The following is a 53,763-nucleotide window of genomic DNA, read 5'->3' on the forward strand; positions in this document are numbered from 1 at the left end:
CTTGAACCTAGGAGGCAGAGGTTGCAGTGAGCCGAGATAGTGCCATTGCACTCCAGCATGGGTGACATAGAGAGACTCTATCTCAAAAAAGAAAAAAGAAAGAAAAAAAAAGCCTTGACTATTTCTCTCACCTGAGACACAGTTTTCATAGCAGGGTGAAGACTGTAGGCAAAGGACACGGATCCTATTGATCAATCATTTTATTTTTATATTTATTTATTTATTTACAGACGGAGTCTCACTCTGTTGCCTAGACTGCAGTGCAATGGCACGATCTTGGCTCACTGCAATCTCCGCCTCCCAAGTTCAAATGATTCTCCTGCCTCAGCCTCTTGAGTAGCTGGGATTACAGGTGCCTGTATCTTGACCTCAGGATCCATCTGCCTTGGCCTCCCAAAGTGCTGGGATTACAGGCATGAGCCACCACTCCCGGCCATTTTTGTATTTTTTAGTAGAGACAGGGTTTTGCCATGTTTCCCAGGCTGGTCTCGAACTCCTGGCCTCGAGTGATCCACCCACCTCAGCCTTCCAAAATGCTGGGATTACAGATATGAGCCACTACGTTCGGCTTTATCAGTAATTTTTAGGGCACTTTTATTTTGGGGACTCTATTACAGCGGTTTTATCCACGTCCTAAATAATATAGTTGCATACGTTTTTAGCTCTCATTTTGTAATTAGAATTGGAATGTTCCCCTTCCCATTCATTTTATAGGAGTTTGCATGTTATCTTGATATTAGAATATGATAGCTGTAAGAGTTTTATTTTCTCTCTTACTAGGGAAGAGAGGAAAAAATAAAATTAATAAACAAAAATTTTATCTTTGGAAAAATGAACAAGTGATAGAGAAATCTCTAGTGACGCTAATCAATATAAAAGAGAAACAAATTGTTGGAAAATTCTCTAAAAATAGATCTAGGAATTTAATTTTTTTTGTTATTGTTTCATAGCAACCACGAATTTATTGGGAAGGAAAACATTTTCAACCATTTATTATTACTTTTTTTCTTTCTTTTTTTTTTTAGGAGGGAGTCTCGATTTGTTGCCCAAGCTAGAGGGCAGTGGTGCCATCTCCGCTCACTGCAACCTCTGACTCCTGGGTTCAAGCAATTCTCCTGCCTCAGCTTCCCTAGTAGCTGGGATTACAGACGCCTGCCACCACACCCAGCTAATTTTTGTATTTTAGTAGAGACAGGGTTTCACCATGTTGGCCAGGCTGGTCTTGAACTCCTGACCTTGTGATCTGCCTGCCTTAGCCTCCCAAAGTGCTGGGATTACAGGCATGAGCCCCCTCCCCCAGCCTATTATTACTTTTCTTTTGAGACAGGGTCTCGCTCTGTTGGTCAGGTCGGAGTGCGGTGGCGTGATCATAGCTCACTGCAGCCTCAACCTCCCAGGTTCAAGCGATCCTCCTACCTTGGCCTCCCAAAGTGCTGGGATTACAGGTGGGAGCCACCATACTAGCCTTTGTACCACTATAAAATAAAGTCAGCCCTTCATATTTGGAGGGGATTGGTTCCAGGACACAATCCCTTTGTATTAGTTCATTCTCATACTGCTATAAAGAACTACCTGAGACTGGGTAATTTATAAAGAAAAGAGGTCTAACTGACTCACAGTTCTGCAGCCTGTACAGGAAGTGTGGCTGGGGAGGCCTCAGGAAACTGACAATCATGGTGGAAGGCGAAGGGGAAGCAGGAGTGTCTTACATGGCCAGAGCAAGAGGAAGAGAGAGAAAGACGGGAGGTGCTACACACTTTTAAACAACCAGCTCTCGTGGTAAGTCACTCACTCTCACGAGTACAGCACGAAAGGGGAACCTACCCCCGTGATCCAATCACCTCCCACCAGACCCACCTCCAACACTGGGGATTATAATTTTTTTTTTTTTTTTTTTGACGGAATCTTGCTTTGTCCCCCAGGCTGGAGTGCAGTGGTGCAATCTCAGCTCACTGCAACCTCTGCTTCCCGGCTTCAAGCAGTTCTCCTGCCTCAGCCTCCCAAGTAGCTCAGATTACAGGCATGTACCACCATGCCCGGCTAATTTTTGTATTTTTAGTAGAGACGGGGTTGCATCATGTTGGCCAGGGTGGTCTCGAACTCTGACCTCAGGTGATCCGCCCGCCTCGGCCTCCCAAAGTGCTGGGATTACAGGCGCCAGCCACCGCGCCTGGCCTAGTGTTTATAATTCTCTCTAGAACCACACGGTAGAAACCACAGGTGGAATCTACCACAAGGTAGAAATCTATGTAGTTGAATGTGCAAAGGACTCCAATTCCTGATGTCCAAACCTGATCCAGGAAACCAGATACAAAACCTTTTACAAAGAGACAAAATCTTTTTGCAGAAACAAAAGGAAGCTGGGCACGGTGGCTCACGCCTGTAATCCCAGCACTTTGGGAGGCCAAGGCGGGCGGATCACGAGGTCAGGAGATCGAGACCATCCTGGCTAACACAGTGAAACCCCGTCTCTACTAAAAATACAAAAAATTAGCCGGGCGTTTTGGTGGGCGCCTGTAGTCCCAGCTACTCGGGAGGCTGAGGCAGGAGAATGGCGTGAACCCGGGAGGCGGAGCCTGCAGTGAGCCGAGATCGTGCCACTGCACTCCAGCCTGGGGGACAGAGAAAGACTCCGTCTCAAAAAAAAAAAAAAAAAAAAAAAAGAAAGAAACCAAAGGAAAAGCTGGCTGGGCGTGGTGTCTCAAGCCGTTAATCCCCGCACTTGGCGAAGCTAACATGGGAGGATCCCTTGAGCTCAGGAATTCAAGACCAGCTTGGGCAACATAGACCACATCTCTACAAAAATGAACAAAATTAGCTGGACATGGTAGCATGCGCCTGTGGCCCAAGCGCCTCAGGAGGCTGAGGTGAGAGGATTTCTTGAGCCTTGGAGGTCGAGGCTACAGATCGTGCTACTGCATTCCAACCTGTCTCAAAAAAAAAAAAAAAGTGAGGAGCGCCTCTGCCCAGCCGCCCAGTCTGAGAAGTGAGGAGCGCCTCTGCCCGGCCGCCCCGTCTGGGAAGTGAGGAACGCCTTTGCCCGGCTGCCCCGTCTGGGAAGTGAGGAGCGCCTCTGCCCGGCCGCCACCCCGTCTAGGAAGTGAGGAGCGTCTCTGCTCGGCCGCCCCGTCTGAGAAGTGAGGAGCACCTCTGCCCGGCCACCCATCGTCTGGGATGTGAGGAGCGCCTCTGCCCGGCCTCCCCGTCCGGGAAGTGAGGAGCCCCTCTGCCCGGCCGCCACTCCATCTAGGAAGTGAGGAGCCTCTCTGCCCGGCCACCCCGCTTGGGAAGTGAGGAGCACCTCTGCCTGGCCGCCCCGTCTGGGATGTGGGGAGCACCTCTGCCCAGCCGCCCCGTCTGGGAGGTCTACCACAGAGGCCAGAAGCAATGTGGGGGCTGGACGTGGTGGCTCACGCCTGTAGTCCCAGTACTCTGAGAGGCTGAGGCGGGTTGATCACTTGAGGCTAGGAGTTCGAGACCAGCCTGGCCAACATGGCAAAAGATATGAAAAATACAACTGACAAACCAACCAACCAAGCGACAACAAAACAGGTCTACCCTGGAGTCATACTCTAATTTTTTCTATTTTCCTCCCTTTCTGATCCTTTATCCCACTTTCTTTTTCTTCCTCTTCATTCTCCTTCTTCTTTGTCAAATAGAGGATTGAGTTATTATCATTGATCCATACAAAGTCCCTCTCTCATTTATTTTCTTTAATTCCCACCCCCCATTTCTATTCCCCGTCTTCCCATGTGCAACCTTCCTAATATGTTTGATATGCATCTTTTTGTTTGTATGTACTTTTAGAAAATGTTTATTGTTTTGTGTGCAAAAAAAAAAATAAAAAAATTTAAAAAAAATTAAAAAAAAAAAGCAATCCCATGTTATAAAATAAAAGGATTGTTTTTCTCCCACTCAAAAAAGAGCATGATTATCTGGGCATGGTGGCATATGCCTGTAGTTCCAGCTACTCAGGAGGCTGAGGTGGGAGGATCACCTAAGCCTGGGGAGGTCGAGGCTGCAATAAGCCGTGATCATGCCACTCCCCTCCAGCCTGGGCAACAGAGTGAAACCCTGGCTCAAAACAACAAAAAATCATAAGCCGGATCTAAGAGTAAATTTTAAAAAGTCTCAGTGGCTGTGTCCAATAATTCAAAACAGATTGATATGAAGCTTACTGTTTAAACATATTAATAACTAAAATGATCACTCGATCATTTTCAAATAAAATCACATGGAGACATTCAGTGTCCCCCTCCACGATATATGAAACCATAAGGAATATCAATTTTAGACAAATATCTTACTTGTCTGTTTGAACTCTACAGGCAATTCCATTAACATTGTAAAACAGGAATTCTAATTTACTAAGTTAAATAAACCAGGATATCCCAAAGTTTTAACATTAATAACTTCAAAGGTAGAAATTGTCAAGCATACCAAAAGCATCATTTTAAACTTTATTAAATTTCTTTTACTCTCACTTTGTAAGTTTTGAATAAATTTATTTTAAAAATTATTTTATTTTGTGATGGAGTCTCGCTCTGTCACTCAGGCTGGAGTACAGTGGTGTGATCTTGGCTCACTGCAACCTTCACCTCCTGGGTTCAAGTGATTCTTCTGCCTCAGCCTCCTGAGTAGCTGGGATTACAGACGCTCACCACTGCACCCGGCTAATTTTTGTATTTTTAGTAGAGACAGGGTTTCACCACGTTGGCCAGGCTGGTCTCGAACTCCAGACCTCACGATCCACCCGCCTCCCAAAGTACTGGGATTACAGACGTGAGCCATTGCACCCGGCCTTTTTTTTTTTTTTTTTTTTTTTTTTTTTTTTTGAGACGGACTCTTGTTCTGTCGCCCAGGCTGGAGTGCAATAGTACAACAATCTCGACTCACTGAAACCTCCACTCCTGGGTTCGAGCAATTCTCCTGTCTCAGCCTCCTGAGTAGATAGGATTACAGGTGCCCACCACCACGCTTGGCTAATTTTTGTATTTTTAGAAGAGATGAGACTTAGCCTTGTTGATCTCAAAATCCTGACCTCAAGTGATCCACTTGCCTTGGCCTCCCAAAGTGCTGGGATTACAGGCGTGAGCCACCGTGCCTGGCCTACAGATACAATTTTAAAAAAAAGAGAGATGGAGGTCTCACTGTTTCCCAGGCTGGAGTGCAGCGGTGCAATCCTGGCTCACTGCAGCCTTGACTTCTGACCTCAAGTGATCCTCCCGCCTCAGCCTCCTGAGTAGCTGGGATGACAGGAGCAAGCCACCACGCCCGGGTCCCAGACATCGTTTTTATGCAGGGGTTCCTCCAAGGTAAATATTGAGATGGGCTACCTCTCATTCCTCGCCTATGAAATGAAAATAATGACATCTATTTTGGGGACTATCATGAGGACTGGAAGGATAGGCCTTAATATAAAAATAAAATTTTTAGCCAGGGACTGTGGCTCACGCCTGTAATCCCAGCAGGAGGATTCATTGAGCCCAGGAGTTCAAGTCTAGCCTGGGCAACATAGGGAGACCCTATCTTTAGAAAATTAAACAAATCAGCCGGCATGGTGGTGCGGGCCTGCAGTTTCAGCTACTGGGGAGGCTGATGGGGGAGGATCACTTGAGCCCAGGAGCTGGAGGCTGCTGTGAGCTGTGATCGTGCAGCTGCACTCCAGCCTGGGTGACAGAGCCAGAGCATAATCTTAAAAATTCTTGGCCAGGCGTGGTGGCTCACGCCTGTAATCCCAGCACTTCGGGAGGCCGAGGTGGGTAGATCACCTGAGGTCAGGAGTTCGAGACCAGTCTGGCCAACATGGTGAAACCCCATCTCTACTAAAAATACAAAAAATTAGCTGGGCTTAGTGGTGGGTGACTGTAATCCCAGCTACTAGGGAGGCTGAGGCAGGAGAACCTCTTGAACCCAGGAGGCAGACGTTGCAGTGAGCCAAGATCGTGCCACTGCACTCCAGCCTGGGTGACAAGAGCAAAACTCCATCTCTAAATAAATAAATATTCTTATGATGATCTCCCCAGATAACGGACTCTCTAGGAAGGAGGCCCAGTGCTAGTCCCAGGTGGGACTTCCGAGTTTGGGCCAGCCATATCCCGCCCCACAGGATGGAACAGGGCTTGGGGCAGATCAGATCAGACACGTGGGGCCCATGAGGGCCACCCTTGGCCATGGGGGACGTGTAAGAGGGTGCATTCACCCCCAGCTCTGTGTCAACCAGAGCCATGGCGCCACACCCTGCCAACCCATGGCCACCTCCCATGTAACTGCAGCCATGGCTGTAGCTGGAAGTGCAGGGCGGCCTAACCGGAATCATGGCATCGTGGGGGGGTTCTGGGTGTTGTAGTCCCGGGGGGTTCTTTTATGCAGTGTTTTGAGGTGCAGGACTGCAATGTGTGCACTTCCAGACCCCAGGCTGTTCCCATGGCGACTGACACCTGAGACACGTGTGGGAGGGGCCGCGCCCTGGCTCTGGGGCTGTGCCAAGTGCGAGCGTGGCCGGCACCCACTTGCTGCAGAGCCGGCACTGCACTGGGGTCCTGGGGCGGCTCCTCCAGACGTCTCCGCGGGTTGTCGGGTGCTGCCGAGTTGGGCTGGGGGACACTACAGGTAGTAGGTGCCGAGCAGCGGCTGGCCCCTTATCTCACTGCCCCTCCCCGCAGCTCTGCCTCCTCGGACACCACCGTCCTCTGGAAGCTCGCGCAGGACACCTGCCACTGTGACCACCTGGACGCAGGTGAGCTGTGGGCTTGTTCTCTGCACAGGGTACCCCGTTCTTCCCCAAGAGTGGGTTTGTTGCCGTCCCTTCCCCTGGAGCTTCTCTGCCCATCCAGGCACCTGAACTCCACTGCACTGCGGTGCCTGGGTCTCTAGGGGGAAGAGGGGGGCTGTTGGGGAAAGTCCTTGTCTCTTGCAGAGGGTAACCCCCTTCTTCTTCTCCAACCTGGCTCATGCAGACCCCCGATCACAGCCAGTGGTGGGCACTGAGCTAGGAGGGAAACGAAGGCAGGATGTGGAGGGGTTATTTCAGGCGTCTGGGCTCATTCAAAACATCTGAGTGCCTGGGTCCGATATGGGGGAGCAGAGAGCTGGGGTCCCTCGTTGGATGCAGTCCTACAGAGGTGTTGGTCACGTTAACGTGGGGCGATTCAGGGGTAGGCGCCCTGTTAGTTACCCCAACTATCAGGATGCATGGACACCTAGGGGAGGGAGGGTCAGTTTCAACTGGGGAAGGAGTGACTTCAGGTCAGACTTAAAGAAAAATAAGATGTTGCAGATGAAAGGGCAATAGGGTCTTTGAGGACCAGGGAGGAGCATCCCTAAGGGGTAATGATGGGTGGTACTGAGGACTCGGCACAGGGGAAGTGCCTGGAGCCGTGAGGCTGGGGGCAGGGTGGGGGGCTGACCGGCAGGGTCCAAGGCTGGGGTCTCCCTCTTGCTCCAGCTGCAAATGTAGTACTTCAAGGCAGAGGCAGGATCATATTTGGGTGTTGGTCAAAGCATCCCTGCAGGAAGTAGAGTTATGAGGGTTGGATCGAGGGTGTGAGAAAATTGAGTAGGGAGACGGGAGACGCCAGATGAAGGCGGGACAGTGCGAGCACCTCTGTTGCAGACTGGAGGAGAAGGAGGCGGCTGCGCCAGTCCAGCCCTTGGTGAAGAAAGGTGAGCAACACTCGGGGTGGTGTGATGTGATGGAGTTGGTGGAGGATGTCTGTCTGATGCTTTTTTTAAGATGAAACTGACTTGAGTTGGGGAAAGAATGAAACTGGTACTATGGTTTTAAATCTTGTGAAGACCAAATGTTTTTGTGGTGGTTGTTTTTCTATCACGACTTGCACTTGGGTCTTACTGAAAGAGGTTTTTGTTTTCTTTTCTTTTTTTTTTTTTTTTTTTTGAGACCGAGTCTCACTCCGTCACCCAGGCTGGAGTGCAGTGGCACGATCTCAGCTCACTGCAACCTCCAACTCCCTGGTTCAAGCAGCGATTCTCCTGCCTCAGCCTCCTAAATAGCTGGGATTACAGGCGGGCACCACCACGCCCAGCTGATTTTTGTATTTTTAGTAGAGACAGGGGTTTCACCATGTTGGTCAGGCTGGTCTCGAACTCCTGACCTCGTGGTCCATCCGCCTCGGCCTCCCAAAGTGCTGGGATCACAGGCATGAGCCACCTTGCCCGGCCTGAAGGAGGTTTTTCCTGTGACATGTCCATACTTTTTGCTATTTTTGATTAGTAATATTGGAAGAGATCTAAATACACAGCAAAGTAAAAGAAAATAGAGCCTTTGTACTCATGATCCAAATTGAGCAGATGTCAAAAGTTTACTTCATTCTGAACCGAATGGATGTGAAAAAAAAAAAAGTATGCTGAGTTCAGATTTTCTACAGAACTAAAACCTCCTAAATACTGTTGACGACCTTTTGTACTCTCCCTCACTGAGATTAAACTGAAACTTAAAATTGCTATATATCCTTTATTTTGGGCGGTTGAGTCTCTTGTTGCCCAGGCTGGAGTGCAGTGGCCCGATCTGGGTTCACTGCAACCTCTGTCTCCCGAGTAGGTGGGATCACAGGCGCCCACCACCACATCTGTCTAATTCTTGTATTTTTGGTAGAGATGGGGTTTCCCCATGTTGGGCAGGCTGGTGTTAAACTCCTGACCTCAAATGATCCACCTGCCTTGGCCTCCCAAAGTCCTGGGATCACAGGCATGAGCCACCACACCTGGCCAAAATTGCTATATATCTATGTTTTTGTTTATTTACTAGACAGGAGTGTAGCCATAAACAGTATAAGATTGCTTTGTGTGTTCATCACCTTTGCCTGTATTTCTTTTGGGGTTTTTTCTTATTTTTAGCATTTTTTTCATATATTTTAGACATAAATTCACTTAGAGTTAAGGACATTGCAAAAATCTTGAGTAGAATGTGATGAATTCCTGGTGTTTCCCAGATGGCTGTATTTTTTAGGATGGATCCACTTAATGTTGAGTGGTTTATTCTGGTTTTCTGTTTGCCAATTTTAGTAATTTATATTTTCTAGGAAAGTGTCCCATTTAATTTTTGAATTTATGGCAATTATTTAGAGTAATCTTACAATTATAAAACTCGACCATGGCTGGGCACTGTGGCTCACACCTGTAATCCTAGCACTTTGGGAGGCCAAGGCGGGTGGATCATTTGAGGTCAGGAGTTGGATACTGGCCTGGCCAACATGGTGAAACCCCGTGTCTACTAAAAATACCAAAAAAAAATTAGCTGGGCAGAAGGGGCGCATGCCTGTAATCCCAGCTACTCAAGAGGCTGAGGCAAGAGGATCGCTTGAGCCTGGGAGGCGGAGGTTGCAGTGAGCCGAGATCAAGCCACTGCACTCTTGTCTGGGCGACAGAGTGAGACTCCATCTCAAAAAAACAAACAAACAAAAAAAAGAAAATGCAAATTAAGGGCAAAGGAGGTATTACTAAGCATCCACCAAATTGGCTAAAATTAAAGCAACTGACAATCCCAAGTGTGGATGACCATAGAGCGCAATTGGAACTCTCATACGCTGTGGATGGAGTCTCGCTCTGTTACCCAGGCTGGAGTGCAGTGGTGCGATCTTGGCTCACTGCAAGATGAAAGTCTAAATTGTTTCAACCGCTTTGGAAAACTTGGGCACTATCTACTAAAGGTTTTTTGTGTTTTTTTTTTAAATGGAGTTTGGCTCTTGTCTCCCAGGCCGGAGTGCAGTGGATCTCGGCTCACTGCAACCTCAGCCTCCACCTCTTAGGTTCCAGTGATTCTCCTGTCTCAGCCACCCGAGTAGCTGGGATTACAGGCACCCACCACCATGCCCAGCTAATTTTGGTATTTTTAGTAGAGATGGGAGTTCCAGACCAGCCTGACCAACATGGAGAAACCCCGTCTCTACTAAAAATACAAAATTAGCCGGGTGTGGTGGTGCATGCCTGTAATCCCAGCTACTTGGGAGGCTGAGGGCAGGAGAATTGCTTGAACCTGGGAGGCAGAGGTTGCAGTGGGCCGAGATCACACCATTGCACTCCAGCCTGGGCAACAAGAGCGAAACTCTGTCTCAAAAAAAAAAAAAAAAGTATAAAATGAAACATGTTGAATCAGCAGCAGTGGCAGCTTGTTTAAGGAAAGGAACAAACAGAAAATTAATACAGAAGGTCAAAAAATGAAGCACAACTCTTTTAAGTGCCAATCTGTTTTTAGGTTTTTTTGTTTTTGTTTTTTTTTAAATAGAGACAGGGTCTCTGTCGCCCAGGCTGGAATGCAGTGAGGTGATCACGGCTCACTGCAGCCTCGACCTCCCAGGCTCAAGCAATCCTCCCACCTCAGCCTCCCCAGTAGCTGGGACCACAGATGTGCACCATCACACCCAGCTAATTTTTGTATTTTTTGTAGAGATGGGGTTTCACCATGTTGCCCAGGCTGGTCTCGAACTCCTCGGCTCAAGCTATCTGCCCACCTCAGCTTCCCAAAGTGCAATGATCATAAGTGTGAGCTGCCATGGCTGGCCAAGGCTGTCTTTTAAAAAGCTAAAAATGGGCTGGTTCAAGACCTGTCTGAGCAATATGGCGAGACCTCATTTCTACCAAAAAAAAAAAAAAAATCAGCTGGGTGTGGTGGCCCGTGCCTGTAGTCATCCAAGCTACTCGGGAGGCTGAGGTGGGAGGATCGCTTGAACCCAGAAGGTTGAGGTTGCAGTGAGCCTCGACTGTGCCACTGCACTGCAGCCTGGGTGACAGTGAGACCTTGTCTCAAAAAGCCTCAGAAGGACTGGCCTAGGGAGATGGGCAAGCATTTTGTTTCTGGTTTCTGAATGGCCCTGTGCGTTGAGAGAGGTCTTCGGCCTCCCAGCCTCTCTGGCTGAAGGTGGCGATTCTGCATGGAGTCTCTCCACCACTTGGTGGCATTGCTCACAGTGACTTCTTACTTCTAAACACCATTGAATTGGAGCAAGTAGATGATTTGCCACATTTCTCCCAGCTAGTTTGGAGGCTGAATATAGAATTTTACTGGGACACACCAGAATGTGTAAGTTGGGGAGCAGCGATCCCAGTGTCCCTTGATAATGTGCCAACAGCTTCCTTAGTATTGAAATCACAAAGTCAGAAATGCACACACCTCTATGATCAGAGATCCATACAGGAGAGAGCAACCAAAAGAGGGCTTTTAAGTTTGCCAGACTTCCTGACCAGTGGGAAGCAAGAGAGTAGATAAGTGTGCAACAGTCGCAAACCCAAGCCTATAAGAACCTAGTTGGGAATAGAATGTAAGAGAATGGGGAGCGATGGGGACTCTAGTGTGTTCTGGCACATGCCCATCTAAAGGCTCCATGTGACTGTTGCCTTGCAGGAATGTGGGCCCCAGTGTTCACCAAACCTTTTTTTTTTGTTTTTCCCATGAAGAGAAGCCAGAAACCCAGATATTAATACAAAGTATCCAGTTCAGAAGTGTTGGTAAATTTTTTTAATTTTGAACATCGTGCTGCCCAAAGAAGGTATCTGCAAGCCAGGTACAAACCAGCAGTTCATGCCCTCTGGTGAGCAGAAAGGTCATAGACTTTGAGCCCATTATGTTGGAGGTCAAATTCTAGTTCTGCTGTTGCAACGGCTGTAAACGAAAGTTTTCAGATTTCTAATGCCCAGTGGAAATTCCACTTTATTTCTAAAGGTTATTAAAAGGAATAGATCATGTATGTAAGTAGACACAGAGCTTGCCACCTGTTAGGTACTCAAAAGCATTCTTCCCTCACTTAAGGAAACAATACAGGCATAATACAACAATAATGTTATGATCAAGTTCATTATCAGGAGGCATACACCCCAACAATAGGGGAGTGAGCACCTACCATGTACAGAGCTCTCTGCTAGGTTCTCTGGAGGCAGCAGTTCCCAACCAGGCAATTCATCGGCATCATCGGAATCAGCCAGCAGCTTGTTGGATATGCTGAGTCCAGAGTCCCGCCCAAATTACACCTAATGTTCTGTGCCTATTACACCCAGATTTATGAGATCCTCCTCTCTCATGCAGTCCAAGCATCTGCATTCTAATAAGTTCCTCAGAGGAAGCTCTTTCGCAGCCAGTTTGCACTGGTCTGTGGGTTGGTCATTTATGGAAACCACTGCTCCAGGGAATGAATAATTATTTCCAGTCTCATTAGGGAAAGATGATATGCATATGCACACATGTAAGGAGGAGTGACAGTAATTAGCCAAAAGCTCTGTAGACATAATTGCCTCTGATGAAGTGCTGACTGATGACATCCCACAGTAGGCTATTGACAGTGTACCCCGGGGAAAGCTAAATGCAAAAGGGAAGCGAACTGCCTCATGAAGTGAGATCAGGATTACAGGGTCGGAAATGTGGAGAGGGTGATTCAGATGGACAAAGGAGCAGAGGCAGGATTCAAGTGATGTGTTTCGGAGGCAGTGTAGCCTGTTTGTGCCGAGTGGAAGGTGCACGAGGAACATAGTAGACGGTAACAGGAAGGCAGGAGCTGTGAAGGCCTTTGAAGGTCAGGCCAGTTGTAATAAAAGTATTTCACATTGGCAGGTATCTTGGGATGGTTGCCAAACATTTTCCTATGGTTTGCATAAATACATATCTACTTTATTTATGTATTTATTTTATGTATGTATTTATTTATTTATTTATTGAGACGGAGTTTCGCTCTTGTTACCCAGGCTGGAGTGCAGGGGCACGATCTTGGCTCACTGCAAGCTCTGCCGCCTGGGTTCATGCCATTCTCCTGCCTCAGCCTCCCGAGTAGCTGGGACCACAGGTGCCTGCCACTACACTGGGCTGATTTTTTGTATTATCAGTAGAGATGGGGTTTCACCATGTTAGCCAGGATGGTCTCGATCTCCTGACTTCATGATCTGCCCACCTTGGCCTCCCAAAGTGCTGGGATTACAGGCGTGAGCGCCCGGCCAAAAGCTGGACGTTTTAGAAAATATATTTTAGCAACTCTGACACTTGATTCCCCCAACTCCAGCCAGGGGTTGTGGTTACTGTTGTTTGCTTGGTGATGTATTGCTTTGTGACTGGGCTGAACAAGTTTCACCATCACGATCCTCATCTCACACTATGCAGACTCAGATGTCCCTGATAAGATTTTTTTCTTCCTGTTTTTACCTTTTAACTTGGCTACCTAGGGGTCGCCCCTGGGTCAGCATAAGCCACTTAATGGTTAAAGATTGTGCTTGGCCAGGCACGGTGGCTCATGCCTGTAATCCCAGCACTTTGGGAGGCCGAGGCAGGAGGATCAATTGAGCCCAGGAATTCAAGACTGGCCTGGGCAACATAGCAAGACCCCATCTCTACAAAAAATAAAACAAATTAGCCAGTCATGGTGGTGCATGCCTGTAGTCCCAGCTACTCAGGAGGCTGAGGTGGGAGGATTGCTTGGGCCCAGGAGTTCAAGGCTGCAGTGAGCCATGATCATGCCACTGCACTCCAGCAGCCTGAGTGACAGAGTGAGACCCTGTCTCTCTCTCTCTCAAAAAAGTTGTGCTTAAGCCCCTTGGCTAGTTAGATTTTTGCCCTTTCCCATTGGGTGTGTGTGTGGCTTGGAGGCTGCTATCACCGTTCAGAGAATTTCCCCTTTTGCCCCATGGTGACAAAAGGCTACCAGCCAGGGACTGGTAGCTTGGCATTCTCCCTGTGATTTCTCCCAAGAAGGCACAGCCTTCCAGATGGCCGGGGATGGCTGTGACATCATCTTTAAGCCTGGCTTCCTAGGAGTCACCACTGTGCCAGAGCGGCTTATCGTTTGTGCCGTGCTGGTCACAGCTTAGACTAAGCCCCTGGTGCCTGTGACGATGGGTCTGGATGCGTGTGGGGAATGTTTTGGGTCTACTCCAGGTGTTATTCTGATTGCTTCGAGTGGGTGCTGCCAAGCACAGGTCCACAGAATTCCTGACCACCCCCCCCCCCCCAATTTGTCTATGATCCTGTGGAGATATTCTTGGCTCTCTCTTTCTCTGGTTCTCTCTCTCTTTTTTTTTTTTTTTTGGAGACAGAGTCTTGCTCTGTTGCCCAGGCTGGAGTGCAGTGGTGCAATCTTAGCTCACTGCAACCTCCACCTCCCGGGTTCAAGCGATTCTCCTGCCTCAGCCTCCCGAGTAGCTGGAACTACAGGTGCGTGCCACCACTCCCAGCTAATTTTTGTATTTTCAGTAGATACGAGGTTTCACCATGTTGGCCAGGGTGGTCTTGAACTCCTGCCCTCAGGTGATCAGCCTGCCTTGGCCTCCCAAAGTGCTGAGATTATAAACATGAGCCAATGTGCCTGGCCTTAAGTTTCTTTATAATCAATGGTCTCTTCACTGCCTTTTTTTTTTTCGAGATGGAGTCTCTCTCTGTCGCCCAGGCTGGAGTGCAATGGCACGATCTTGGCTCACTGAAACCTCCACCTTCCTGGTTTAAGCAATTCCCGTGCCTCAGCCTCCTGAGTAGCTGGGATTACAGGCACATGCCACCACGCCCAGTTAATTTTTTTGTATTTTTAGTAGAGACAGGGTTTCACCATGTTGGCCAGACTGGTCTCAAACTCTTTTTTTTTTTTTTTTTTTTTTTGAGACGGAGTCTCGCTCTGTCGCCCAGGCTGGAGTGCAGTGGCGCAATCTCGGCTCACTGCAAGCTCCGCCTCCCGGGTTCACGCCATTCTCCCGCCTCAGCCTCTCCGAGCAGCTGGGACTACAGGCGCCCGCCACCACGCCTGGCTAATTTTTTTGTATTTTTAGTAGAGACGGGGTTTCACTGTGGTCTCGATCTCCTGACCTCGTGATCCGCCCGCCTCGGCCTCCCAAAGTGCTGGGATTACAAGCGTGAGCCACCGCGCCCGGCCCTGGTCTCAAACTCTTGACCTCAGGCAATCTGCCCACCTCAGCCTCCCAAAGTGCTGGGATTACGGGTGTGAGCCACTGCGCCCAGCTTCGCTGCCCAGTTTTATGTCAGGGATTTGTTGGCGAGACTGAAGCCCCTGTCGTACAGAAGGTCCCGCATTCTGGATATAGCCAATTGTGTTCCTGTGGTTTCATTTAGCACAAAGATGAGAATATTCTTGTCTCTTTTACTTAGAACTAGAGGAAAATCCGTTTGGACAAGACTTCTGTGATTCCCATAGGTCAGAGGGTGTGTGTATTTTTTTTTTTGAGACGGAGTCTCGCTCTGTTGCCCAGAGACTGGATTGCAGTTGCGCGATCTCGGCTCACTGCAAGCTCTGCCTCCCAGGTTCACGCCATTCTCCTGCCTCATCCTCCCGTGTAGCTGGGACTACAGGCGCCCGCCACCACGCCCGGCTATTTTTTTTGTATTTTTAGTAGAGACCGGGTTTCACCGTGTTATCCATGATGGGCTCGATCTCCTGACCTCGTGATCTGCCCGCCTCAGCCTCCCAAAGTGCTGGGATTACAAGCGTGAGCCACCGCACCCGGCTGGGTGTGTGTATTTTAAATTTTCGCCGGGCGCGGTGGCTCACGCTTGTAATCCCAGCATTTTGGGAGGCCGAGGCGGGCGGATCACGAGGTCAGGAGATCGAGACCACAGTGAAACCCCGTCTCTACTAAAAATACAAAAAAAAAATCAGCCGGGCATGGTGGCAGGCGCCTGTAGTCCCAGCTACTCAGAGAGGCTGAGGCAGGAGAATGGCGTGAACCCGGGAGGCGGAGCTTGCAGTGAGCCGAGATTGCGCCACTGCACTCCAGCCTGGGTGACAGAGCGAGACTCCGCCTCAAAAAAATAAATAAAAATAAATAAATAAATAAATAAATTTTGACTTGTGCTGCTGAAAAGGTTGCACTAATTTACAGGCCTCTAACCCTGTATGGAAATGCCATTCCCACCCCAGCCATAAGCAGAGTCAACCCTTAATGTGATCTTTTAATATTTTTAATAGAGACAGGGTCTTGCTCTGTTGTCCAGAACTACTCCTGGGCTCAAGTGATTCTCCCACCTGGGCTTCCCAAAACGTTGGGATACAGGCATGAGCCACCACACCCAGCCTACTCTGATCTTTTAAAAATTCTTGGGCCTGGTGCAGTGGCTCACGCCTGTAATCCCAGCACTTTGGGAAACCGAGGTGGGCAGATCATGAGGTCAGGAGATCGAGACCATCCTGGCTAATATGGTGAAACCCCCATCTCTACTAAAAATACAAAAAATTAGCCAGGCGTGGTGGCGGGCGCCTGTAGTCCCAGCTACTCGGGAGGCTGAGGCAGGAGAATGGCGTGAACTCAGGAGGTGGAGCTTGCAGTGAGCCGAGATTGCGCCACTGCACTCTAGCCTGGGTGACCGAGCGAGACCCTGTCTCAAAAAAATATATATATATATATCGAGACCCTGTCTAAAAAAAAATATATATATATATATATATATATATATATATATATATTCTTTCAGTTTGGAGTGCAGTGGCATAATCATGACTCATTGCAGCCTTGACCTCTCGGGCTCAAGTGATCCTCCCACTGCAGCCTCCCAAGCAGCTGAGACTACAGGAGAGTCCCACCATGCCCAGCTAATTTTTTTTTTTTTTTTTTTTTTTTGAGATGGAGTCTTGTTCTGTTGTCACGCTGGACTGCAGTGGTGTGATCTCGGCTCACTGCAACCTCCGACTCCCTGGTTCAAGTGATTCTCCTGCCTCAGCCTCCCAAGTAGCTGGGATTACAGGCATGCACTGCCATGCTCAGCTAATTTTTGTATTTTTAGTAGTGACAGGGTTTCACCATGTTGGCCAGGATTGTCTCAATCTCCTGACCTCGTGCTCCGCCCGCCTCGGCCTCCCGAAGTGCTGGGATTACAGGCGTGAGCCACTGCACCGGGCCTCCCAGCTGATTTTTATATTTTTTTGTAGATATGGGGTTTTGTCATGTTGCCCAGGCTGGTCTCGAATTCCTAGGCTCACCTGGGCTTCGCAAAGTGCTGGGATTACAGGCAAGAGCCACCGTGCCCAAACTATTGTGATTTTTTTTTTTTTTTTTTTGAGACAGTGTCTCTCTCTCTTGCCAGGCTGGAGTGCAGGGGTGCGATCTCGGCTCGCTGCAACCTCCGCCTCCCAGGTTCAAGTGATTCTCCTGCCTCAGCCTCCCGAGTAGCTGGGACTACTCTCGCAACCACGCCTGGCTAATTTTTGTATTTTTAGTAGAGACAGGGTTTCACCATGTTGGTCCGGCTGGTCCCAAACTCCTGACCTCCTGATCCGCCTGCCTCAGCCTCCAAAGGTGCTGGGATTACAGGTGTGAGCCACTGCTCCCGGCCAGTGATCATTTTTAATGTGTGATAATTCTATTTCTGGCCACAAGAGGTACCAACGCCTAGCATGTTGGACCCAGGGGGACCCTCCTAGGCTGGCTGGCTCGGCATGGGCTCCCCTCTTGGGAGGCGGGAATGGGACTATTGTTCCAGGAAACACCTCAAGTCCCGTGATCAGGACTAGAGGAATGGGGCCGACAGGGTAGGATTGGACAAGAGGCTGCGCATGTCAGAGAACGGCCGGGCTGAATTTCAGACCTGGTGGTCGGCTCCCGGAAATTCGAGTACCGAACCTTTCTGTGATTAAAAATGCATGGTAGTTAAAGCTGCCAGCCATCGTTATGGCAGCAGGTGTGCCTCCAAACACACTTCTTCCCCCACCTCTGCTATGCACAACACACACACACACACATATTACAAAGATGTGGAGATGTGGCCTCTCTGTTTTTTGTTGGTATAGTTATGTATATTTTCAGGTGGTTTTTTTTGGTTGATTGAAGTATAATTTACATATGGCAAAATTCACCTATGTTAGGTGTATAGTTCTATAAATTTTTTTTTTTTTTGAGACAGAGTCTCGCTGTCACCCAAGCTGGTGTGCAGGGCACGATCTTGGCTCACTGCAACCTCTGACTCCCAGGCTCAAGCGATGCTCTTGCCTCAGCCTCCTGAGATGCTGGGATTATAGGCGCCTGCCACCACACCTGGCTAATTTTTGTATTTTTAGTAGAGACAGAGTTTCATCATGTTGGCCAGGCTGGCCCTGAACTCCTGGCCTCAAGTGATCCACCCACCTGGGACTCCCAAAGTGCTGGGATGACAGGCATGAGCCACCGCACTCAGCCTGTTGTGGTTTAATTTGCAATTCCTTGTGGCCAGTAATGTTGTGCATCCTTTCATGTGCTTATTTGCCATCTGTATATCTTCTTTGATAAAGGTCTTTTCAAAAATGAGTGCATTTTCTGTTTTAGAGGGGGAGTCTTCCTCTTTTGCCCAGGCTGGAGTGCAGTGGTGCCATCATAGCTCACTGTAATCTCACAGTGCTGTGTGCACAGCTGTGGTCCAAGCTACTTGAGAGGCCGAGGTGGGAGGATAGTCGGGCCCCAGGAAGTTGACACTGTAGTGAGCTATGTTTGTGCCACTGCACTCCAGCCTGGGTGACAGAGCAAGACACTGTGTAAAAAAAAAAAAAAAAAAAAAAAAAAAAAAAAAGGCTGGGCGCAGTGGCTCACGCCTGTAATCCCAGCACTTCGGGAGGCTGAGGTGGGTGGATCACTTGAGGTCAGGAGTTCAAGAACATCCTGGCCAACATGGTAAAACCCCGTCTCTACTAAAAATACAAAAATTAGCTGGGCGTGGTGGCGCGTGCCTGTAATCCCAGCTACTCGGAAGGCTGAGGCAGGAGAATCATTGGAACCCGGGAGGCGGAGGTTGCAGTAAGCTGAGATCATGCCACTGCACTCCAGCCTGGCGACAGAGTGAGACTCAGTCTCAAAAAAACAAAACAAAACAAAAACCAAAAACAACAAAAAAGAAATCAATGACTTTTTTTTTTGTCAATAATAACCAAACACTGGAAACAGCTCAGGTGTTGATCAACAGCAGAAGGATTCAACAAACTATGGGGCATCTATGCCCTGGAAAACCACTTGACAATAAAAATAAGTGAACTACCAATGCCCACAACTTGCATGGATCTCAAACACGTTCTAAGGAATCTAGAATTATTCCATTTCTAAGAAGTTCTAGAACAGGCAAAGCTAGTCAGAACAGGCAGTGAAGATGGACTAGAACAGGCATGATGAAACTTTCTGGGATTCTTTTTTTTTTTTTTTTGAGACAGGGTCTTGCTCTGTCACCCAGGCTGGAGTGCAGTGGTGCAGTGGCATGATCATAGCTCAATGCAGCCTCGACCTCCCAGGCTCAGGTGATCCTTCTGCCTCACCCTCCCGGCTGGCTGGGACCACAGGCACACCACCACACCTGGCTAATTTTTGTAGTTGTTGTAGAGGCAGGGTCTCGCCATGTTGCCCAGGCTGGTCTCAATCTCCTGGACTCAAGTGATCCGCCTGACTCAGCCTCCTGAAGTGCTAGGACTGCAGGCGTGAGTCATCACACCCGCCCCATCATTTTTTTAAATGCGTTTGAAAGTAGCTGGCACTTTGCATGCATAAGCACTTCAGCATGCATACCATTAACTAGAGTTGAACATGTGCTTACGGCTTCGTTTTTGGCAGGGGAAATTTACACAGTGAAATGCACAACTCTTGAGTGAATGTTCACTGATGGTTAACAAATGCAGATACATGTGTAAGCCAAAGCCCTCTAAATATATTTAGACTCAGCCGGGCACGGTGGCGCATGCCTGTAATCCCAGCACTTTGGGAGGCCGTGGCTGTGGATTACCTGAGGTCAGGGGTTTGAGACCAGCCTGGCCAACATGGTGAAACCCCGTTTCTACTAAAAATACAAAAATCACTCGGATGTGGTGGCACATGCCTGTAATCCCAGCTACTCAGGAGGCTGAGGGAGGAGAATCGCTTGAACCCAGGAGGCAAAGGTTGCAGTGAGCCGAGATCACGCCACTGCACTCCAGCCTGGGCGACAGAGTGAGACTCCATCTCAAAAAAGGCAAAAACAAAAACAACAACAACAACAACTATATATATATATATGTATACATACATATATGTATACATACATACATATATATACGTATACATACATATATATACACATATAATATATATATGTGTATATATATGTATGTATACGTATATATATGTATATATATATATATATTCTGGCCAGGTGTAGTGATTCATGCTTTGAGAGTACTTTGGGAAACAAAATGGGGGGGTGGTGGGAATGGCTTGAGGTCAGGCGTTTGAGACCATCCCAGGCAACGTGGTGAAACCCCATCTCTAGTCGAAATACAAACTATTAGCCGGGGGTGGTTGCAAGACAGCACCACTGTGCTTCAGCCTGGACACAGAGTGAGACTCTGTCTCAAAATTAAAAAAAAAAAAAAGGATGGATGAATGTATCAAGGGATAGATACATGATAGGACAAATAAGCAAATAGGGTAAGATGCCAGTAGTAGCATCTGGGAGGTGGCCATATGTGTGTTCTGATACAATTCTGTTAAACTTCTCTGAATGCTTGAAAAAGTACAAGATAAAAATGTTGGCAAAATTAACTGTCAGTGATTTATCTTTCTGTCTTTTTTTGCTTGTTTCTGTTTTAGAGACAGGGTCTGGCTCTGTTGCTGAGGCTGGAGTGCAGTGGCATGATCATAGCTCTCTGTAGCCTCAACCTCCTGGGCTCAAGTGATCCCCCTGACTCAGCCTCCCCAGTAGCTGGGATTACAGGCGTGTGCCAACACGCCCAGCTGATTTTTAAAATTTTTTTTATAGAGGCTGGGCTTGGCGGCTCATGCCTGTAATCCCAGCACTTTGGGAGGCCAAGGTTGGTGGATGACCTGAGGTCAGGAGTTCGAGACCAGCCTGGCCAACATGGTGAAACCCCATCTCTACTAAAAATACAAAGGAAAAAAAACAAAAGAAAAAAAAATTAGCCAGGCGTGGTGGCATGCGCCTGTAACCCCCAGCTACTTGGGAGGCTGAGCCAGAAGAATCGCTTAAACTGGGGAGGCAGAGGTTGCAGTGAGCAGAAATCATGCCACTTCTCTCCAGCCTGGGCTACAGAGCAAGACTCCATCTCAAAGAAATTAAAAAAAATTTTTTTTTTTGTAGAGATGGGTCTTGCTCTGTGGCCCAGGCTGGTCTCAAACTCCTGGGCTCAGGGGATCCGACCCCTTCAGCCTGCCAAAATGCTGGGATTACAGATATAAGCTACCTTGCCTGGCCTGATTTCTCTTTCTTAGTAGTACCTAAGAGAAACATGCATCTTACAGGTGCCCTAGATCTGATGAAATATGGTGTTATTGTTAAGCTCAGCCAGTCCAGGTGTGGTGGCTCACGCCTATAATCCCAACACTTTGGGAGGCCGAGGCAGGTGGATCACTTGAGGTCAGGAGTTTGAGACCAGCCTGGCCAACATGGTGAAACCTTGTTTTGACTAAAAATACAAAAATTAGGTGGGCGTGGTGGTGCACACCTGTAAACCCAGCTTCTGGCAAGGCTGAGGCATGAGAATCGCTTGAACCCAGTAGGCAGAGGTTGCAGTCCACCAAGATTGTGCTACGGCACTCCAGCCGGGGTGACAGAGAAAGACGACTCTCTCTCAAAAAAAAAAAAAAAGATGAAAAATAAAAGAAGCTCAGCAGCCAGGAACCTAGGCACTGCCCTCAGTGGCCATCACCTACCAATTTCCTTTGAAAACTCTGGACTCTGTCTCCTGGAATCTCCATTCTCTGATCCCCCAAGTCAATGCAGAACCCCCAGCTCCTGCCCTAAATGGCAGCACCACCTTTTCCCAGCACCCATGCCACACCCTGCTGTGACACTGAGTGTGTGGTTCCCCCACTTCCTTCCCTCCCTGGCACCTGGAGGACAGAAGCCAGACTCCTCACTCCAATTCTAGGAACCAGAGGGACTCCAATCACACCACACTGCTGCATGCCACTGAGCCTTTATGGGTGCTGGTGTTTTTGTTTTGCGTTTTGTTGTGGTGTTTTTTGAGACGGATTCTCTCTCTGTCCCCCAGGCTGGAGTGCAGTGGCGTCATCTTGGCTCACTGCAACCTCTGCCTCTCCGGTTCCGGCTTTTCTCCTGCCTCAGCCTCCGAAGTAGCTGAGATTACAGGTGCCCGCCACCACACCCGACCTAATTTTTATACTTTTAGTAGAGATGGCATTTTACCATGTTGCCCAGGCTGGTCCTGAACTCCTGATCTCAGGTGATCCGCCCCCCTTGGCCTCCCAAAGTGCTGGGATTACAGGCATGAGCCATCGCGCAGGCCGACTCCACTTTTTTTTTTTTTTTTTTGAGACGGAGTCTCGTTCTGTCACCCAGGCTGGAGTGCAGTGGCACAATCTCGGCTCACTGCAAGCTCCGCCTCCCAGGTTCACGCCATTCTCCTGCCTCAGCCTCTCCGAGTAGCTGGGACTACAGGCGCCCGCCACCATGCCCGGCTAATTTTTTTTGTGTGTGTATTTTTAGTAGAGACGGGGTTTCACCGTGGTCTCGATCTCCTGACCTCGTGATCCACCCGCCTCGGCCTCCCAAAGTGCTGGGATTACAAGCGTGAGCCACCGCGCCCGGCCTCCGACTCCACATTTTTAAACAAAGCTTCTCTTCCTTAACCAATTAGAAATAAAAATATATATATTTGAATCTACCTATGACCTGTAAGCCCCTACTTTAAGATATCCCACCTTTTAGGGCCAAACCAACATATAGCCTCCATATACTGATTCATGACTTCATTGTAATGTCTGCCTCCTTACCTTTAAAAACACCTACCTGCAAGCCAGCAGGGAGTTCTGGATGTAAACATGAGCTGCCAGATTCTCCTTGCTTGGCGCCCTGCAAATAAATGCCCTCTTTTTTCTCGCTGTAAACCTTGGTGTGGATGGTTGGCCTTACTGTGCCAGGCATCTGGATCCCGTGAAGGTCAGTCCTTGCTTCTTCTCATTGATTTTTTTTTTTTTTTTTTTTTTTGAGACAGGGTCTCACTCCCTTCTCCCAGGCTGCTGGAGTGCAGTGGTACAATCATTGCTCACTGCAGCCTCCACTTCCTGGACTCAGGTGATTCTCCCACTTCAGCCTCCTGAGTAACTGAGACCACATGCATGTGCCACAATGCCCGGCAAATGTTTTGTATTTTTAGTACAGGCAGGGGTCTTGCTATGTTGCCCAGGCTGGTCTCAAACCCCTGAGCTCAAGTGGTCCTCCCACCTCGGCCTCCTAAAGTGCTGGAATTACAGGTGTGTGCCACCGTACCGGGCCCAAGATGTTATCTTTAATTTCTATAGAGAACCAAATATCTGGTGACTCTAACTCCCTTGGCTATTGGTTTAAGCTACTTTTTTTTTTTTTTGCAGACAGAGTTTCGCTCTTGTTGCCCAGGCTGAAGTGCAATGGCGCGATCTTGGCTCACCGCAATCTCCGCCTCCCAGGTTCAAGCGATTCTCCTGCCTCAGCCTCCTGAGCAGCTGGGATTACAGGTGCATCCCACCACACCCAGCTAATTTTTGTAGTTTTGTTTTGTCTTGTTTTTGAGATGGAGTCTCACTCTGTTGCCAGGCTGGAGTGCAGTGGCGCAATCTCGGCTCATGGCAGCTTCCGCCTCCTGGGTTCAAGTGATTCTCCTTCCTCAGCCTCCCAAGTAGCTGGGACTACAGCGTGTGCCACCACACCCAGCTAATTTTTGTACTTTTGGTAGAGACGGGGTTTCACCATGTTGGCCATGCTGGTCTCGAACTCCTGACCTCAGGTGATCTGCCAGCCTTAGCCACCCAAAGTACTGGGATTACAGCCGTGAGCCACTGTGCCCAGCAGATTAAGGCTGTTATCATACGCATCCTGAGATCTGTTCCTTCTGGCTCTTTCATTCCCCCACAACCCTGTAGTTGCTTCTCTTGCAGTTACCCGCCATGATCCAGTGCTATTTAACCTGAATCCATGCTCAACGCTTCCCTATAAGTGCTAGGCTCTCTCCTGTTGGAAAGAAATAATTTCTTTTTTTTTTTGAGATGGAATTTCACTCTTGTTGCCCAGGCTGGAGTGCAATGGTGTGATCTTGGCTCACTGCAACCTCCGCCTCCCAGGTTCAAGCAATTCTCCTGCCTCAGTCTCCCAAATAGCTGGGATTACAGGCACCCACCACCACACCCCGCTAACTTTTTTGTGTGTTTTTAGTAGAGACAGGGTTTCGCCATGTTGGCCAGGCTGGTCTTGAAGTCCTGACCTCAGGTGATCTGCTTGCCTCCACCTCCCAAAGTCCTGGGCTTACAAGTGTGAGCCACCACGCCCGGCCGGAAAGAAATATTTTCTGAGATTTATAAGCTTTTTAAAAAAATTGTCGGGCGCGGTGGCTCACGCTTGTAATCCCAGCACTTTGGGAGGCCGAGGCGGGCGGATCACGAGGTCAGGAGATCGAGACCACGGTGAAACCCTGTCTCTACTAAAAATACAAAAAATTAGCCGGGCGTGGTGGCGAGTGCCTGTAGTCCCAGCTACTTGAGAGGCTGAGGCAGGAGAATGGCGTGAACCTGGGAGGCGGAGCTTGCAGTGAGCTGAAATTGCGCCACTGCACTCCAGCCTGGGTGACAGAGCGAGACTCCGCCTCAAAAAAAAAAAAAAAAAAAAAAAATTAAGGGCCGGGCAGAGTGGTTCACATCTGTAAGTGCAGCACTTTGGGAGGCTAAGGCAGGAGGATTGATTGAGGTCAGGAGTTGGAGGCTACAGTGAGGTATGATTGCACTGCTGCACTCTAGCCTGGGAGACAGAGCGAGACCCTGACTCTAACAATAATTACATCAATAACATTTAAAAGTTAAAATTAAGATTCTTCAGCCTCTTTTGGGCCGGGCATGGTCGCTCATGCCTGTAATCCCAGCACTTTGGGAGGCTGCAGCAGGTGGATCACTTGAGGCCAGGAGTTTGAGACCAGCGTGGTCAACATTGTGAAAGCCCATCTCTACTAAAAATGCAAAAATTAGCCGGTGTGGTGATGCATGCCTGTAATCCCAGCTATTCGGGAGGCTGAGACAGGAGAATCGCTTGAACTTGGGAGGTGGAGGTTGCAGTGAGCTGAGAGCATGCCACTCTACTCCAGCCTGGGCGACAGAACTAGACTCCATCTCAAAAAAAAAAAAAAAAAAAGATTCTTCAGTCTCTTGATCTTCCTGTGCCAGCTTTATGGTGCCCAGAGCTGCTCATGTTCAGATTTGCCATGGGCAGTGCTCCCCTACATCTGAAGATGCAAAGTTCTCTCTCCTTCCTTGTCACCTAATCTTGCTGGCCTTCTCAGGCTCACCTGCAGGAGACCCCACTCAAAAGTAGGGTCTGGCCGGGTGCAGTGGCTCATGCCTGTAATCACAGCACTTTGGGAGGCTGAGATAGGTGGATCACCTGAGGTCAGGAGTTCAAGAACAGCCTGGCCAACATGGTGAAACCCCATCTCTACTAAAAAATACAAAAATTAGCCAGGCGTGGTGGTGGGCTCCTGTAATCCCATCTACTCGGGAGGCCGAGGCAGGAGAATAGCTTGAACCTGGGGGTTGGAGGATACAGTGAGTCAAGATCATGCCACTGGGTGAAAGAGCGAAACTCCATCTCAAAAAAAAAAAAAAAGAAAAGTGGGGCCTTCTTCAGAAGATATGTTTGCATGATTTCCATGAGGAAGGCATGTGCCCTGTCCCTTTCTTCCTAATGCTCACTGAGTCTTTTTTTTTTTTAATAGACTTTACTTTTTTAGGCCAGTTTTTGATTCATAGCAACACTGAGCAGAAGGTACAGAGAGTTCTCATATGTTCCCTGCCCATGCTAATAGCCTCTCCCTTTAGCATCTTCCACCAAAGTGGTACATTTGTTACAATTAGGGAACCTATACTGACACATCATTTTCACCCTAAGTCCACAGTTTGCATTAGGGTGTGTCTTGGTGTTGTGCATGTCGTGGGTTTGGATAGATGTGTCAGAACATGCGTCCACTGTTCCAGCTCTCTCACAGGAGTTTCCCTGCCCAAAAAATCGTCCGTGCTCTGCCTCTTCATGCGTCCCTCCCTTCATGCATCCATCCCAGGGACAAAAGGTTGTCCCTGGCAACCTTTTGTTTCCAGACCCTGGCAACAGATCCTTTTACTGTCTCCGTAGCGTGGCCTTTTCTGAATGTAATATAGTTGGAATCATACAGTATACAGGCTTTTCATATTTTTTTCCTTGAGACAGAGTCTGGCTCTGTCACCCAGGCTGGAGAGTAGTGGTGCCTTCATAGCTCACTCAATTGAGCCTAACGTCCTAGGCTCAATTGATCCTCCTGCCTCAGCCTTCTGAGTAGCTGGGACTATGGGTATGCGTCACCACGTCCAGCCAAGTGTCCTGGATTTTTTTTTTTTTTTTTGAGACGAAGCCTTGCTCTTGTCCCGTAGGCTGTAGTGCAATGGCGCGATCTCGGCTCACTGCAACCTCCACCTCCTGGGTTCAAGCAATTCTCCTGCCTCAGCCTCCCAAGCAGTGGGATTACAGGCGCCCACCACCACGCCCAACTAATTTTTGTATTTTTAGTAGAGACGGGGTTTCACCATGTTAGCCAGGATGGTCTTGATCTCCTGACCTCCTGATCTGCCCGTCTCAGCCTCCCAAAGTGCTGGGATCACAGGTCTGAGAAAAAAAAAAGTTTTTTAGAGATGATGTCTTGCCATGTTGCCCAGGCTGGTCTTGAACTGGGCTCAATCGATCCTCCCACTGTAGCCTCCCAAAGTGCTGGGATTACAGGTGTGAACCACCAAGCCCAGCTAGAGCACTCATCTAGGAGTCTAGTTTTCTGACTCCTTTGGAGCCACATGGATTTTTTCTATGAGAAATAATCATTGGTGATTTCTTTTTTATTTTTTTTGAGATAGTCTCACTCTGTTGCCCAGGCTGAGGATTAGTGGCATGATCTTGGCTCACTGCAACTTCCACCTTCTGGGTTCAAGCAATCCTCCTGCCTCAGCCTCCCAAGTAGCTAGGACTACAGGTGTGCACCACCACACCTGGCAATGTTTTTTTTTTTTTGAGACAGTCTCGCTCTGTTGCCAGAATGGAGTGCAATGGTGTGATCTTGGCTCACTGCAACCTCTGCCTCCTGGGTTCAAGCAATTCTCCTGCCTCAGCCTCCCGAGTAGCTGGGACTACAGGTGTGCACCACCACACACAGCTAATTTTTGCATTTTTAGTAGAGACAGGATTTCACCGTGTTGGCCAGGATGGTCTTTATTGGCACCCAGGATACAGGTGCCTGTAATCCCAGCTACTCAGGAGGCTGAATCATTTGAACCCGGGAGATGGAGGTTGCAGTGAGCCGAGATTGTGCCACTTCACTCCCGTCTGGGTGACAGACCAAGACTCTGTCTCAAAAAACAAAAATATTATTTTTAATAATGATAATTATTGAAGGCCTTGGTCTTTCAAAGTGTTGGGATTACAGGCATGAGCCACTGTGGCTCACATTGATTTATAATTAGTTCTGTCTGTGTTTGTTTCTCAAACCATAATGAGGAAAATGTATTCCCAAAGATGCTCAGTGACACTGGGCTGAGCTGAATGCTAGGTCAGGAACCTAGGCTAATTTCCCAGCCGGCACTGTAGTTTTGAACAATTAACCCGGATATACCTGAAATATTGTTAGCTTTCCCGTGTGTCTCTTTGACCTCTCGTTACATCTCATTACAACAGGCTTCTTACCTTGCCCAGTTTAGCTTTGTGGTAATTTTGCTTGCCATTGTTTATGGCAACCAAATGGCTTGTTAAAATAACTCTCTGCCTAGGTAGAAGGATGGCTTGAGGCCAGCGGTTCCAGACCAGCCTGGGCAACATAGTGAGAGCCTATCTCTACCAATAATAATAATAATAATAATTAATAAAATAAAAATAAATTAGCTGAGCATGAGCCAGGCGTGGTGGCTCATGCCTGTAAACCCAGCACTTTGGGAAACCAAGGCGGGCAGATCACCTGAGGTTGGGAGTTCAAGACCAGACTGACCAACATGGAGAAACATCATCTCTACTACACATACAAAATTAGCCGGACGTGGTGGCACATGCCTTTAATCCCAGCTACTCAGCAGGCTGAGGCAGGAGAAATGCTTGAACCCAGTAGGTGGAGGTTGTGGTGAGCCAAGATCGCGTCATTGCACTCCAGCCTGGGCAACAAGAGTGAAACTGTGTCCCAAAAAAAAAAAAAAAAAAATTAGCCGAGCATGGTGACGCATATCTGTAGTCCCAGCTATTCAGAAGGCTGTGGCAGGAGAATGGCTTGAGCCAGGGAAGTTCAGGGTGCAGTGAGCTGTGATCATGCCACTGCACTCCAGACTAGGCAACATAGCAAGACCTCTCATCTTGAAATAAAATTTTTAAATGCCTCACTGCCACAATGGCATTTAGAGACAAAAAAATGAATAACTAGGGAGGAGATGTATGCATGTGTGTATGACTCTGGGTGTGTGTGTGTGTGTGTGTGTCTGTACATATACATGTACCTATATCTCTATATATAATCACATGTTACCTCAGCCCATCTGGTCTTTCCACATAGTTCAAATAAACAGGACTGACAAATTTCCACCAGTGAAAATCTCTACAAGCCTAAGAATAAATTTAGCTGATCTTCAAGCCTGTTTACACATTACCAGATTGATTCTGTGTTTTCTGGCAAATGTTCCATCGAAGACTCTACCCTTTAAAATGTTTAAATTATTTGCCTAAATACTGCATAAAGACATTTTCATTTTACTTTTTATCAAGAGGATAGCTTGAAAAACAGCAATTCTGCAGCATGTGCACTGTGGTGCTGAAGGAGCGCATGCAATGTGCACTGAAAGGAAAAAATAGCTTCCAAAAAAAGGAAGTGAGCTTTTTAATGTCAACGATAAATGTGACAAAATATAATGCTGCAAAAATAAGGGAAACTAAAGGTTTGTGAATTTTTTTTTTTTTTTTTTTTGAGACAGGGTCTCACTCTGTTTTCCAGACTGGAGTGCAGTGGTGTGATCATACCACACTGCAGTCTCGAACTCCTGGGCTCAAGCATTCCTCCCACCTCAGCCTCCCAAGTAGCTGGGACCACAGGCATGCACCACCATGCCTGGCTAGTTTTTTTCACTTTTTGTAGAGACAGGATTTTGTTATGTTGCCCAGGCTGGTCTTGAACTCCTGGGCTCAAAGGATGGACCTGCCTTGGCCTCCCAAATGCTGGGATTACAGGAGTCGGGCACCGCAACTGGCCTATTTTATTTGATTGATTTAAAAAATGCTAATCCCAGCACTTTGGGAGGCCGAGGTGGGCAGATCACCTGAGGTCAGGAGTTCAAGACCAGCCTGGCCAACATGGTGAAACCCCCTGTCTACTAAAAATACAACAATTAGCTGGGCATGGTGACGTGAACCTGTAATCCCAGCTACTCGGGAGGCTGAGGCAGAATTGCTTAAACCCGGGAGGCAGAGGTTGCAGTGAGCCAAGATCGTGCCACTGCACTCCAGCCTGGGCAACAAGAACAAAATTGAGGCAGGGCGCGGTGGCTCACGCCTGTAATCCCAGCACTTTGGGAGGCCGAGGCGGGCGGATCATGAGTTCAGGAGATCGAGACCATCCTGGCTAACACGGTGAAATCCCGTCGTCTATGCTAAAAAAAAAAAAAAAAAAAATACAAAACATTAGCCAGGCGTGGTGGTGGGCGCCCGTAGTCCCAGCTACTCGGGAGGCTGAGGTGGAAGAATGGTGTGAACCTGGTAGGTGGAGCTGGCAGTGAGCCACGATCGCGCCACTGCACTCTAGCCTGGGCGACAGAGGGAGACTCCATCTCAAAAAAAAAAAAAAAAAGCAAAACTGAGTCTAAAAAAAAAAAAAGCTCCTCAGCAGCATTTTTAATTCTGTTAAAAGCTACATAACATAAGATGTAGCACTGTAGGCCGGGCACGGTGGCTCACGCCTATAATCCCAGCACTTTGGGAGGCCAAGGCGGACAGATCACTTGAGGTCAGGAGTTCGAGACCAGACTAGCCAACATGGTGAAATCCCGTCTCTACTAAAAATACAAAAATTAGCCGGGCGTCGTGGCACGCGCCTGTAATCCCAGCTACTCGGGAGGCTGAGCCTGGGGAATCACTTGAACTCGGTAGGCGGAGGTTGCAGTGAGCCGAAGTCACGCCATTGCACTCCAGCTTGGCAACAAGAGCGAAACTCCATCTTAGATAAAAAGAAAAAAAGATTTAGTACTGCAACAAGTTTTTTTTTTTTTTTGAGACGGAGTCTTGCTGTGTCGCCCAGGCTGGAGTGCAGTGGCTCGATCTTGGCTCACTGCAAGCTCCGCCTCCTGAGTTCACGCCATTCTCCCGCCTCACCCTCCCGAGTAGCTGGGACTATGGGCGCCCACCACCACGCCCGGCTAATATTTTGTATGTTTAGTAGAGACGGGGTTTCGCCGCGTTAGCCAGGATGGTCTCGATCTCCTGACCTCATGATCCGCCCGCCTCGGCCTCCCAAAGTGCTGGGATTACAGGCTAACAGCGGCGTTAAATACATTCACTTTGTCTGCAACCATCGCTACCGTCCTTCGCCTCCCTTTGTCTTCATTTTCAGACTCACCAGTAGGGGGCGGACGGAGACAGCGCATCAGCCTCGACCCCCACGCCCCCCTCTCCCGCGCATGCGCGTCTTACCTGCAAAAAGGTGGCAAGGGCGTGTCCAGGGGCGGGGCTTGTGGGCCGCGCAGGCGCGTGGCTGGCTTTGTGACGTCAGGCTGCGCGGCCAGGCTGGGACAGGCGGCGGCTCGCGGAGGCGCTTCTTCGAGCGTGACGTGCGGTCTTCGCTCTGCTGCGGCCCGCCCGCCCGCCGGTCTAGCCGCCGCCTCCTTCGCTCCCTGAGCGCGCCAGGCTAGGGTCAGCGGCCGGGGCGACGCGGCGCGGAGAGGGCGGGCGGGCTGTGGGAGCGCCGGTCTCTATATGGCGGCGGCTCTGTCGGGCCTGGCTGTCCGGCTCTCGCGCTCGGCCGCCGCCCGCTCCTATGGGGTCTTCTGCAAGGGGCTGACTCGCACGCTGCTCATCTTCTTCGACCTGGCCTGGCGGCTGCGTATCAACTTCCCCTACCTCTACATCGTGGCTTCCATGATGCTCAACGTCCGCCTGCAGGTGGGTGAGCAGTGCCTGCCCGGTACCTGGCCCTCCCCGAGCGCCCGCCTCGCCCGCGGGATGCAGACGCCACGGCAGCTGCCACTGCCTAGAAGCTGAGTGTATGTCAAGCACCGTGCCTTTTCCGTGCGACCCTACTTTGGGGAGACCCACTGAGGTGGTCCTTATCCCCGTTCTGCAAACGCGGCATTGGGGGTCAGGTTAAGGGACTTGCCTTGGGGAAGGTCCCGCAGCTCGGGAGGTGGGGTCCGAGATTGCATGGGCTGGAAAGGTGTTGAAGAGGACCTTTACTAAATGTTGGGTGAATTTCCTAGTTCCCAAACTTTGCAATCCTTCCCCCCTTTTTTTAATTGTAAAGACAGGGGTCTCGGCGGGGCGCGGTGGCTCACGCCTGTAATCCTAGCACTTCGGGAGGCTGAGGCGGGCGGATCACCTGAGTTCAGGAGTTCGAGACCAGCCTGACCAACATGGAGAAACCCTGTCTCTACTAAAAATACAAAATTAGCCGGGCGTGGTGGCGCATGCCTGTAATCCCAGCTACTCGGGATGCTGAAGCGGAAGAATCGCTGGAACCTGGGAGGCGGACGCTGCGGTGAGCCGAGATCGCTCCATTGTGCCTGGGCAGCAAGAGGGAAACTCCGTCTCAAAAAAAAAAAAAAAAATAATAATAATAATAATAAAGGGGTCTCGTTGTGTTGCCCAGGCTGGTCTCGAACTCCTGGCCTCAAGAGATCCTCCCATCTTAGCCTCCCAGTACTGGGATTATAGGCATGAACCACCACATCTGGCCTGCAAAGACGTTTTATGTTATCCTTGAAGCTAAAAATTGATTGGAAGTTAACAGTGTTTTGATAAATGTACCTTATTTTGGCCAGAGGTAGAACTGAGGTGTGAGGGTGAAGACCAGGGAAAATAAAGTGGAAGAGGTGGAAGTACAAAACGTTTCAGAGGCCTGGAACCATTCAGCTGATCTTAGAGTATGCTCACACCCCAGCACCCTGGAGACCGCCTATGCTATAAAAAATGGGCATTTCCTTTTTTTGTTGTTTGTTTTTTTCCTGAGACAGACTCTTACTCTTGCCCAGGCTGGAGTGCGGTGGCGCCATCTCGGCTCACTGCAACCTCTGCCTCCCGAGTTCAAGCGATTCTCCTGACTCAGCCTTCTGAGTAGCTGGGACTACATACAGGGCCCGCCACCACGCCGGGCTGATTTTTGTATTTTTAAGTACAGTTGGGTTTTCACCATGTTGGCCAGGCTGGTCTCAAACTCCTGACCTCAAGTGATCTGCCCGCCTCGACCTCCCAAAGCGCTGGGATTACAGGCGTGAGCCAGCGCGCTCAGCCAAGAGACTGATATTTCTACATCCCTTGAATTTCTGTTGCGTTTTTCTTTTTTTCTTTTCCTTTTTGGTAGAGACAGGGTCTCGCTATGTTGCCAAGGCTGGTCTCGAACTTCTGGCCTCAAGTGACCTCCTGCCTTGCCCTCCCAAAGCACTAGGATTACAGGCAGAACCCAGTGAGCCCGGCCGCAGATGACTTTTTCTAGTGGAAGGAAAGGTTGTCAACTCGAGAATTCTTCCTCAAGGAAAGGTGGCCAAGTCCTGAGCCCCTCTTGCATTCTGTTTGCATACCTCTGTGATGAAGGAGGGACTCTCCTTTGGGGAGTTTACAGTTGGACGGTCCTTGGGTTTCTCCCTGGCGTGCAGAATGAACCAGTCTGAGCAGTAGAACCACCCAGTTGTGAGACACTGCAAGTGCCTTCCCTTTCTAACGTCGGTTTGGCCATATCAAAGTATGATTGTCCCAGTAGCGGGTCTTCAGGTGTCTGGTGCCTGACACAGGTGATGGTAGTTAACATGAAACCTAACACTGGCTGTTGATCAAAATTGAGTTAAGGTGGCCGGGCGCAGTGGCTCACTCCTGTAAGTAATCCCAACGCTTTGGGAGGTCAAGGCGTGTGGGTCGCTTAAGCTCAGGAGTTTGAGACCACCCTGGGCTACACGGTGAAACCCTGTCTCCACTAAAATACAAAAAATTAGCTGGGTTTGGTAGCCGGGCAGTGGTGGCGTGCGCCTGTAGTTCCGGCTGCTTGGGGGGCTGAGGTGGGAGGATCGCTTGAGCCTGGGAGGCAGAGGTTGCAGTGAGCCGAGATTGTGCCACTGCACTGCAGCCTGGGCGACAGTGAGATTCTGTCTCAAATAAGTAAATACATGAGTTGAAATTAACTGGCCTCTTTATTTTGAGGTCCAAATTGAGGTACTTTCATGGGATCAAGGGCTTGTAGCATCCTGAAATTATACCTGACTAGAGGGGTCAAAACCTCCACCAGGTGGCTTGAATTGAGTGAAGGGTGCTCCTGTGTCAGGTCAGGGGACTGGTAAACCAGAAGGCCTGCGTCCTCCCCAGTTACTACCTTTGGAAATAGGGGCCCAGTGTTTGCCGGATCTAGTCAGCACCAAGAGAAATCAGAAGTCAAGATTTTTAGATTTCCAATCCAGATTTTTAAAAAAGAAACTTTGGCTGGGCATGGTGGCTCATGCCTGTAATCCCAGTATATTGGGAGGCTGAAGCAGGCGGATCACTTGAGGTCAGGAGTTCAAGACCAGCCTGGACAATATGGCAAAACCACATCTCTACTAAAAATACAAAAATTAGGCGGGCGTGATGGTGCACGCCTGTAATCCCAGCTACATGGGAGGCTAAGGCAGGAGAATCACTTGAACCCGGGAGATGGAGGTTGCAGTGAGCCAAGATCGCGCTACTGCATTCCAGCCTGGGAAACATAGCGAGACTCTGTCTCAAAAAAAATTAATAATAATCACCACTACCAAAAAAACAGATTTAAAAAAAAAAACTTAGAGGGCAAAACAAAAAGTGTCTGCGGGCTGTATTTGGCCCCTGTACTCCCCTTTTTGAAACCTATTGTCTAGAGTAACATAATTTGCAGTCATCTGTAAAAATCACAAGAACGACTGTAAGAGAAAACCTACTACATGATGCTGTTATGGTGAAAATTGTATGCTTTTAACCATTGAAAAAGTTACCTTTTTCATATATCCGCTTCTCTATTTATAACCACCTCTCTAGTCTACCCTACTGTATCCACTTGCCTGGACTATAGTATCTGCTATCTCCACCAAGCAATCAGAGGCAACTTCTAAAAAACAGAATTCAGATCGAGGGCTGGGTATGGTGGCTCATGCCTATAATCCCAGCACTTTGGGAGACTGAGGTGGGAGGATCACTTGAGCCCAGGAGTTCCAGACCAGCCTGGGCAACACAGCAAGACCCCAGTCTGTACAAAAAATAAATTAGCCGAGTGTCGTGGTGCGTGCCTGTAATCCCAGCTACTCGGGAGGCAGAGGTGGGAGGATCGCTTGAGCCAAGGAGGCCGAAGATGCAGTGAGCCGTGATCATGCCACTGCATACCAGCCTGGGCAACAGAGTGAGACTCTGTCTCTAAAATTAAACAACAACAAAAAAAACACATACCCTCCCATAAATCTGATCATGTCATTTCTAAAAGAAAGCTAAACTCTGGCCGGGTGCGGTGGGATTTACGCCTGTAAATCCCAGCACTTTGAGAGGCTGAGGCAGGCAGATCACCTGAGGTCAGGAGTTTGAGACCCGCGTGGCCAACATGGTGAAACCCCGTCTCTACTAAAATACAAAAATTAGCCGAGCATGGTGGCGTGCGCCAGTAATCCCAACTACTTGGGAGGCTGAGGCAGGAGAATTACTTGAACCCTGGGAGGTGGAGGTTACAGTGAGCCAAGTTCGTGCCACTGCACTCCAGCCTGGGCAACACAGTGAGACTCCGTCTCCAAAATAATAATAATAATAATAAAATTCAAAAAAAGAATTGTGTGGGCCAGGTGCAGTGACTCATCCCTGTAATCCTAGCACTTTGGGAGTCCAAGGTGGGAGGATCACTTGAACTGAGGAGTTTGAGACCAGCCTGGGCAACATGGCGAAACTCCGTCTCTACAAAAAATACAAAAATTAACTGGGCGTGGTGGTGTATGCCTATAGTCCCAGCTACTTGGGAGGCTGAGGTGGATCACTTGAGGCCAGAAGGCGGAGGAGGCAGTGAGCTATAATTGTGCCACTGTACTCCAGGCTGGGCAACAGAGCAAGACCCTGTCTCTAAAAAAAGAAACAAGTGTGAAGATTGTAGGCTTGGGCTTGACCAAGTGCAGCAAGCAGCCATGTCACATCCTGGGGGTGGGGAGTGGGGTGTCTGTCTTCTTGGCGGTGATATTTACCTCTGCCACTTTAAACTCCCCTGCAGGTTTTAGAGTTTTTGTTCATTTGTGAAAAACCACTAACTTACCTGATTTGAAGTTTTAATTTTTGTGTGTTTCTGGTAAAGGGAAGTGCAACAGGAAATAGAATCTGAAGGAATAAGGGGGACAGCCCCACGCCTTCTTTTTTTTTTTTCTTCAGAACATGCTTTACCCTTGCTTGAGGCCAGGAGCTTGAGAAGCCTGGGCAACATAGTGAGATGCCATCACTACAAAAATTAGCTGGATGTAGTGGTGCATTCCTGTAGTCCCAGCTACTTAGGAGGCTGAGGTGGGAGGATCGCCTGTGCCTGGGAGTTCAAGGCTACAGTGAGCTACGATCCCACCACTGTTCTCCAGCATGGGTGACAGAGTGAGACCAAAAAGAAAAAGCCACACCCATCCTCTTCATTGCAGGAATGTTAGAATCTGTTTCACGAGTAATAAGGCATAAAGAACTCCATTTTCCAAATTTATTTAGGGAGCCCCTCCCCCCTAGATCTCTAGTTTGTAGGGCAGTGAGGCATTTTAAGGAGGTTAATACCTCTTTAGGATGAAAGATGATTAAATGAGAAAATGATGCAGACAATTGTATATTGAGAATGGTTATGATTTTAAAATGCTATTTGCAAGCAAGCCTTAATCTCCTGGAGTTATTAGCATCCTTCTTATTTATACAGAATCCGAAATATAAGGCAGTTAAACAGAATCAATACCAAATACTAAATTTAGTAAAAGCAAGATTAAAAATGGTACTTTGAATCTGCTATAATTTAACAAGTCATGCCTACAACTTTTCAGTTATATGGCCTGTGGGAAGAACCAAGTGTTTCTTAGTCCTAGATCATATATATATATATATAAAATTATTTTTTTTTTTTGAGACGGAGTTTCGCTCTTGTTGCTCAGGCTGGAGTGCAGTGGCGTGATTTTGGATCACTGCAACCTCCGCTTCCCAGGTTCAAGCGATTCTCCTGTCTCCGCCTCCTGAGTAGCTGGGATTACAGGTGCCTGGTACCACGTCCAGCTAATTTTTGTATTTTTAGTAGAGACGGGGCTTCACCATGTTGGCCAGGCTGGTCTTGAACTCCTGACCTCAGGTAATCCACCTGCCTCGGCCTCCCAAAGTGCTGGGATTACATGTGTGAGCCACCGCACCTGGGCGATTTTTTTTTTTTTCTTTTCTCTTTCTCTCTCTCTTTTTTTTTTTTTTTTTTTTTTTATATGAGAAAGCGTCTTCCTCTTGTCATCCAGGCTGGAGTGCAGTGGTGCGATCATAGCTCACTACAGCCTCCAACTCCTGGACTCAAGCAATCCTTCCACTTCAGCCTTCTGAGTAGCTGGGGCTACAGGCATGTGACACCATTCTTGGTTGATTTTTTTCATTTTTTGTCCAGACAGGGGTCTCACTATGTTGCCCAGGCTGGTCTCAAACTCCTAGCCTCAACTAATCCTCCTGCCTCAGCCTCCCAAAGTGCTGAGATTACAAGTGTGAGCCATCATACCCGGCCCTCCTTAGTCTTTTGTTTTTGTCTTTTATGTCTTTTTATGTTGGACTTTTGGGTTGCTTTCACTTTTTGGCTATTGTGAATAATGTTACTACGAACATTTGCATGTAAGCTTTGTGTGGACATCGGTTTTTATTTCTCTTGGATGTAAACTTAGAGCAGAATTGCTGGATCATATGTAACTCCTCTTAAAAAAGATCACTCTTTTTTTTTTTTGAGACAGAGTCTCACTCTGTCACCCAGGCTGGAGTGCAGTGGCGCAATCTCAGCTCACTGCAACCTCTGACTCCCAGGTTCAAGCTATTCTCCTGCCTCAGCCTCCCCAGTAGCTGGGATTACAGGTGCCCACCACCATGCCCAGCTAATTTTTGTATTTTTAGTAGAGATGGGGTTTCGCCATGTTTTCTGGGCTGGTCTTGAGCTCCTGGGCTCAAGAGATCCATCTGTCTTGGCGTCCCAAAGTGCTGGGATTACAGGCGTGAGCCACCGCGCCCGGCCAAGACACTGTTTCTGTAAGACAGAAAGAGAGAGAGAGAAAGAGAAAGTAAGAAACAAAGAAAGAAAAAGAAAGGAAAGAAAATAAAGGAAGCTTTAAGAAGAGACTGTCGACTTGGTATACCAACCTAATACCAGCACCTAGAACAGCACCTGGCACCTGGCTTAGGGTAGGGGCTTAATGAGTGATTGCTCATTGAATGTGTGGCAGAAAATCTTTAGAATCTCGAATCAAAGGTTTCCAGCACTTGTGATTTTTTTTTTTTTTTTTTTTGAGATGGAGTCTTGTTCTTTTTTTTTTTTTTTTTTTTGAGACGGAGTCTCGCTGTCACCCAGGTTGGAGTGCAGTGGCGTGATCTCGGCTCACTGCATGCTCGCCTCCCAGGTTCACGCCATTCTCCTGCCTCAGCCTCCCTAGTAGCTGGGACTACAGGCGCCCGCCACCTCACCCGGCTAACTTTTTGTATTTTTAGTAGAGACGGAGTTTCACCGTGTTAGCCAGGATGGTCTCGATCTCCTGACCTAGTGATCCGCCTGCCTCGGCCTCCCAAAGTGCTGGGATTACAGGCGTGAGCCACCGCGCCCGGCCGAGATGGAGTCTTGTTCTTGTCGCCCAGGCAGGAGTGCAATGGTGTGATCTCGGCTCACTGCAGCCTCCACTTCCCGGGTTCAAGTGATTCTCCTGCCTCAGCCTCCTGAGCAGCTGGGATTACAGGTGCCCACCATCAAGCCTGGGTAATGTTTGTATTTTTAGTAGAGACAGGGTTTCACCATGTTGGCCAGGCTGGTCTTGAACGCCTGACCTCAGGTGATCTACCCACCTTGGCCTCCCAAAGTGCTGGGATTACAGGGGTGAGCCACTGCGCCTGGCCAGCACTCATATTTTTTTTTTTTTTTTTTTTTTTTTGACAGTCTTGCTCTGTGGCCCAGGCTGGAGTGCAGTGGCGCAATCTCAGCTCACTGCAAGCTCCACCTCCGGGATTCATGCCATTCCCCTGCCTCAGCCTCCTGAGTAGCTGGGACTACAGGCTCCTACCACCACACCTGGCTAATTTTTTGAATTTTTTTTTTTTTAGTAGATATGGGATATCACCGTGTTAGCCAGGATGACAGCGCTCATAATTTTTTTTTTTGTTTTTTTTTGAGACGGAGTCTTGCTCTGTCACCCAGGCTAGAGTACAGTGGCACAATCTCGGCTCACTGCAAGCTCCGCCTCCCAGTTCATGTGATTCTCCTGCCTCAGCCTCCCGAGTAGCTGGGACTATAGGCGCCCGCCACCACGCCTGGCTAATTTTTGCATTTTTAGTAGAGACGGGGTTTTACCATGTTGGCCAGGCTGGTCTCGAACTCCTGACCTCAGGTGATCCTCCCATCTCAGCCTCCCAAAGTGCTGGGATTACAGGTGTGAGCCACCACGCCCTGCCAATAATTTTTTAAGTCATTGTCCACCTGCTATCCTTTGAGTCTGTTACCCTGAATTCCCTCCCTGGCAATGTTGGGGGAGCTGTGAGTGGTCTGTATTTGCCCTTCGGCCGACTCCAAGTGCAGCACGGCCTCTGCACTTCAGCTGACCCCAGGTGCGGCACGGCCTCTGCCCTTCCACTGAAGTGTACTTACCCATGTTGGGGCTGTGTCTGTACACACATGCAGTGGTCGCTTCTCCGTCCTCCACCGCACCGACCCTCTCAGCAGCGTTTTGTCCTTCCCTGAAACACTTTTGGTCATGATGATAGCAGCTGCTGTAGATTCTGATCAACAGCAGCTGGGATGCCCTTGGGATGCTAGTCAGAGAAGATTCTGGCTGCTTCTCATACATCGAATCTTCACAGAATCCTGGGAGGGGCTGGGCACAGTGGCTCATGCCTGTAATCCCAGCACTTTGGGAGGCTGAGGTGGGCGGATCACCTGAGGTCAGGAGTTTGAGACCAGCCTGGTCAACATGGAGAAACCCCATGTCTACTAAAAATGCAAAAATTAGCCGGGTGTGGTGGTGCATGCCTGTAATCCCAGCTACTCAGGAGGCTGAGGCAGGAGAATTGCTTGAACCTAGGAGGCGGAGGTTGCAGTGAGCTGAGATCGTGCAACTGCACTCCAGCCTGGGCGACAGAGACTCATTCTCCCTGCGGAAAGTCAGTTGCCTGACCCCGAGCTGGCACCTGGCCTCTGCACACTCTCCTCTCCTTGTGATCGCACCTGTGAGCATCCAGGGGACTGGAAGGGGGAGACAGGGCAGTGGTTAAGAGAGGGGTATGGCTGGGCGCAGTGGCTCTCGCCTGTAATCCCAGCACTTTGGGAGGCCGAGGTGGGTGGATCACGAGGTCAGGAGATCGAGACCACGGTGAATCCCTGTCTCTCCTAAAAATACAAAAAATTAGCCAGGCGTGGTGGCGGGCACCTGTAGTCCCAGCTACTCGGGAGGCTGAGGCAGTGGAATGGTGTGAACCTGGGAGGTGGAGCTTGCAGTAAGCCGAGATCGCGCCACTGCACTCCAGCCTGGGTGACAGAGCAAGACTGTGTCTGGGAAAAAAAAAAAGGGGTACACAGCTGGTTTTATAGGGGCAGGTGTGATTTATTTTTTGTGGAAATGGGGTCTTGCTATGTTGCCTAGACTGGTCTCAAACTCCTAGGCTCAAACGATCTTCCCACCTCAGCCTCCTGAGTAGCTGGGACCACAGGTGCGTGTACCACACCCAGCTAATTTTTTAATTTTTTTTGTAGAGATGGGGGTCTTGCTGTGTTGCCCAGGCTGGTCCCCAGCTCCTAGGCTCAAGTGATCTCCCCACCTCGGCCTCCCAAAGTACTGGGATTACAGGTGTGAGCCACCGCACCTGGCTGTCAGGTGTGATTTAGACGTGCCAAGTGGTGAGTAGCAGGAACTCAGTGATGTTAGTGTGTTCCTTGTGATCATGATTCAGCTTAATTTAGAAGCGATGTGGTCATTCCTGTTTCTCCTCTAGGCTGTGTGGAAATCCGGGGGTCTGTTTCCGCTACCTCCAGTCTGAGCATTTGGGCCATGAGCATAGTGAGTTAAGGTGTGCCAGCATTCACACCTGAGGGGTGTGGAGCCAGCCCATCTGGGAGCGTGTGTGAGCTCTCCTTGCATGCAGGAGTCCCTCAAGGCCCACCGTGGCCCTGCTGGTTTTAGCTGTGTCTTCTCCCCTTTGGGACTAGCCTTGCCAGCCCTCTTTCAGAAACATTGGGGCCAAGATATTTTTAGTTTACAAAGCAACAGCACCGTCATGCCCTGGAGGCCAGGAATAGCTCGGGTTGGGGAAGGCGAGGGTACAGGCACCCATGAGGGCAACAGCTAAATGGGTCAGGCCATTGTTGTCCGGCAGGTCAGCTGGGCGGGGATCTGCGAGGAGGGTGACCGCTCCTGTTGTGGTGAGGATCGGGTATACCTGGACAGCCTCGTTTCCCCAGCACCGCGCCCGTGACCTCCCTGGCTTTGTGTTCAGCCTTTGTCATCTTTGGTGGGAGGCAGAGGGAGGTATAGGCTGCAGGATTTACCCTCTGGAACCCAGGGCTACACTTTATTTTTCCTGAACCATGCTTTCTTGAAGACTCCTTCCCCATTCTAGTGGTCTGAGCTTTGGTAGCTACCTTTGTAGTACCAACATTTACACTGTTTTTTAAATTTTGTAGAATTGACATGGCATGAGGAGGCCAAAAAGAGCTGATTTTGTATACACTTAGGCATACTTTATCTGGTACAATATATCTCTAGCATACTGAGAATAAACTATGAAAAAACTCATAAATGACTTAAATATGCCTAGAAATTATTTAGAAGTTGTTTGTGGCCCTCAGAATACAGGTAATATGTGTAAGAGTCTAATATCAGAGGAGGTTAGTTGAGGGCTCTGAGCCAAAATGTTTTTGATAACCTATTGAAGTCTTTTTGTGGCTGGGCATGGTGGCTCACGCCTGTAATCGCAGCGCTTTGGGAGGCCAAGGCGGGTGGATCACCTGAGGTCAGGAGTTTGAGAGCAGCCTGGCCAACATGTTGAAACCATGTCTCTACTAAAAATACAAAAATTAGCTGGGCGTGGTGGCGGGCGCCTGTAGTCCTAGCTACTTGGGAGGGTGAGGCAGGAGAATTGCTTGAACCTGGGAGGCGGAGGTTGCAGTGAGCCAAGATTGCACCATTGCACTCCAGCCTAGGTGACAGAGCAAGACTCTGTCTCAAAATAAATAAATAAACCTATCGAAATCTTTTTGATGAGGGAATTAAATAGTTTATTACTGAATACTACAGTACTAGAACTTCAGGGAACAATTATATCATGATTGAATACATGATTACCTTATTAAATGAATTTTTTTATGTTTCTGAGTTATAAAATAAGTGATTATTAATGGTACCTTATACTGCATTAGTTTGCTAAGGAAAATGAAAAAAAATAATGGTACCGTATTTAAAGTACTTTAACACAATTCTAGAAATGTTTCACCTTTCTGAACAATGCTAAATCCTTGTACAAGGACTTACTAAAAATGGTTAGAAACTTAATTTTTCTGAGCGCTGTCCCATATTATATGACCTGTTTTTCTTGATAATTAAAATACTGGGCAGGCTCACGCCTGTAATCCCAGCACTTTGGGAGGCTGAGGCGGGTAGATCACCTGAGGTCAGGAGTTAGAGACCAGCCTGGCCATCATAGTAAAACCCCATATCTACTCAAAATACAAAATTAATGGGCTGGTAAGGCTAGTCCCAAAGGGAAGAAGACACAGCTAAAACCAGCAGGGCCATGGTGGCATACACCTGTAGTCTCAGCTACTTGGGAGGCTGAAACAGGAGAGTTGCTTGAGTGCGGGAAGCAGAGGCTGCAGTGAGCCGAGATTGCACCACTGCACTCCAGCCTGGGTGGGACAGAGAGAGACTCTTGTCTCAAAAAAAAAAAAAAAAAAAGGAATTAAAATACCTATTTCAATCTGTATTGAAATATATTTAGGAATGCTTCCATTAAAAAAAAAGAAAAAGAAAAAGGAATGCTTCCATTTAAGGATAATGTTCATTCTTAGCACATTTTCATCAGCAAAATAAATGTAAGGTTTGAAAGAATATGGCCGGGCATGGTGGCTCATGCCTGTAATTCCAGCACTTTAGGAAGCTGAGGTGGGTGGATCACTTGAGCCCAGGAGTTCAAGACCAGCCTGGGACATGGCAAAACATTGTCTCTACAAAAAATACAAAAAATTAGCTGGGTGTGGTGGCACACACCTGTGGTTCCAGCTACTTGGGAGGCTAAGGTGAGGTGATGACCCAAGCTTGGGGAAGTCGAGGCTGCAGTGAGCCGTGACTGTGCCATTGCACGCCAGCTTTTTTTTTTTTTTTTTTTGAGACAAAGTCTTGCTCTGTCTCTCAGGCTGGAGTACAGTGGTGCCATCTTGGCTCATGGCAGCCTCTGCCTCCTGGGCTCAGGTGATTCTCGTGTCTCAGCCTCCTGACTAATAGCTGGGATTATAGGCACATGCAACCATACCCAGCTAATTTTTGTATTTTTAGTAGAGATGGGGTTTCCCTGTGTTGGTCAGGCTGGTCTCGAACTCCTGACCTCGAGATCTGCCCACCGTGGCCTCCCAAAGTGTTGAGATTACAGGCGTGAGCCACCGTGCCTGGCCTGTATTCTTTTATGTGATTCATATAGATACAGTTTTTTCTTTTCTTTTTCGAGTCACAGTCTTGCTCTAATTGTGCAGGCTGGAGTATAGTGGTGTGACCACAGCTTACTGCAGCCTTGAGCTTCCAGGCTCAAGCAGTCCTCTCCCACCTCAGTCTCTGAAGTGACTGGGACTACAGATGTGCACCACCACCCCCAGCTAATCTTTTAATTTTTTTTTTTTTTTTTTTGAGACAGAATCTCACTCTGTTGCCCAGGCTGGAGTGCAGTGGTGCTATCTTGGCTCACTGTAACCTCTGCCTCCCAGGTTCAAACGATTTTCCTGCCTCAGCCTCCCGAGTAGCTGGGACCACAGGCGCACACCACCATGCCCCGTTAATTTTTGTATTTTTAGTAGAGACGGGGTTTCACAGTGTTGGCCAGGCTGATCTCGAACTCCTGTCCTCAAGTGATCCACCCGTCTTGGCCTCCCAAAGTGCTGGGATTACAGGTGTGAGCCACTGCTCCCGGCCACTCTTTAAAATTTTTTTGTAGAGACAGGGTCTTTCTGTCTTGCCCAGGCTGGTCTCACACCCCTGGGCTCAAGCCATCCGTCTGTCCGTGCCTCCCAAAGTGTTGGGATGACAGGGCTGAGCCACTGCACCTGGCCTGGTTCAAATATGTTTTAGTGAAGTGTATAGAATAATGGTCACAATTCTATCAGTAAAAACTTTTGAACATGTCCTACAAGATATATATAAGTATTCATAAAGTATATATTTTGCTCACTCAGAATATGATACATATTATAAAACATAGAAAATGTTAAAAGGGAGAAGAAAGAAGAATGATAGACCAAGACGTTCTAATATTTTCTCCCATATTAACAACGGCTAGGCTGGGCGTGGAGGCTCATGCCTGTAGTCCCAACACTTTGGGAGGCTGAGGTGGCCAGATCACCTGAGGTCAGGATGTCAAGACCAGCCTGGCCAACATGGCAAAACCCCATCTCTACTAAAAATACAAAAACTAAAATTAGCCCGACGTGGTGGCGGGCGCTTAGAATCCCAGCTACTCAGGAGGTTGAGGCAGGAGAATCGCTTGAACCCAGGAGGCGGAGGTTGCAGTGAGCCGAGATTGTGCCATTGCACTCCAGCCTGGGCAACGAGCAAGACTCCATTTCAAAAAAAAAAAAAAAAAAAAATTAGCTGGGCATGGTGGTGGGTTCCTGTAATCCCAGCAACTTGGGAGGCTGATGCAGGAGAATGGCTTGAACCCAGGAGGTGGAGGTTGTAGTGAGCTGAGATTGCACCACCACGGTCCGGCCTGGGTGACAGAGTGAGACTGTCTCAAAAAAAACCACTGGCCGGGCGTGGTGGCTCATGCCTGTAATCCCACCACTTTGGGAGGCCAAGGTGGGCGGATCACCTGAGGTCGGGAGTTTGAGACCAGCCTGACAAACATGAAGAAACTTGTCTCTACTAAAAATACAAAATTAGCCAGGCGTGGTGGCACATGCCTGTAATCCCAGCTACTTGGGAGGCTGAGGCAGGAGAATCACTTGAACCCAGGAGGTGGAGGTTGCAGTGAGTCGCGATTGTGCCATTGTACTCCAGCCTGGGCAACAAGAGTGAAACTCTGTTTCAAAATAACTAAGTAACTGTCCAGGCTGGAGTGGTGTGGTGGCTCACGCCTGTAATCCTAGCACTTTGGGAGGCCAAGGCAGGTGGATTGCCTGAGCTCAGGAGTTTGAGACCAGCCTGGGCAACTCGTGGAACCCCGTCTCTACCAAAATACAAAAAATTAGCCAGGTGTGGCAGTGTGCACATGTAGTCCCAGCTATGTGGGAGGCTGAGGCAGGAGAATTGTTGAACCTGGGAGGCGGAGTTTGCAGTAAGCTGTGATCCTGCCACTGCACTCCAGTCTGGGTGACAGAGCAAGACTCCATCTCTTTTTTTTTTTTTTTTTTTTTTTTTTTTGAGATAGAGCCTCTGGGGCTCAAGCTGTTCTCCTTTCTCACCCTCCTGAGTAGCAGGGACTACAGGCATGTGCCACCATGCCCAGCTAATTTTTGTATTTTTAGTAGAGATGGGGTTTTACCATGTTGTTCAGGCTGGTCTTGAACTCCTGACCTCAGGTGATCCACCCATCTAGGCCTCCCAAAGTGCTGGGATTACAGGCGTGAGCCACTGCACCCAGCCAGTCAACAACTTTAAAAAAATACTTTAGCCGGGCATGGTGGTACACACCTGTAATCCCAGCTACTTGGGAGGCTGATGCAGGAGGATCACTTAAGAGGCCAGGAGTTCGGCCGGGCGCGGTGGCTCATGCTTATAATCGCAGCACTTTGGGAGGCTGAGGCGGGCAGATCATGAGGTCAGGAGATCGAGACCATCCTGGCTAACATGGTGAAAACCTGTCTCTACTAAAAATACAAAAAATTAGCTGGGTGTGGTGGTGGGCGCCTGTAGTCCCAGCTACTCGGGAGGCTGAGGCAGGGGAATGGCATGACCCCAGGAGGCGGAGCTTGCAGTGAGCTGAGATAGCACCACTGCACTCCAGCCTGGGCAAAAAAAGAGCAAGACTCTGTCAAAAAAAAAAAAAAAAAAAGGCCAGGAGTTCGAGACCATCTAGGCAACATGGGGAGACCCTGTCTCTACAAAAAAAAAACAACATCAACAAAAAAAACTTGTTCTAGCCGGGCGGTGGCTCACGCTTGTAATCCAGCACTTGGGAGGCGAGGGGTGAATCACGAGGTCAGGAGATCGAGACCACGGTGAAACCCGTCTCTACTAAAATAAAAAATTAGCCGGGCGTGGGGGGCGCCTGTAGTCCAGCTACTCGAGAGGCTGAGGCAGGAGAATGGCGTGAACCCGGAGGCGGAGCTTGCAGTGAGCCGAGATTGCGCCACCGCACTCCACCTGGGCGACAGAGCGAGACTCCGTCTCAAAAAAAAAAAAAAAAAAAAAAAAAAAAAAAAAACTTGTTCTCTAAGTCACCCACTTGGATCTCTTCGAAGTGCACTTTCCTTTCTCACTCTAGAGCTTTGTAATAAACTTCCGTTCCTGCTCTGGAAAAAAAAAAAAAAATTGCCAGGTGTGGTGGTGCCTGCCTGTAGTCCCAGTGACCCAGGAGGCTGAATTAGGAGGATTGCTTGAGCCCAGAAGTTCAAGGCTGCAGTGAGCTGTGATCACGCCATTGTCCTCCAGCCTGAGTGGCAGAGTGAGACCTCGTCTCAAAAACCACAACAACAACAATATGAAACTTTAGTCTGTCTCTCCTTATGATCACAGCCCTCTTTCTTTTTCCTGCTCTATGGAGTAGCCTCCTAACTAGTGTGTCTATTCTGAACCATTTCCAGTCTGTCCATCACAGTGCAGCCAGAATAATTCATCTGAAATGCAAATCCAGCCAACCTGTCCTTGTTGAAGCTTCTCGGCTGGCCCCCATCACTGGCTCCCTGTGACATGGCCCAGGGCCTCTTTCTCTAAACTCTCCCTGCTTTCTCCTTCAGCTTCCAATAATAATTGCATCCTTCATTTTCTTCCCAGTGTGTTTTTTTTTTTTTAATTTTTTATTTGAGATGGAGTCTTGCTCTGTCGCCAGGCTGGAGTGCAGTGATGGGATCTCGGCTCACTCCAACCTCCGCCTCCCGGGTTCACGCAATTATCTCGCTTCAGCCTCCTTAGTAGCTGGGATTACAGGCACCCGCCAGCACGCCTGGCTAAGTTTTCTATTTTTAGTAGAGACAGGGTTTCACCATGTTGACCATGCTCGTCTCGAACTCCTGACCTCATGATTCGTTCGCCTTGGCCTCCCAAAGTGCTGGAATTACAGGCATGAGCCACTGCACCTGGCCAAAATGTATAACAAATCTTAATGCGGTTATACATCCATTTAGCATCAAGAGTCTCCTAGTTCCATAAGATGAGAGAAACAGCAGTCTCCTACCTGCCATTTCTCCATCCCCGTCAGCCACTTTCAGCTGTAGCTGATCCTTTCAGTGTTGCTGCTTTTTAATTTTAATTTTTATTTTTTGAGACAGGATCTGACTCCATTGCCCAGGTTGGAGGGCAGAGTGACTTGATCTCAGCTCACTGCGACCTCTGCCTCCCAGGCTCAAGCAGTCCTCCTACATCAGCCTCCTGAGAATCTGGGACTATAGCTGCTGAGTTTACAAGCGTGAGCCACCACGCCTGGCTGAGGGTGGTGGTGTTTTTTAAGTGAACACATCGTGTCAAAATTACATTTAACTTGTCAATTAATAAGGGAACTAATATGATGTTATAACCAGTTTAAAGGAAAATTCAGACAACACTCGAAAGTGAATTTACAGATAGATGCAAAGCTGGTCAGTATCCATAGGGCAGTAATCAGTCCATTCCAGGAGACTAATTTAATTAGTTTAATTAAACTAATTAGACTATTTTCTTTGGACAGGAACTTTTTTGCCTTACTCTTAAGGTTTTTGGCAAATGACAGAGTTGTAAAGCAGCTCAGAGACAATGAAGGTGCTGGTCCCTATAAAATTACATAATCTGAAGGTTGCACTAGGTAGCATGCCCAGTCATCTTATTTTTTGTTCATTTCAAAGCCTTTTTGCAATTTTTTTTTCTTTTCCCTGAGATGGAGTCTAGCTCTGTCGCCCAGGCTGGAGTGCAGAGGCATGATCTCAGCTCACAGCTACTTCCACCTCTCGGGTTCAAGCGATTCTCCCACAGCCTCCCGAGTAGCTGGGATTACAGACACCTGCCATCACACCTGGCTAATTTCACTTGGCCAACATGGTGAACCCTCATCTCTACTAAAAATACAAAAAACAAATTAGCTAGATGTGGTGGCAGGCACCTGTAATCCCAGCTACTCGAAAGGCTAAGGCAGGAGAATCGCTCGAACCTGAGAGGTGGTGGTTGCAGTGAGCCGAGATTGTGCCATTGCACTCCAGCCTAGGCAACAAGAGCGAAACGCCATCTCAAAAAAAAACAAAAAACAAAAAAAACCTCTATTATTTGCTAATTTGAGGGTGGGGAACTAAGCCCACGAAATGTTCTCCACTAGGCCGGGCATGGTGGCTCACACCTGTAACCCCAGTACTTTGGGAGGCCAAGGCGAGTGGATCATGAGGTCAGGAGATGGAGACCATCCCAGCTAACTTGGTGAAACCTTGTCTCTACTAAAAATACAAAAAATTAGCAGGCTTGGTGGCACACACCTGTCGCCCAGCGTGGGCGACAGAGCAAGACTCTATCTCAAAAAAACAAAAACCAGAAATATGGCTGGGCATGATGGCTCACACCTGTAATCCTAGCACTTTGGGACGCTGTGGTGGGTGGATCACCTGAGGTCAGGAGTTCAAAACCAGCCTTACCAATATGGTGAAACCCTGTACCGGAGACTGTCAGAAAGATCTTAGTGTTTGTTAGGAAATATTTGGTGGGTGTAGATGCTCTTAAGACCCATGTGTCTTTATTTTAGAACTTTGATTCCCTTTCCTAGGTTCATATTGAGATCCATTGAAGGCCCTCCCAGACTGACGAAGGCGTGACGTCAGGCCCACTGCATCCAAGAAGACGAAGCATGAGGGACAGAAGAGGGCCTCTCGGCACCTGCCTGGCACAAGTGCAGCAGGCCGGAGGAGGTGACTCGGACAAACTATCATACAGCCTTAAGAAAAGAATGCCAGAGGGCCCTTGGCCTGCAGATGCACCCTCCTGGATGAATAAGCCTGTGGTTGATGGAAATTCACAAAGTGAGGCATTATCACTGGAAATGAGAAAGGATCCGAGCGGGGCTGGCCTCTGGCTTCACAGTGGTGGCCCAGTGCTTCCATATGTGAGAGAATCACTAAGAAGAAATCCAGCCTCAGCAGCGACTCCGAGCACAGCTGTGGGTTTGTTCCCTGCTCCAACAGAGTGTTTTGCTCGAGTGTCCTGCAGTGGTGTTGAAGCTCTGGGGCGGCGGGACTGGCTGAGAGGAAGGCCCAGGGCCACTGACGGCCACAGAGGACAGTGCCCCAAAGGAGAGCCTCGGGTGTCACGACTGCCACACCATCAAAAACTGCTGGAAATGGGAAGTTTTCAGGATGACCCACCAAGTGCTTTTCCCAAGGGTCTGGGCTCTGAGTTGGAACCCTCTTGCCTGCACTCCATCCTGTCTGCAACACTGCACGCGTATCCCAAAGTGCTCCTGAGTGATGAGACAAAATGCATTTTCCTTGACCGTTTAAAGCCCGTGTTTTCACAGCAAACAATAGAATTCAAGAAAATGCTTAAAAGCACCTCAGATGGTCTGCAGATAACACTGGGGTTACTGGCTCTGCAGCCTTTTGAATTAGCAAATACATTATGCCATAGTTAAGGTACAAGCAGAACAATACCAATAGATTAATTTTAAGAGTTGTCTTAGAATGATTTCTTTCGCATTAAGTCTGGATGCAAGCTGTGCAGCCCTTAGGTTCCTGCTGTAGTTTTGTACGACCCGGCAGACTTAAATCGAGTTTAAATTCAAAGCCGGTTGATGCGGAAGGAACTTTTTTAGCATGTGTTAAATTGTGCTTTAAAAGACATATAAAGAATTGGGAAACATTTCAGGAGACGATCATAGCCTGTATAAATACCAGATTAGAACATACGGATTTACCATGAAGTTCTGTCTTCAACACCCATTCTAAAGGGCTACTGTCCCAAATCCTGTGTGTCCTTTCGGCTTGTCTGATCACCCAATGGAAATGGATACTTGTAAAGTCTACACCGCTGTACTTGGCGTTAAATCTTGCTGAATTCATGGTAAGCTGTTATCATTTCTACATTTTGTAGAATGATTTTGGTCTGCAGCAAAATTCGATTTCACTTCTCACACCCCTTTCCTTCCATTTGAAATGCAATTTAGACAGAGGCCGTGTGGTGAAAGTTGCAATATTAAGTTTATCTTTAGAAGATCCCTTCTCAAACTCGGAACCCTAGCAGTGTTACCTTAAACAAAAATGAGTTTGAGAAAAAAGTAGCTCAGTTACAGAGAAGCAAATTGAATTATTTCCCACATAAAAAGTTTCTCAGATTCTAGGAATTGCAGTATCCTGTACCCTAAAATTTTTCCAGGTGACTCCTTTTGTTGTCTGTTAACTTTGATAAAGGTCATTTAAGGACATAAGGTTTTAAAGACTCCCAAAGTGAGACTTAACCATTTTCGGGATTATTGATTGCATATATCAGTTTATGTTGTGTGCTGAATTACTATGCCATGTGCTATTTTAGTGTTTGGGGAAAATGAAAAATAAAATTTGTTCTTTAGCTTAATAAATAAGTCTTATTTTATATGTGTGGTCTTGGTTCTTCTTGTGCTTTTATTAATGCCATCGTCGTCCTGATGGTTTTTATTATTTGAGACAGGGTCTTGCTCTGTCACTCAGGCTGGAGTGCAGTGGTGTGATCACAGCTTACTATAAACTTGAACTCCTGGGCTCTAGCAATCCTCCCACCTCAGCCCCCTAAGTTGCTAGGACTACGGTTGCATGCCACTGTGGACAGCTATTTTTTTTTTTTTTTTTTTTTTTTTTGGTGAGACGGAGTTTCACTCTTGTTGCCCAGGCTGGAATGGAATGGTGTGATCTCAGCTCACTGCAAACTCCACCTCCCGGGTTCAAGTGATTCTCCTGCCTCAGCCTCCCAAGTAGCTGGGATTACAGGCACCCACCACCACTCCCCGGCTAATTTTTGTATTTTTATTAGAGACAGGGTTCTGCCATGTTCGTCAGGCTGGTCTCGAACTCCTGACCTCAGGTGATCCACTTGCCTAGGCCTCCCAAAGTGCTAGGATTACAGGCATGAGCCACTGCATCCGACCCCCTAATACTTTTTTGAGACGGAGTTTTCACTTTTGTTGCCCAGGCTGGAGTGCAATGGTGCGATCTTGGCTCACCACAACCTCCGCCTCCTGGGTTCAAGCGATTCTCCTGCCTCAGCCTCCTGAGTAACTGGGATTACAGGCATGCACCTCCATGCCTAGCTAATTTTGTATTTTTGGTAGAGACTGGGTTTCTCCATTTTGGTCAGGCTGGTCTCGAACTCCTGACCTCAGGTGATCCGCCCGCCTTGGCTTCCCAAAGTGCTAGGATTACAGGCGTGAGCCACTGCGTAAACGTGGAGGTAGGTTGCTGATGCACAAGATTAGAAGCAGAGCTTGAAAAACTATAAGGCTAGATGGGAACTCAACTCTCACTCTGCTTACAGGAAACAATGAAGTCCTGCCTTGTGATCCTTTGGGTTGGTGCTCAGAGTCCCAAAGAAAAAGTCCTTACAAGACAAACCATCTCGGCCAGGCGCGGTGGCTCACGCCTATAATCCCAGCACTTTGAGAGGCCGAGGCGGGCGGATCACAAGGTCAGGAGATCGAGACCATCCTTGCTAACACAGTGAAACCCTGCCTCTACTAAAAATACAAAAAAATTAGCCGGGCGTGGTGGGTGGCAGGCGCCTGTAGTCCCAGCTCCTCGGGAGGCTGAGGCAGGAGAATGGCGTGAACCCGGGAGGCGGAGCTTGCAGTGAGCCAAGATCGCGCCACTGCACTCCAGCCTGGGCGACAGAGCGAGACTCCGTCTCAAAAAAAAAAGACAAACCATCTCCATCTAATCTAAGTGACGCTGCCTTGGTGGAGCAGTTAAAACCCTGTTGAACAGCCATTCCCTTTTGGTGTCACTGTGATTGCACAATGAGATGACGACAGTTTTAAGTGTTTTAAAATAGAGACTGTTTTCTTGCCAAGCCCTCCTTTTACTTCCCTTTTTTTTTTTTTTCTTTTTTGAGACAGAGTCTTGCTCTGTTGCCCAGGCTGGAGTGCAGTGGCGCGGTCTCCGCTCACTGCAAGCTCTGCCTCCTGGGTTCACGCCATTCTCCTGCCTCAGCCTCCCGAGTAGCTGGGACTACAGGCACCCGCCACCATGCCCGGCTATTTTTTTTTTTTTTTTTGTATTTTTAGTAGAGATGGGGTTTCACCGTGTTAGCCAGGATGGTCTCAATCTCCTGACTTCGTGATCCACCCGCATCAGCCTCCCAAAGTGCTGGGATTACAGGCGTGAGCCACCGCGCCCGGCCTTTTTTTTTTTTGAGATAGAGTTTTGCTCTTGTTACCCAGGCTGGAGTGCAATGATGCTATCTCGGCTCACTGCAACCTCTGCCTCCCGGGTTCAAGTGATTCTCCTGCCTCAGTCTCCCGAATAGCTGGAATTACAGGCATACAACACCATGCCCGGCTAATTTTGTATTTTTAGTAGAGACGGGGTTTCTCCATGTTGACCAGGCTGGTCTCGAACTCTCTACCTCAGGTGATCTGCCCACCTTGGCCTCCCAAAGTGCTAGGATTACAGGCATGAGCCACCGTGCCCGGCCTTCCTTTTTTAAAAAAACAAAGTTTACTCCTTTGGGATTGAACTTTCCATGCCCCACCAACTGTTTTATTTCCTTTGTTTTGTAGGTTGCAAGTATACAAATGTTCAACCAATTGCAAAAAGTACAGAATTCCCTATTAAGCATCCAGTGATATAGTAATAATTTTTTTTTTTTTTTTTTTTTTTTTTTTTTTTTTTGAGAAGGAGTCTCACTCTTTCACCCAGGCTGGAGTGCAGTGGCGCAATCTTGGCTCACTGCAGGCTCCGCCCCCTGGGGTTCACGCCATTCTCCTGCCTCAGCCTCCTGCGTAGCTGGGACTACAGGTGCCCACCACCTCGCCCGGCTAATTTTTTGTATTTTTAGTAGAGACGGGGTTTCACCATGTTAGCCAGGATGGTCTCGATCTCCTGACCTCGTGATCCACCTGCCTCGGCCTCCCAAAGTGCTGGGATTACAGGCGTGAGCCACCGCACCTGGCCATTAATACAGTTTTTACAGTTTTTTTTTTTTTTTTTGGTAGAGACAAGGTCTCACTATGTTGCTTAGGCTGGTCTTGACTCCTGGCCTCAAGCAATCCTCCTGCCTCAGCCCCCAAAGTGCTAAGATTACAGGCACGAGCCACCACGCCCAGGCTGACATGCTTTCATATTGTGACGTTAAAATATGGTGTGCATGCCGGGGGTTATGGCTCACGCCTGTAGTCCCAGCACTTTGGGAGGCTGAGGTGGGTGGATCATCTGAGGTCGGGAGTTCGAGACAAGCTTGACCAACATGGTGAAACCCTGTCTCTAATAAAAATACAAAAATTAGCCGGGGCGTGGTGGTGCGTGCCTGTAATCCCAGCTACTTGGGAGGCTGAGGCAAGAGAATCACTCGAACCCGGGAGGCAAAGGTTGCAGTGAGCCGAGATCGTGCCATTGCTCTCCAGCCTGGGCAACAAGAGCAGAACTCTGTCTCAAAAACAAAACAAAACAAAACAAAATCCTGCACTTTTCATGCATTTTTCCCTTTCTTCCTTTCCTCCTTTCTCTCTCTTTCTCTCTTTCTTTCTCTCTCTCTCTCTCTCTTTCTTTCTTTCTTTCTTTCTTTCTTCTTTCTTTTTCTCTCTCTTCCTTTCTTCCTCTCTTTCTCTCTCTCTTTCTCTCTTTCTTTCAGACGTAATCTTCTTGCTCTGTTGCCCAGGCTTGAGTGCACACGTGCTGTGATCTAGGCTCACTGCAGCCTCCGCCTTTCGGGTTCAAGCAATTATCTTGCCTCAGCCTCCCGAGTAGCTGGGATTACAGGCATTTGCCACCACTCCCAGCTAATTTTTGTATTTTTAGTAGGGACGGTGTTTCACCATGTTGGCCAGGATGGTCTCGATCTCCTGACCTCATGATCCGCCCGCCTCGGGCTCCCAAAATGCTGGGATTACAGGCTTGAGCCACCGTG

The 53,763-nt window shown here is 48.5% G+C and overlaps 3 protein-coding genes across 3 annotated transcripts; 2 read left to right on the top strand and 1 right to left on the bottom strand.

Annotated features, from left to right (window-relative positions):
- Positions 1-11,982: 11,982 nt before the first annotated feature.
- Positions 11,983-17,597, bottom strand: LOC115830800 (protein FAM106C-like). Its single transcript, XM_030795580.1, has 3 exons — positions 17,519-17,597; positions 13,755-13,898; positions 11,983-12,503 (listed from the first exon to the last, which is right to left on the bottom strand). Exons 1-3 carry the CDS (start codon positions 17,595-17,597, stop codon positions 11,983-11,985), a joined length of 744 nt encoding a protein of 247 aa, XP_030651440.1.
- A 13,058-nt stretch (positions 17,598-30,655) lies between these two features.
- LOC115830429 (small integral membrane protein 10-like protein 2A) lies at positions 30,656-49,059 on the top strand. Its single transcript, XM_030796480.1, has 2 exons — positions 30,656-31,057; positions 48,446-49,059. The coding sequence occupies exons 1-2, from the start codon at positions 30,872-30,874 to the stop codon at positions 48,464-48,466; spliced, it is 207 nt and encodes a 68-aa protein (XP_030652340.1). The 5' UTR covers positions 30,656-30,871; the 3' UTR covers positions 48,467-49,059.
- Positions 30,656-50,264, top strand: FAM220A (family with sequence similarity 220 member A). The gene is made up of 2 exons (XM_004090893.3): positions 30,656-31,057; positions 48,446-50,264. Exon 2 carries the CDS (start codon positions 48,527-48,529, stop codon positions 49,304-49,306), a length of 780 nt encoding a protein of 259 aa, XP_004090941.3. The 5' UTR covers positions 30,656-31,057; positions 48,446-48,526; the 3' UTR covers positions 49,307-50,264.
- Positions 50,265-53,763: the final 3,499 nt, after the last annotated feature.

Source organism: Nomascus leucogenys, chromosome 17 (genome assembly GCF_006542625.1).
Source record: "Nomascus leucogenys isolate Asia chromosome 17, Asia_NLE_v1, whole genome shotgun sequence".
Lineage (NCBI taxonomy): Eukaryota > Metazoa > Chordata > Mammalia > Primates > Hylobatidae > Nomascus > Nomascus leucogenys.

Coding starts and splice junctions, on each gene's coding strand:
- LOC115830800 (XM_030795580.1), bottom strand. CDS start 17,597: ATGGCTGGCAGCTTTAACTACCATGCATTTTTAATCACAGAAAGGTTC. Junction 13,899..17,518: donor TTCCGGGAGCCGACCACCAG/GTCTGAAATTCA, acceptor TGTGCTTGGCAG/CACCCACTCGAAGCAATCAG. Junction 12,504..13,754: donor TAAGCCGCTCTGGCACAGTG/GTGACTCCTAGG, acceptor AGGCCTTCACAG/CTCCTGCCTTCCTGTTACCG.
- LOC115830429 (XM_030796480.1), top strand. CDS start 30,872: ATGGCGGCGGCTCTGTCGGGCCTGGCTGTCCGGCTCTCGCGCTCGGCC. Junction 31,058..48,445: donor TGCTCAACGTCCGCCTGCAG/GTGGGTGAGCAG, acceptor TCCCTTTCCTAG/GTTCATATTGAGATCCATTG.
- FAM220A (XM_004090893.3), top strand. CDS start 48,527: ATGAGGGACAGAAGAGGGCCTCTCGGCACCTGCCTGGCACAAGTGCAG.